At 41.6% G+C, this 72,089-nt stretch overlaps 2 non-coding genes and 1 pseudogene across 2 annotated transcripts; all 3 read right to left on the bottom strand.

The window, feature by feature from the left end:
- Positions 1-8,255: 8,255 nt before the first annotated feature.
- LOC122814551 lies at positions 8,256-8,369 on the bottom strand (annotated as a pseudogene).
- A 9,335-nt stretch (positions 8,370-17,704) lies between these two features.
- On the bottom strand, positions 17,705-17,823 carry LOC122814706. The gene has a single exon (XR_006366899.1). It is a non-coding gene; the product is annotated as a 5S ribosomal RNA (ribosomal RNA).
- A 19,409-nt stretch (positions 17,824-37,232) lies between these two features.
- On the bottom strand, positions 37,233-37,351 carry LOC122814534. The gene has a single exon (XR_006366797.1). It is a non-coding gene; the product is annotated as a 5S ribosomal RNA (ribosomal RNA).
- Between the last annotated feature and the right edge of the window lie 34,738 nt (positions 37,352-72,089).

Genomic DNA, 72,089 nt, shown 5'->3' with positions numbered 1-72,089 from the left:
TGCAACTGTTTACAATTCCGATTTACAAAACATACATTTGTCTGTTTCTCCCACATGTTCAATGGACTTTGTAAACAAGCATGTATGTAGTCCACTGTCTTGAGCTGCCAATATTAACTTTTCGCCTTTTGGTTTAAATTCACACCTCCTCAACTATTCCTGCATTTGATCCTGACCAACATGAGGTTGTTCCAAGACTTGCCTTCTCATTTGATGCTTCACATTTTTTTTTTGGCACATTCACAGTTGCTACCTGATTTATCTACTTCTCGTTTGATTTCCATTCCCACTTGATGCCAATATGCTTCTGCTAAACTAAGCAGAGGAGTCATCTAAGACTTGTTCTCCTGAGGATTTAAAACTTTCACTACGTTTGGGTCTTGTGAGGTCAGCAGATATGCAGTCCCACTATCACAGATCTAAACGTGTAATCAATTTCAAGAAGGCCCACACCTCCTTCAGAATGGGGAATATATAGTCTTGGTATGCACTGACTTATAAATCATGAAACATCCTTTTCCTGTCCAAACTATCCAACACCTTTTGGGGCCAGTCAATCACTCCAAAAATGTTAGGACAGCAAATAGGTTTATAGCTTGGACTTTGTTCCCAGGTGTCATTGCTGTTTTGAGTATTAATTTAAGCCTTCTAAAATATTCCTGAGTTTTATTCACATTTGTTCATAGTTTGTTTGATCCTTCATCAGTTCCCAAATACTTACACACTCCTTCTTGCTCAAGTTCTTTTATATCAAATTCCTGTCCCAAACTGATTTTTTTTTTTTGTGCTGCAGCTTTTCAGCTTTAAAGGTTGCTTTTGCACATTTATCAAGATCAAATGACATTCTTATATCATCTGAAAAAGTTTTGAACACTTGGAGTTGTGCCTTCAGCTCCTCATCTGATTAACTATAGAGTTTTAAATCATCTACAAAAAGAAGATGAGAAGTCTTTACACTGTTTTTTGGGAGCCATGTTATAGCTATGACCTAGTCTGTTAAGTAGACACCTTAATGGGTTAAGGGCAAGACAAAAGAGCAGCAGTGAAAGACAGTCATCCTGAAATATCCCCCTTTGAATTTTTATCCCTGGAATAATAAGGTGTCCTTTATCATGGCTTAACTGCAGAGTGGTTTGCCACTGTTTCATGGTCATTGTAATGTAATCGATCAGTGTAGGGTGTATCTTACACATTTTTAAGCATTCTTATCCATGAATGCGGGATACTGTCAAATGCTTTTTTTATAATCTATCCATGACCCACTTGGATTCTTCTCCTTTTCACAGTTCTCCATTATGACTATTTATCAAATGATGCTTTGTTCCATACGATTTTCTTTGATTACCCTTTTGTTCTATTGCCATGATTGAGTTTTCTTCTACATGACTATAAAGTCTGTTGGCATCAATTCCAGTGTATAGTTTATATATCATTGGAAGGCAAGTTACTGGTCTATAGTTTTAGGATAACTTGCAGGTTCGCTATAGGAGTATTGTTTTTTTCTGTTGTTAGCCAGGGTGGTGTCTGCTCAGGGTGTACTTTTAACCAGAAGTTAGGTACTGCATCTGGACCTAGTGTTTTCCAATTAGGAGCTTTTCTTAACTTTGCTTCAATCTCTGTGGTCGTTACTTCATCCCATTCCATATCCTGTACATTTGAACTTCTTTCTTTTACTTTTTCTATCCATTTAGCATCTTTATGTTTCACAGCGTCTTCATAAATATTTCTCCAAACTGTATCTATTTCTTCTTTTTTTGGTGCCGTTTTGATTCCTTTTGCCTTGTTTCCCCAATTCTCTATAAAACCTTTTGGGGCATCAATAAATTGCTTATTTTGTACTTTTCCTTTAAATTTACCTGCATATCTTCTAATTTTGTCTGCCTGTACCATATTTACTTAGTTGTGATAGTACATAACAGATATTGATTTATTCTGATAATGTGCATTGCTTATCATGCCTATTTTTGAGTATTTTTGCTCAGCTGTTCCCTCTCCTATACTCTTCTAACAGTGACGCTTCTTGTCTTAATTGCTTTATAGTTTTCTCTATTTGATATTTCCAAACTAGCCTTCAATTTCTCCACTTTTTCCCTTAATGCCCTGCATTTATGACAAGACTGTTATTAATTTAGTTGCACAATAATATATCCTATTTACTTCTGTTATATTCCATGAATTTCGGTGGACAGTCCTAATTACTGTGGTCATTTGTTTTATCAAACTTCTAAACTTTCTGGGTTTTACTGACTTTCTGCAATCTGTTTCTTTCACTGATCTAAGATGTCTATCTCTATTAAATCAGGCAACTCTTCTCTTAGGACATTTTCCTTTAAACTGAGGGCATATTATTTGCTCTCCATTTCCTATGGGCATTCTATAGGTTGTTCCACAGCATCTTCCTGTGCTACACTCTTCTCTGGTTTTATCCTGCATCATCCATTGCTCTTTCTTATGGGAACTCACTGGCTTATCACCTCACAACATTGGCTGCATCAGAGTTGCCACAGTTTCCTGTTCCTCCCCTTGCTGTGCAACTCCAGCTGGATGTTTGTACTTTTCCTATGGAAGGTTCCAAAGTATCTTCATCTGGCAAATGATCAGATGTTTACCACTCCATTGGTTTCGCCTTAATTTGGGGATCCATTGCTCTATCCTGCTGTGTTGTTTTTCCAGAGTTGGATTTTCCACATTAAATCCTTCACTTCACAGGTAATCCATAATCGCAGTTTCTATTTCTTAAACTTCTCCGTTACTAATCCTCTCTTCTACTGTTCCTCTTGGTTTTCTTATTTTTTGTATACTAAATTTTTCCATGTCTGGTTACCTTTGCCTATATTTCTCTTCAAAGATCTTTGGTGCTACTCTTTTTGTTTTGATTATTTTTGCTTTCTGCTTTGCATAAATATTATACCATATTAAATCTCTCTATTTTCCCCAAGTCCATATTTCTTCTTCAAAAGCCTCCTGATGCTCCTGTTTCTACTTACTTTGGGAACTTCTTATGCCATCATAGGTTCATAGGTGTATACTAGGCTAATAGCCCTGGAGCCTTTACAAGCCTAGCCCATAGGAATATCCTGACATTGTGGTACCAAACCTTAGTTCCCAGTGCCTCTGTCAAGTAGAGCCACTGGAGTGATCCCCGGGGTGACTTTTCTATTTCCCATCCACTCATTAAGATTTCTCTTGAAGAGGGCCAGTGAGGTGCTCTGCATGACATGTATGAGAAGTCTATTCCAGAGCATTTGCAGTCTCTCGGTTATGAACCTATCCCTCCAGCATGTTCTATTGATTGTGGTAATGAGGTTGAGGTCTCTGGAGCGTGTGATGTGGAGGGATTGAGATTTCTTTAGATGTAGCATTTCTAACATAGCTGGGTCAGACATGGCCTTGTAAGTCAAGCAGAGAACGGCTCTAAGTAAGCGATATGAGACCGAGAATAGGTGGAGTTTTTTGAGTCTGTCCATATATGACAAGTGTTTAAGGCCTAGAATCCTCTGTGAGGTACTTCTGTGGCCTCTCCAGTTGTTGCAGGTGTGCAGAGAGGTACATGCCAAATGGGGCATTGTACTCTATGATTGGCCTAATGAGGGAAGAGTAGAGGGAGACCATGACCTCTTTCTTCCTGGATGCAAAACCCTTTGTAATGAGATGTGCCACATAGAAGGACTTTCTGTCCACAGTGGTAAAGTGGTGGTCAAAAGAGAGGTTGCTGTCAGCCTGTGTTCCCAGAGCTCTTGTAACTCCTCCTGTGTTCAGTGGACTACCATCGATGTGGTAATTCAAGGGAACCGAGTTTTTCCCAAGGGCGTAAGGCCATGGTTCTGACACCAGTCATTGGTCTCAGTGAGGCCCTTTCTGCAGGATGTCATCACTTGAGGAGTTAATAGCAGCTCCCAACTTGCAAACTTTGTCAGCCAGAGTCCCTTTGTGTTGGCCTGGACTTCAGCAAAGTAGATACTAAACAGGAGAGGACCCAGGACTGAACCCTGTGGGACTCCACTCTTGACTGGTCTGCAGTCTGACTTGGAGTCAGCTACTTTCACACTGTGGGTTCTGTGAGCCAGTTTCCAACCCACCTAGTGATATAGGGGTTAATGCCTAGCTTAGAGAGTTTTTCTATGATTCCTGAGTGGGGAACAGTATCAAAGGCCCTGGCCAGATCAAGGTAGGCTGCATGCCTTCATCCACAGCTCTGGTGACTGACTCAAAGAAGTCGACCAAGTTGAGCAAGCATGATCTAACCTTCACAAAACCAAACTGTGTGGGATCCAGAGTTTGGAGATTCCCTATATCCTTGTTTATTAGGCCCATGATGTGTTCCATAGCTTTGCTCATCAGGCTAATGGGGAGATAGTTCCCAGGGTCTGTTGTCGCTCCTCCTTTGTGGAGAGGGATGACTGTAGCAGTGCACCATTTGGTAGGGACAAAGCCTGAGGTGAGGCTGTGATTGAACAGGGCACACAGGTGAGGTGCCAGTTCACTCTGTAGTTCATGTAGAACATAGCCAGGGATATTGTCAGGTCCCACAGAAGCGGTTTTCTTGGCGTTGGACAGTGCTGTTTTAACCTGTGCAGCAGTAATACTGGGTGCCTGGCAATCTACTGGTATTGCGATTGGTCCTTTGGTGAGGGGGAGGGGTAAAGTTGGCACTGAATCTGTTGGCCAGTATATTAGCAATATCTGTCGACTCAGTATAGGAGGCACCATTGTGCAGTAGCGCAGGACAAATCTGGGTATTATCATGGACATTCTTTACATAACTATAGACGGCCTTGTAGTTGTCTTTACTATCTGCTGCAATTCTGTTTTCATAGCTAGCTTTAGAGGATTTGAAGAGGGATCTCAACTAAGGCTGATAAGGGAGTTTTTCCAGTCATGGGACTTTACCTTATTCCGCATCAGTTTCCTCCTTCTATTGTAGAGTTTGTTTATGGCAGGGGACCACCAGATTGGCTTCCTTTTTTTGGAGGAGAACGTCTTGGTTGTATTGGGTATGGCGAGATCCATGCATTTGTGTACATGTCCGTACAGTGCATTGGTGTATGATTCGGCGGTCATGCAACTATTCTCCATTTGCATGAGTGTAGTGAAGTTAGCAACCTCTGTTTTTAGGAGCCCAAAGTTAGCTTTGGAAATATTTTCATGGTGGTTACCTTTATGGGGGGGTGGGGGGATGTGGATTTCCAAGGTGATTAGTTTGTGGTCGGATCTAATCAGGGAGGAGCAGACTATTGGTATAGAGCAATGGTCACCCATGTTAGTAATGACCAGGTCAAGGATGTAGCTACCTCTAGTGTGGGTAAGAATGAGCTGGTCCAGTGCATTGGAATTAATGAATTCCAGGAAACATTCAGCAAGTGTATTGGTACACAAGTAGTTTTCCCAGTTAATGGAGGAGTAGCTGAAGTCGCCCAGTATAGGAGTGTTAGGTTGGACCCCAATATTCTCCAGGGTGCTTTGCAACATGGAGTGCGAGTCTTGTGACATGGTTTGGGACCTATAGCAGGCTACGACTTGAATCTGTATCTTACCCAATGTTAGCTGCACCTGAGGCATCTCAGATGGGTTATGTTGGGTTACCAGTCTAGAGGTCTGCGAATCCTTTATGAATATGGAAACACCACTGCCTTTGGAGCTTCAATCCAAGTTCTGGGGCCGAAAGGTGTGCAATGAGTTATAGCCTGGTAGTGCAGGGATGCTTTCTACTGCCTAGAACCAGGTTTCTGTTACAGCACAAATGTCGATGTTCACCATTTTAAGGAGTGCTTCAAGCAATGCTGTGATGTAACCTGTTAAACTTGCACTAAATTCTTCACTTTGCAAGTGTGCCATAATTTCAACATCTATTTTTGTAACTTCTACTTTACTAATCACAACCCTGTATTATTTCTAATGCTCGTTAACTATTTGAAATTATTTGTTTGAACATTTTAGAATTGTATAAATTATCAACAATAATCTATTGTACTTAGACTATTTTGGAGCTTTTCTCCCCAGGACTCCATTGAAAACGGGTTCATCTTGGCCCAATGGACTATCCTGGTAAACCAACTGCAAATAAATAAATAATCTTCTGTTCTACATTCCCTCTTTGTGATCTTATTTTTTATTGTGAAATTTTCCATGTCTGGATGCTTTTGCCTGTTATTTCTCTTCAAATATCTTTAGGACTGCCTTTTTTGTGTTGATTACTTTGTCTTTCTCCTTTGCAATAAATATTGCACCAGATCAGATCTCTCTCTCTTTTCCCATGTCCATACTTCTTTTTATACCTTTCAAAAGTCTCGATTTTGTTCTTTATATTTTTGCTCTTCCTCAATTGCTTCTTTTTCCAAATGGACCAATATTTTCTTAGTCTATATAATATTTTTCATAAACTTGTTGTATTAATGAACACAACTTTTTTTGAAGCTTCTGACCGTTTTTTTTTCTTGGGGAAGTATTTTTCTTTCCTCTAATTCCTCTCAATTGTTTTGCATATCTTCTGTCTAGAAATTCTGGGCTTCTGGCATAATAGTAACAATACATAATTTCTTTGTTAAAAGCAATAGTCCACTCTTCTTTTTATGCCTATTCTTTGGCCCATCAGTTGTAATTTTTGTGGACTGTTACTTCCTTCTACAATAAGGGGGGGGGGCAACCCTACCTATATGACACCCTGAATGATACAAGAGACAATTACCTTGCAAACTACCCACAAATATATAAACAGGTAGGATAAATCAAATAAAATTGTGATCAAAGAAATGTTTTGTAAACAGACATTCGTCAAGTAGTCTGCATCAGAAAAAAAACTAGTATAGTAGGGCTTAAACTAATGAAGAAATGCAATGGACGTACACATAGGGCTTAAACTAATGAAGAAATGCAATGGACGTACACATCAGACTACTACAGAGTATGTCAGTCACTTAACTGCATCAGACATGCACACTTTCCATCATACCATACTCCATAACCACAAAGAAAATTTCCATACAAGTTATTAAAGAAAAAAGAACTTAAACCCTCTCTAAACAAAATAATTGTATGGCAGCACTACATCATGTTGGAGTGTGTGTTGTGATGGCTTTTACTCATATCAGCAAGAGTTATTGCCTTAGGCTCCACCAAAGGGGTCAGTCCATGCTATCATGAGAAAACCGAAAAAAAAAAGAAGAAACTATATTCTAGCATCTACACTAAACGGCCACCATAAAAGTCCAATTATTAATATTCATGTGAAAATCATTTACTGTCCCACATGATGCAACAGCTCCAAACATAAATTTATGATTATTCCCTCATTTTGGCTGAAATCACAGGTTGTATGACACCTGCTATTGAACCAGTTCTGGTATCCAGATTCTAATAATGTATCCTAGTTCCGACATAATTAAAGAAGTGTGCCCACAGTGGATGCTCCCCCAACATGACTGAACTCTGTTGTTACAGAATCCTCTCTTGCCTGTTTAACCTGTCATTTTGGAAGAAGACTTCAACTGTCCATATCTGCAGAAACTATTATTTTACTAACCTGTCTGAATTCTAGAAGAATAAAGACTACAGCGTACATTGTCTATAGTCTGTGTAAAACATATGTTACTATTACAGCTGCATGATAGAACTGGGCAACTGTAGACAAAACACAGACGTACTACTTCAAAAGTGAGACCAACGTGTTTGTATGTGCTGCTATATTAAGTAGCAAACTGCATAGGGAGACTTAAAAGCTTGCTCCAAATTTAGCACTTCTCAAAATACTTCACAGTTTTAGTAGGGATGGGGCATAAGTTTGAAAATCAATTAGAGGTGTGTCTCAAAAAATCAGGACACCTGAAAGGCATGTGCTATAGATAATTGTTTCTTCTCTATTCATTTGAGAAGACTAGAAAAAATAGCCATTGCTTCTGTGGCAAAGCTCAGATAGTTTCCTTTTGTACGATCCAATTCTTTTAGCATTTAAACTTTTAAAACGAGTGCACTGCAAGTTAACCGCTGCACCCAGACGGAGGCTGCCTAACTGTTCTCATTTCACACAGTGTTGTACGTTATAACACGTACAATTAACCATCTACGGTAGTAAAAAAAGCAATGAAAACAAGAAATAGGTGCTGAAATTGCATGCATCTTAGTTCAGACTGCTGACCTGTTCTAGTCTGATGTATTTTAAGGTGTTGAAATACTTATTGTAGAAACAGCAGACATTTTATAATCAAAACCAGTAAAAGTAAAGATAAGGCTACAGTGCCCTTTGCTGTATCAGTGAACAAAACCTACAGCACCTGGTATTCCCAGGTGGTCTCCCATCCAAATACTAACCAGGCCCAACCCTACTTAGCTTCTGAGATCAGATCAGGCGTATTCAAGGTGGCATGGCCGTAGGCAAAGGTTAGAGCCTTTCTGGTGGCATTTAGAGCTCAATGCTCACTAGTCATTTTCATATCCACTGCTTTCTTTTCCAATTCCTCTTTACAGGTTGTGAACCACATTAACTGTCATTCACCCAGTGTCACTTGAGTGCAGATGACATATTTAAGTCATGCAAAATATTCAGTATCTGCTATCTCTGCTGTTTTGCAGCTCATGTGCAATGGTCCATCACGTACAGATGAGGAACAACTGGGGAAGCTCTGAGTAGTAGCACTAATTTTTATTGCACTTGACTCTCCCACTGCTTTTCCTTTTTTGCTATATTACTGACCTTAGTCCTCATACACTTCTCACCTTCCTCATTATCACTTCTGCAAAGAAGCTTTACAACCTTGGCCCTACTTGATAATCACAAAGGACAGTGTATCATGAAAATTTTGAGACCTGCTCCATAGGTGTCTAACTAGTAATTACGAAGTGAAAGGGATGGTCGCCAAAGAAATGTGCTAAAAGGTAAACACTGGATCATGATTTGATGCATTTTTTCCAGTTGGGAATATCAAAGCATTTGAATATTTAGCAGAAGTGCTAGACACCCACATTTCCAGAAGACAACTAGTTAAGTAACTCACAAAAGTATAGTAAAATATTGCATGCATCTGATGCTCTAACAGTGTCAACCCCTCCTATTCCAGCTTGTTTTACTGTAATAATAACCTTATTACTTTAGTATCAATAGTAGCTTAAAATTGCAAAGACTCTGACAAGAAACTGATGATCATGGAAATATTGAGGGTGTACAATACACTGTGTATTGGTAAAGTTAAGATCTTAAGTTATCTAGACGATGCAATTAAAAGTGTAGGCCTGGTCTTCACCAAAAACAAACAAATTTTCTCCTCACAATTCAAGCAAACTAATGAGCTTCTTTGAAAAGGTTACAGAGGCTGTACACAGGAGTTACTCTGTGCAGACATTTCCTGACCTGGCCAAGGCTTTTGATATCACGCCCATGGCCAGAATTATCGAACAATTAAGAAAACAATGAAAACCGGCTCCCCAACAGATCCAACGTTGTAAAAGCTGATGGAATGAACTCAATGTTTAATTGTAATGAGTTCAGTGCTACAGGGATCCACACGATACAGTCTACTGTTCACATTTATTTTGCCAATATCCAAACCAATATTCCAGAAGTGTGACTGACAAAGTATGTTGATGACTGCAACCTGTGTACTGTTAACCGCTCATCAGCTGATACCAAACAGCTCCAGCAAAGACAGTAATATCCATGGATTTGGTGTACTGAAAATGGTCTAAGGTTAAATGCAAAAAGCGTGCAGAGTAGTTGAGATTAGCAAAAAAAAGCAGTTCACACCTCATATGTTATGAATGGTACTACTTTTCAGGTGGCATGGGCCATAAAAGACCTGGGTACTTGTGGACAACTCTCACATATGACCATGTTTCCATCATAATTAAGAAATCCTATTTGGTCCAGTTTATTACCAAGGGAATATTTTCAAGAGCCAAATAAATCTTCCTTTCCCCGTTCTCTTGTCAAACCAACCACTGAATACAATGACCCTTTGGTATGCGCAAATCAAAGTACATATTGCTCAATTGGAAAGGCCACCAAAGATTTCTAAACAAAAACATTAAAGGTCTTAAATCCTTCAACTATCCCAAAAGCAATGCCTTTTAGCTTTTCCTTGTTAGGGATTGCCACAGATCATCACTGGTCCGCAGACTGATTGGCAGTGGTGTTTTTATGGTGCTGAGTTGCCAGACTGGCACCCAACCTTCTCAGAAGGCACCTTCAACTATCCCAAAAGATTAGCATGATTTACCTTATACTCAGTAGCCTACTGGCTGTGCCAAGGTGACCTCAGCCTAGCTTTTCAAGCCATTAAAAGACCCAATGTATTTGGTCTCCCATTTTTCTGCAAAATCACTGCCTCTACAGGCACTCACACTAGAGACCTATATCTGCAACAAAACAAAACAAGACTCACTGGAAGGATAGGTTTGTAATAACATTCTTAGCCTGTGGAATAAGGTGCCACTACAGGTCAAAACTACTACTACTTTGGCGACCTTTAACGCTAGTCTAAGACTGAACAGATAAGCCTGATGTAAATTTGCTTCTATCAATCATGTAAGGCCCTGGCAAATTTGAGAGGCAAGCAGTATTAAGTAATTCCAAAGGGTGGAAGAATTTTTTAGGTTTATCTACTTAAAGGTATATAATTAGGCATCTTATGGTTCCTCTGACCTCTTGCCTAGTATTATGGGTCTATATCACCTTATCGAAAGATGTAATAAGTGAATCCTCTTTCCTCAATCCAAAAAGGTTGAAACCCCTAAAGAGCGAAGACATGGACCATCGATTTTTTTTCACAGGGAAAAAAAATCAGTGGGCCATCTTCGGGACTTTGCCATTTCCTCCAACTATGGTGCAATCTCAGAGTTGGTATATTTTAGTAGTGGGGGTTGAAGCCTCCCAATTCATTTTGTGCTTGTATTTTTTTTTTTTGTTGTTTTTTTGCGGACCAGCAATTTTTTTTCCCCCTGGAAAAAATTGCTGTTCCGTGTGTTCGCTCTTTAGGGGTTTCGACCTTTTCAGATCGATGAAAGAATGTTCGCTCTTTTCATCATTTGATAAGGTAATATAGACCCAGTATTATTCATATGGTTCTCCTACATATCCCATAATGCATCACTCCTCCTTCCATAACTCAGATGTATTTTGATGCCTGTATTATGCAGACCCAATCTTTCTAGCTTGAGCTAAAAGGTAAGTCTTACTACCTATTTATTAATTTATTATTTATTTACTTCCAGTTTGGAGACCGGTGAGGTCCACTGGGCTCAAAGAGCCCGTTTTCAGTGGAGGCCCGGGGAGAAAAACTCCATAGTACAAAGTAAAAAAATTACATAATTCAGAATACATAGTACATTGTAAAAGCTACATAATTAAAAAAACAATACATAGTTGCAAAAGGTACAGTAAACAACTTGTAGGTGTTAAATAGCAAACCAAGCACAGTTGAACTGCAACATATATACAATATATAATACATATATACAAGTTTATAGGTTGAGAACAGTAGTAGAGAGTAGAATTTGTTCATAGGTTAAAAATGTCTGATAGTGATGTGAAAGTAGTTATCAAGGGAATAATCCCTGGTGGGCAAGGAAAAAATGGAACTTTGAATGTAAAAAAGTGATCATGTATTAAAGAAGTTAGGTAGGTAGAGTGCAATTGCACTTCCTACTATGGGTGAAGTAGGAATGTCATTTACTTTTTATTAATTTTTTTTGACAACGCATTGTTTGAACTGTGCAGGAACTGCATTCTTAACAATTTCTAACTTAACTGTAGTTTCTCCATCCTCCCCCATGGGTTAAGCAGTCAGGAGCGGCCTTAGGTCAACTGGTGCCCTAGGCAAAAGGGTCCACGGTGCCCCCATCACACCGCACCACACCACTCAGTGCCCCCATCCTGGTCTACCTACCCCAAATAAATACTGGAAAAGCACCCCTGCTAGACCGGCGCCCCGGGCGGCCGCCTAGTTGGCTTATGCTTAAGGCCGGCTGTGAGAGTGATTTTTGCATGATGATCTAATGTGTTAGTTTGCTTGAAAAAACAGAATCAATTGAAAATTTACAAGGGCTAGCTATACAAGAGACAACTGAAAAGGTTAAGTAGGTAATTGGCAGAAGCATGCAAAATACTGCATGCAGATACTCCTAACAACTTCAGTCCCATGTTTGCGTTACTCTCATTATAAACTTATTATTCTAGTATCGATATTAGCTCGGTGTTGCGCAGGTAATGAGTGTCAAAGAAATCGGGGTTCTTAGAAATGCTGAGGGTGTTCAACACACTGCATACATGTAAAGTTAATTTCCAGCTGGGGAATCATGAATGAACAAACAAGCACCTTACCCACCATATATATGAAAGACAGCAGGTGGTAATGACACTGTCCCTGTTGTGCATGTGAAGAAAAGACTACAGAAGAGAAAGCCATCTGCAGAGAAGGCCTGCATTTCCTATTTTGAAGTACAAGAACTCTCAATGCACTGATTTTAAGAGGATGTCTTAAAGCAGCCATTATTATTTGTCAGTAATGGTCTGGTTGAAGGAGTTAAGATTTAACTGTTTTTCCTGAAAACTTGAGGCATTGTTTGGTTTCTTGGTCAAGTCTGTTCCTACTGTTATCACCAATAATCAACAAAGAACTTAATGAAAAATACAGTGGTGTAAATGTTAAGACTACAACTACCATGCATTAGCTTGTTTGTAGTGAGCTGCTGAAGAAAAAAAATCCTCTCCACCATGTGAAGTGATGCATAAATTGCCAAACAAACGTCTCTTTTCATCAGCAAACATTTTCTGTCTGACTGTGTAAAAAAGTTTAAAACTTTTATTTTCCTTACCTTGATGCAACTGAATGTAAATTGAAAACTTTAACCCTTGTGGCATCAGCATAGGAGATCTCTGGAGAAAGAACATCCCTGCCCTCCAGAGATTAGATAATTTTGCCTCTTCCGGTTCTCTGCTCTGAGCCTTGTTCATCCATTCCACTGGGACAGCCAACCCAATCAAGACTGCAGTAGGTCCCTCAGGACATCATCTCTTCTGACACTTCTCCAGACCTGAGGAAGGCCTTCAGAGGAGAACATGTAAAAGGAGACACCGAGATTCCCCTCAGGAATTTCTCATGGAGGACACAGATTTTGATGAAGGTAAGGGGTGCCCCAGATATTCACCTGTAGACATCTGCTTTGTAAATGTCCTAGAGCTTCTGAAACAAAAATGTGTCTGGTCCTCCGATACCCCCTCCCAGGAGGAATTGTTGTTTCTAGAGGCTTTTATGTCTGACCTGTCTACTTCTTGGGTGACTTCATTGGCTGCTGAACTCATCAAATTTGTTTCCTGCAGGGCGTTGAAGGAGATGGATACTGTACAGCCGATCCCTAAATGACGTGATAACATTCTAGCTCCTCCTAAGGACCAGGCACACTGAAGCAAAGGAGTCCTAGTTGATGCCATGTTTGTGACAGAAGCCACCAAGAAAAAACTGGAAGAACAGTCTGTCCATCCCCCAAATAGCGAGTCCAGGGTCTTGTACAGATTTAGTAAGTACATGTATGCTTCATCGAACTTTGCACTCTGGTCACTGAATTATCTGGTACATTTTGTGAGATTACAGAGATTTAACCAAAGAGTTTCCCAAATCTCTGGCTGGGCTCATGTCTGCCAAGGACCAAAATAAAATCTGTTCCCAACTCTCCACCCTCCAGTCTATTTCTGATGTGCCCACGAGGCTGATCTCCCATGCAGCAGAAGCTACCTTATGGGTGGTGGGTTCAGGCATAGCCATTAGGAGAAATACGTGGATGGGATTGTGCGACTTTGAGGAGCCCTTTTAAGTCTTCATTCATCAGTGCACCCACCCTTTGATGGATCTTCCTTATTTGGCTCCAAGGTAAAAGACATGTTCTCCAGATGTGAGCAAGAAAGAAATACCTTGCCTGCGTGGCCATACATTTTTCAACTCCTCAAAGACCTTTATCAGGGTATCAACAGGGAGGTAGAAAAATGAGATATCCCAAATCCCAGGGTCCTTTTCAAAATTCATGTGGAAATAATTCCCCCAGAGGCAAGCAGTAACTCAAATGGAAGACTGCACCCCTGCAGTAGAGGTGACCCGCAAAACCAGGGCTTCTGGGATTCCTTCTCACATAAGTCCTACTAGACTTCCTGAAGTGAGGCCCGATTGTAACCCTTTGGAGGCAGTCAGGGGACCTTTGTCTCTGCACCAGAAAGCCTGGCTATCTAGAAAGAAAAGATTCCTTGGTGCTGGGAATCATATCCAGAGGTTATATACTACCCCTTTCCCAAATTCCCCCAAGCAAAATGAAAAGAATCCTTGATGTTCCACCCAGAGGGAAGCAGCTGCACTAAAGAGAAAAAAAGCTACTAGGGAAAAAAAGTGTCATCCAATACGTCCCCCCTAGACTAGAATGAGAATTCGGGACCCATTTGAAATTCTTCTTGGTGCCAAAAAGGACAGGGGACTTGAGATTGATACTGCATCTCAGCAAACTAAGTCAGTTCTTGCAATATTCAAGGTTTCAGACGGTCACAGTTCGGTCCATTTTGCCACTTCTGCAAAGAGAGAATTGGATGTGCTTGATAAATCTTCAGGATACATACTATTTTATCAAAATGAACAGGCACTCCAGAAAATATTTGCGCTTCCACCTGGGAGCCATTATCAATTCAGAGCATTGTGCTTTGGTCTCACCACAAACCCCCAGGGTGTACACCAAATGCATGGCTGTGGTAGCAGTTAGGATTCAGAGTGTTTCCATACTTGGGCGACTGGCTCCTATCAACCCCAATCAAGCATAGACTCCTACATGCAAGGAATTACTTGCTCCAGTTGTGCATTTATCGAGGCACCTCAGTTAATTTTAAGAAATCGCAACTCACACCTACACAGTCTGGAGTTCATAGGTGCCTGTCTGGATGCAGTCAATAAGACCGTCTCCTTTCCTCCTGCTCACATCCAGACAATGAATTCCTAGGTCAGGAAAGTAAATCATAATTCATCTCTTCCAGCACGGCTAATTTTACAAGACCTGGGATTCGTACATCCACACTCACCCTCATTCCTCTGGCTAGGTTTCACATGAGAATAATTCAGTGGACTCTATCGACCCAGTGATCCATTGTTCAACGTCTTTTAACCGCTCCAGTCAAGATCAGACAGGCATGCGAAAGGCATCTTCAATGGATTCATTGAACAAACTCTCAGAATGTCATTCTTTTGTTCTTCCCCGGCCAAGGCCATGGTGACCGCAGATGCCTCCCAACCTGGGTGAGTTCACCATATAAAACTCCTTGTCGTGACAGTCGACAAACTCAGAACTGATGAACACATAGCCATCACAGTTAAGTCCACATCAAACTTGGCTCACTGTACAGAAGCAAGCTTTTCCTCACTGACAATACCAAACTAGCCATATCCAGATGCTTCTTCCTTTCTACGCTCCTATATGCTTTCCCCCTCTTTACCAACTTAGAAAAGTCAGACAACCAAATTGGAACCTTGCTACAACAAAATAGCTCGCTTCGCAGCCAACATTCCCCACCAAACCCACCAGTGTATTGTTCTACATCAGTTAAATTGGCTTGAGCTACCGAACCTCCTTCATCTCTACCAACATAAATTCACACACAGTATCATCTTCCATCCCGACAGTTGCCCGTCCCTCAAAGAACTTGTTCCTTACTCATGCCCACGAAGTCTAAGAGCTGCAGACAGAAACTTTCTCACAGTACAGAGCTAACAACAGTCATGGTAAAGCCCTATTCTCAAATCATATAGCCAAATTATGGAAGTCTCTACCCCACACCTGAATCTACCTCTTTCAAACTACTACTATCTGACCATGTATCCAAGAACTGGCATTGTTCCGGCTCCAAACCTGACTGATAAGATATCTATAACTCTGTCAACACACTGTCCACTCCTTACCTCATTTTCTCCCTCTCCTCAGTGTTTATTACTACTCAAAATATATATAAAGGAAATCTAATTTGTTCATAACTATTATTTAATATGTACACAGTAATAATTTTTTCTCACAGTGATCTTCACTGAAATGCTTGTGTTTTTTTTCTCGAACCTGTATCTACTAGAAAACTGTATCAAATACTACTTTGTATAGACTAATTAGATGATATGTATTCTGTATCTTACTATATGTATACTATTGTACTAATTATTGTAATTTGCTTAAATTTCTGTGGAGCTTTTCTCCCCGGACCTCTACTGAAAATGGGCTGCTGGCCCAGTCGGACTTCCCTGGTAAACAAATATAAATGAATACATGTGTTTGCTTATCTGCAGTTCAACCACATGTGCGTCCATTAGAAGTTAGTTTGCCACTGAAAATACTACTATACGTAGTCCTTAACTACCTTGCATTTCAGAACAAAAGAAAAAAAAAAAAAGACAGCCGCATCATTGGCTTAAAAAACAGGGTCAACACACTGCTTAACAGTAAGCTATTCACAAAAGTACCACAGATACGTACACATTCAGTTTGTCCTGTCAGTGTGCTTCACAACTACAAGATACCAACAAGACAACTGCCATACTACTATTTATAAATAAAGAAAAATATTTACAGCTTTCTTTAAAGAAACAAATTGTATAGCAACACTAGATTATGTTGGAGTGTGCAGTATGATGGATTTTACTTGTGCCAACAAGACTTACTGCTTTGGGCTTTATCAGCATGGTATTGTAGTAAACCTCAAAACTAAAACAACACGTCGTCTCTCATGCGATAACAATTTACAATGTCATCTGATACCAGAATGCATTAAAACAGAATTTTTTTTTTTTTGGGCTTATTCTCAATGATATCACAAGTTGCATGGCAGTACTGTGGGACACCTCCGTCATCCAACATTCTAATGATGTATCCCTGTTCTAGCATAATTCAAGCAGTGTGCTTCAAATGTATGTTCTTGATTTTTGCCATTTTAAAACAAAATTCAGTAGATGGCTTGACATTCTTGTAACAGTCTCTGGAAACAGAATCATCTCACATTCCGCTGCTAGTCATTTTGGGAGGTATTCAACAACTGAGCACATCCAAACTAAATTTTACTAAGCTACATATGAATTCTGGAACAATCAAGATTATTACAGTGTACGTAGCCAGAGTCCTGTTTAATAATTCAGACTATTAGAGCTGCATGGTATAAGAACTGGCTAGGTGTATTAAAAAATAAAAAAAAGATGCATTTCAAAAGAGTGACCACATTGTTTTCTAGCGATGTACTATTTAAAAAAAGTGTCATGCTGTGGATTTTTTTCTTCCCGATTTATTTGCACAGCCAAGAAGAAATTCTGTTCCGCCTCTAAAATGTTCCCACTAGCCTTTCGTAGACTGCTGCATGTTACGGGAAGTACCGTATCTCTGTGCTATAGTTTTTTTTTTGTTTTTTTTTCTCTGCAAACGGACTGGATTGCCTCTAATTCTTTATAACTTTCAAGTCTTTAAAATAAGTACACTGCAAACTGACAGCTGCACCCTGATGGAAGCGGTCTTTACAGATCAAATTTCAAGCTATTGTAACTGTAATGTAGAAGTAATCCAGGCAAAGAGAATTAAGATGTTAATGAAAGCAAGAAAGGAGCACTGAAATGAAATGACTTCAAATTATTGGTCAGTCCTAGTTTGATGTGTCTTAACTTAAATGGTAAAAAAAAGTAAAGTTGAGACTACATTGTTTTTTCTGCTTTCAGTGTACAAAAGCCTACAGCACCTGGTATTCCCAGGCGGTCTCCCATCCAAGTACTAACCAGGCCTGACCCTGCTTAGCTTCCGAGATCAGACGGGATCGGGCGTGTTCAGGGTGGTATGGCCGTAGACAAAGACTGAAGCTTTTCTAGTCTCCTTTATAGCTCACTCATCAGTAGCTCAGCAGTCAGTTTTACATATATTACATTTCCTGTAATTACTGTTTGCCTCTTTCCACATTTTAAAACCACAGGGGTTCTCTTCCCTCAGGGTGATGAGTGCAGATGACATATTCAACAGTCGTGCAACACATCCAGTGTTTACTGTCCCTGCTTATTAATCTCTTCAGGCACGTTTTCATCATACATTCTCTCTGGACTGTTTCATGTGCAAAAGTCAGATGCAGGTATAGCATTACTGCTTTAACTCCCAGGAATTGTAATACTAGCTTTCTCCACTGGATTTCTTTTTTTTGCTGCAGTTATTACTGATCTCACTTGTGCACTTTCCCTTTCTTACCATCTCTCTACAAATCAGCACTTGGAACAGTTGTCTTATTTGGTAATTACACATGACAGTGTGTACTGACCTTTGACAGGCCTGCTCCACAGTAGTCCATGTACACAGTTATGAAATGAAAGGTTCAGTCTTAACAGGAATATAATAAAGGGTGAATCAGTTGGGCCTAAATGACAAATATTTGCTACAGTTATAGGTTCATAGGTAGGGACTAGGCTTTTGGCCCTATATAAGCGTAGCCAAAAATGTTCCCTGGCTTTCGCCACCCAAGAAAATTATTTTCCTGTGCCCCTGTCAAGCAGAGCCACAGAGGTGATCCCTGGGGTGAATTTCCTATTTCCCATCCAATCATCAAGATTTTCTTTAAGAGTGCTAATGAGGAGCTTTGTTTGATATATATATATATATATATATATATATATATATATATATATATATATATATAGGTAGTTTGTTCCAGAGTATGGAAAGTCTCTGGGACAGGAATCCATCTCTCCAGCATGTTCTGTTTATTGTGGTGACAAGGTTTAAGTCCCTAGAGCATGCAGCTCGGAGGAATTGGGATTTCTTTAAGTGGAGCATGTCCAACAGCTCTGGGTTTGACATAGCTTTGTATGTTAGGCAGCGATCGCCTCTGAGTAAGCGATATGCGACAGAGTAAAGCTGGAGTTTTTTGAGACTGTCTGCATAGGGCATCTGTTTGAGGCCGGTAATCCTCTGTGAGGTATTTCTGCAGCGTTTCCAGTTGTTGCAGAGGTCTTGTGAGGTACATACCAAAAGGGGCATTGTACTCTATAATGGGTTTAATGAGTGACGAGTAGAGGGGAACAATGACCTTTTTTCCCTGGATGAGAAACCCTTTGTGATGAGGTTTGCCACGTAGAAGGATTTCCTGACTACTGTGGCGATGTGATTATCAAAGGAGAGACGACTGTCCACCTGTGTCCCAAGGTCTCTTATCACACTTTCGGTGTTAAGTAGACTACCACCTATGTGGTAGTTCATGGGTACAGAGTTTTTACCAAAAGGGATGACAATGTTCTTTTTGGCATTGAGCATGAGGCCATGGCTTCGACACCAAGCATCTCCCTCTGGGAGGCCCTTTTGTAGGATGTCTACATCGTTAGGAGTTTCGATTATGGCTCCTAGTTTGCAGTCATCTGCAAATTTCATTAGCCAAAGACCTTCTGTGTTAGCCTGTATTTCAGAAAAGAAGATACCAAACAGGAAAGGACCCAGGACTGAACCCTGTGGTACTCCATTTGTCACTAGTCTGAAGTCAGATTTGGAATCTCCTACTTTCACAGTGTGGGTTCTGTCAGTGAGTCAGTTGGCAACCCATCTTGTGACATAGGGATTTATACCTCGTTTAGTGAGTTTATCTGTAATTCCAGAGTGGGGGATGGTGTTGAAAGCCTTGGCGAGATCTAGATAGGCTCTGTGAACCACCTTACCCTCGTCTACGGCTCTGGTGACTGCTTCTAAGAAGTCTATCAGGTTTTGGAGACTTGATCTGCCTTTTACAAACCCGAACTGGGTGGGGTCCAGAGTTTGGAGATTACCAATGTCTTTGTTTATAAATTCCATGATGATACGTTCCATGGCCTTGCAGACCAGGCACGTCAGGCTAATGTGGCAGTAGTTCCCGGGGTCTGTGGTGGCGCCCCCCTTGTGTAGTGGGATAACTGTCGCTGTGTGCCATTCAGCTGGCACAAAGCCTGAGGTGAGGCTATGATTGAACATGGTACTTGGGTGGGGTGCCAGTTCATTCTGTAGTTCGTGGAGAACGCAGCCTGGGATGTTGTCTGGTCCCATGGATGCTGTGTTCTTGGCTTTGGAGTGTGTGTTTTTTACCTGTGCAGCCATGATTACAGGAACTTTGCATTCTTCCAGTATGGAGATGGGCTCTTTAGGGGATATGGGGGGGGGGGGGTAAAATTAATCTGCCAGGATTTGGCAATATCAGTTGGGTTTGTATATTTAGTGCCATTGTGTTGTAACTCGGAGCAGATCTGAGTGTTGACATTGAGATTCGACAGAGCTATAGAATGCTTTGTGGTTGTCTTTAGAATCAGTGGCGATTTTGTTTTCGTAACTAGCTTTGGAGGATTTTATCAGGGATTGCAGCTTGTTACTGAGGCTGACCAGGGAGCTCCTCCACTCAAAGGATTTTACTCTCTTTTGCAACAGTTTCTTCCTTCTGTTGTACAGATTGTTTAGGGCAGTGGACCGCCAGATTGGTGTCCTTTTTTTGAGGATAGCGTCTTGGTTCTGTTTGGGATAGCACGATCCATGCACTCATGTAAGTGCTTATAAAGTGCAATTGTGTAGGATTCAGCAGTCCTAACTGTATTGTTCATCTGCATGGGTGTCATGAAGTTCACCACATAAGTCTTAAGAAGCATGAAGTTGGCTTTGGAGAATTTTTTTACCGTGGTTTCCTTAATGGGGGATGGGGCAGGATGTGGATATCTAGGGTGATTAACTTATGGTCGGATCGGACCAATGAGGCAGTGACTTCATGTGTGGAACACCAGTCACTCATGTTGGTAATGACTAGATCAAGGATAATGTTGCCCCTGGTGAGGGTGTGGATAAGTTGATACAGGGCATTGGAGTTTATGAATTCCAGAAAGCGTTGAGTGAAGGAGTTTTTACACGAGTAGTTTTCCCAGTTAATGGTGGGGTAGTTGAAGTCGCCCATTATTAGGGTGTTCGGTTGAACCCTAATATTTTCCAATACATCAAGAAAAGAGGAGTGGGAATCCTGGAGCATGGTGGGGGATGTGTAGCAAGCTATAATTTGGATTGCAGTTTTGCCCAGAATTAGTTGCACTTGGATAACCTCGGCTGCATTATGCTGAGCAACTAGCCTGGAGGTGTGGATAGCCTTAATGAATATGGACACACCTCCGCATTTGGTGTTACGGTCCAGGTTACACGGTCGAAGTGTGGTATGAGTTATAGCCTGGTAGTGCAGGGGTGCTCTCTGGAGCCTTGAACCAGGTCTCAGTCACTGCACAGATATCGATGTTCTCCATTTTAAGGAGTGCCTCGAGTGAGTGCATTTTGAGATTTAGACTTCTAGCATTGAGTAGCATCACCCTCAATTTTTGCTTGCCTGTTCCTGTTACGGTGGTGAATTTGTCATTTGAACCTTGCCTAAAAAGGCACTATAGGGGCGGCAAGAACCTTAGCCAATATCCGGAATCCCATGGGTGGCAGGTCCAGGCCATCTCTGGCAAAGCATCGTGGTCTGTTGACCATGTCATCCCAGGCAGACAGATACTGGATCCCTTTAGAATGACACCAGAAGCTTAGCCAATTGTTGAAGTCAATCATTTTGTCCTTGTACTGCGGTATCATTCTGGGCGATGGCAGAATGCTACTCAGGGCTAGGGTCATAACTGCCTGGGCTACAAGATCGGAGTGCTCTTCCATGTCTCTTTTGATGTAGTCCAGGGAGGTGCTTCTCAGGTCATTCACACCAACATGGACAATGACAGAGTCATATTTGTACTTGTTGTGGAGTGACCTGAGTGCATGGATTATGTGGCGGATCCTGGCACCAGACAGTCAGCTGACAGTAACAGTCTCCTTGTTTAGCCTGGTGAGTGGGGCATCAGTGTGCCTGACTATAGAGTCACCTATGACTAGTGTGTTGGGTACATTGTTTTGCCTTATTGGCTGTGGTTCAGTGGCACACTGAGTCTGCGGGCTATGTGTCATCTGGGTTGTGTTGGGGGGTGGAGGTTGCTTGCATTTCTGCTTTGGAGGTCTCTGTTGCTTGAGCAGATTATTACGGAGAGCCTCATCGAATGTTTTTGTGTTTCTATGTGTGGATTTTGGTGGTGTAGATTTAGTGAGATTATGTGATGAGTGTGGTGTGGTACAAGTGTTTACCTTCTCCTCTTGACTGTCAAGTTCAGTCTTGGTTGGAGAAAGCTTTACCTCCAATTTGGCTAGATAAGTGCATCTCTCACAGGTTGTAGTGTTGGGTGGTAGGAAGAGTGGGTTGTCTGTGTACATGAGGCAATTTCTACAAAACTGTTTTCCTCTAGGTAATGAGGAAGAATGAGTGCTATATTAATTGGTAGCTTATTTAGTGCTTACAAGTTCTGAACAAGTGCTGAGCATGAATAAGCAAATTTAAGTGCTAAAACTAAGAATCTGTATCTGCACTAGACGAGTTACAGGACAGAAACTAGTGCAAATGCAGGCTTTCAAATCAGAAAGTTAAGAGAGATGGAAGAGATTGCCCAAATGGCCAATAGGTTCATAGGTTGGTAGTAGGCTATCAGCCCTAGGGCCTATACAAGCCTAGCCATAACAATTCCCTGGCTATTTCTTCCCACACTATTTACTTCCCTGGACCCCTGTCTAGCAGCGCGACTGACATGATCCCCGGGGTGAATTTTCTTTCTCCCATGCAATCGTCAAGGTTCCTAGGTTATATTAATTGGTAGCTTATTTAGTGCTTACAAGTTCTGAACAAGTGCTGAGCATGAATAAGCAAATTTAAGTGCTAAAACTAAGAATCTGTATCTGCTTTAGACAAGTTACAGGACAGAAACAAGTGCAGATGTAGGCTTTCAAATCAGAAAGTTGAGAGAGATGGAAGAGATTGCCCAAACAGCCAATAACTACAATTTCTGGGCCAGAACCACTCCTTATGCGGCAGACAGGTTACCTAGTGCTTACCACTCCCACTGATAAGCTAGAAGGCTTCCCTCCAACACAGAAAGGCTTGGGGGGCTCAGAAGCTTACATACAGTCCTGGATACAGCAAATCTGTATCTGGAACACTAGTTACAGGAAAGGTAGGAAACAGGGTTACAGTTTTTTTTTTTTTTTACAGAAAAGTAGCAAAAACAGTAAAGTAGTAAAAACAATTCACATGCAGTGCAAGCTAGCACACTTGACTATGTAGCCATATTAGACCAAACACAGTTTAAATTAAAAGGGACTAAAAGCAAGTGCAGAAAGAGTTTATTAGTTAGAATGTGGTAAAGAGATGGGACTGGGGGAGTGTCCCAGATCAAATCTACAGTGGGGCAGGCAACTGCAAAAGCCACCAAATTAAAACTACAAACCAAAAATAGGGAGGGTTGGTGAGACAAAACAGTTTCAACAGAGATCTAAGCAACAACTAACAGTACAAACTCTACAACCAAAAAATATACTCAGCTCTGTATATTTGCAGATCAGTCTCTCAGAACAGTGAGACAACAGTTTCAAGAGAGATCTAAGCAACAATTAAACTCTATAACCAAAAAATATATACTCAGCTCTGTATATTTGCTGATAGTCTGGAAGGCAGTCTCTCAGAACACAGTTTCCAGCAAAAAAAAAAAAAAAAAAAAAAAAAAAAAAAATATATATATATATATAGATATATGTGTGTGTGTGTATATATATATATATATATATATAAATTAATAGAACATATTCTAAGAACAAAGCCAACATGAGAATAGAGAAAAGGATGACTACAATTAGGAGTACAGAGAACAGGCAAGAGGGTGCTGGAATTTGAGAAAACTGACAAACCAAGTTATTGAGAGCAAATAAATACAGAGGGAAAGGTAATAGAATGGAAAGTGGCTCAGAAGACATCTGGACTGCAGGCTAGAGACGGCCTTCCCTACGTGGAAGACCTGCTCTGGTAGAGTTTTTAGTTGAATCTACAACTGAAGCTGCTGTTAAAAAGGGATAATTAGTACAGCATATAGAATATTGCAACATAAGTATAGGAATAATCAGAGGAGATTAAAAAGATTGGGAAGAGAGATTGGCTGTGAGGACATATGTATGGCTCCCAAGTATGCAACAAAGTCTAAAAGATTTAGGATTTTTGCTTGGAAGTGTTTGCATAGATATTTTTATACCCCAAACAGACTCCCAATAATGTTTCCTCAGGTAGATGGCAAATGGAGGAATGATAGGGAAGAAAGAGGTAACAAACCATATGTTTTGGGAGTGTAATGAAATATTAGGTGAACAAATGGGTGTAATTAAGGAAATGATTTGTTTATTTACCTGGGATATAGGATATGAATTGCCTACACATAGTAAGGCCTTGTTAAGTTTAATTCTGGTGGGTGCCAAACAAAAGGCAATTAGTAGAAAACTGAAATCAAACTAAACCAGCTGCATTTTAGTACTAATTACAACAGGGATACAAAAAAAGAAACTGGAAATGGGATCTTTAGAAAAGGGTAGGAGCAAACTGCATAGAAAAATGGAAATTGTGAGAACAAGACATGCAGAATAAGGTTTTGGAGGAGTGAGATTTAAGAGATGGCAGGAACTGAACAATTTATGTAATGCTGGCTTGATGATAGCTATACAAAAAAATGTGATGTATAATGTTTAAGTAGGAATGTTCATATTTATTTGTTTTCTTTTACACACGCGTATGCCTGCCTATGTCAAGTGATATTTCAATAAAGGTGTTAAAAAGATTTTTTGACCTTGGAACATTTATGAATCTAAACTGATTTTGCACCTTATTCCCATAGATTGTCAAGAAATCTCTGCCTACCCCCATAATCATCCTGAATAGCATAAAGTCATTCTAAGAGAAAGAATGATGAATTAAATACAGCAAAATGATTATTACATTGAAAGTCAGTCTAGTTCTAGTGAGATACTTCTGTGCCATATTCTGCCTAAAACAGGTCATTAGACAATAAAGTCAAACCTTATCATGCTACTCAGTGGGTAAAAGCAATTAACAAGCAGGCCTGTTCAAATGTATGGCATACCTACTTGTGTGTGTGTGTGTGTGTGTGTGTGTGTGTGTGGGGTGTCAAAGAACTGTGTCATGGCTACCCACCCGGTGTTGTGAAAGGTGACAATTATCACCACTACTAAAGTGACATCCCAACTCCATGTGTAAAAATGAGAAAAAGGGGTTATGGATTGAGGAACAGCTGGATGGATGGTACAGCATCTCTCTCAACAGTACGTAGTACGTAAAGAATGTAATGTCTTATTCCGCTTCTTGCATTGTTGTCTTTACTGATATTGATTCCGGGTTGTAGCTGAAGAATCAGACCAGCCCGTAAACAAGCACTGAGTAAATAAACTCTACAGCACTTTGCAGTACATCCCTGGTTTTGCCTCATATTTTGCCCTGTCCCTCACAAAATGTTATATTTTCTGGTGAATCACTCAGGATCATACTTTTTAATTTTCCGGGATTTTATAGAATGTCCAGATTACCTCCTATATTTGATCGGGTCTTCATGAAATTTGTGAATTTCTGGAAAACCACTGAGGATTCGACTCACTAAATGGTAAGATATTTCAGTCTGAGACTTCACAGCCTTCAGAAAATGCATGCCAATGCAAAACCAAACTGTTATTCTAACAGCTTTCTTAGTTTTTAAGAGTAATATTTAAAATCAATCCCCGATTTTGACCCTTTATTCCCCAATATTTTTGGATCTGTCTAGATTTCTTAAACAAAAGCTGAAAGTTACTCAGAGGAGTAATGTCAGTCACTAATGCCAGGACTTTAACGTTTCACACTTCTGTTGTTCAGAAAATTCTATTACAATTTTTAAAGAATAAGTAATGTTTAAAAAATATTCCTGGTTGTTTTGAGCTTTTATACCCATTACTTCTGGGGTTCTCCAAAATTCTTGAGGAAAGAACTTGGCGGGTAATCTTCAGAAACACCCGCATAAGCATTTCCATGGTAAATGCGTGCTTGGGCAGCAAGAAAGGATTACTCAAATCATCTCCTGCTGGCTGCCAAAGCTTGAAGTTATCTCGAAAATGCCAATGGGAATGTTTCTATGTAATCACTACTCCAGCAGCAGTTTCTGGGCACACTGGCCAGCTACTGAAATTGGGGGTGAAAGGCACTCACACTCCTCACCCTACGGTTCTAGCACCCATGTCACCTTCCCATTTTTATTGGGACAGAATCTTCAAATAACTGAAAGTCATAGTGCATTTCCATGTGATGGCATGGCAACTTTTTGAAAGCATAGTTTACAATTTCAACTGCTATCCTGTCACTCAAGTCTCTGGGAATATGACATGCATAGTACTGTGATAATAAATTTATTACAAGGTTACAAATGACAGACCTCTGAAATCCAAGTGGGAAGTGGGTTTTATGCTCTCATTCATAATTCAAGAAAAAGGAGTACCACCCAGTTAACCACGATTGTACCGGTGACCAAATGCTTCCAGTTCAAGTATAACAAAACATTCAAATGGCACTCAATAAGTCTGTGCATGGAATATGGCAAGACATGCCAGTGCTGCACACAATGTGTATAATAAAACCTACTAAGTATACTTACAGTTTATGTAAACATATCATACCTTAAAAGAGCCTGTGAGACCTCAGAGAATTATATTACAAAAAAGGTTATAGACAGCCTACTCCGAATCATCCACGGCTACCGTTCAGCAGGTGCACGTATGAGTCTTAAACCCTATCTATATCACACCCTGCATGATACAAGAGACAATCACCTTGCAAACTACCCACAAATAAATAAAAAGGAAAGACAAATTAAATAAAATTGTGAGCAGAGAAATGTTTTGAAAACAGACTTTCTTGAAGTAGTCTGCACTAGGACAAAAAACTAGTATAGCTAGCTTAACAAATGAAGAAATACAAGGGACGTACAAATCAGACTTCCAGAGAGTGTGCCAGTCACTTCACTGTATCAGACATGCACTTTCCGTGTATCATATCTGCATACCATACTCAACCACAGAAAATTTACATACAAGTTATTAAAAGAAAAGAGAACTTAAAAAACTTTGCTCTAAACAAAATTGTACAGCAGCACTACAGCACTGTGTGTGGTGTGATGGCTTTACACATACCAGCAAGAGTTATTGCCTCAGGCTCCACCAAAGGGGGCAGTCAGTGTTATCATGACAAAACTGCAAAAAAAACATGTTCCAGCATCTACAAGAAACAAACTTCCACCATAAAGAACAATTAACACCATTCATGTGAAAATCATTTACTGCACCACATGATACAAAAGCTTCAAACATAAAATTCCTTCATTCTGGATGAAATCACAGGTTGCATGACAACTACTGTTGAACCAGTTCTGTTGCCCAGCATTCTAATGATGTATCCCAGTTCCAGCATAAATAAAGTGTCCCCACTGTGGATGTTCCCAACATGACTGAATATTTTTGAGAGACTCCTGTTTTACTTGTTTAAACCAGTTATTTTGGAAGACTTCAACTGTCCTTGTCTGCATAAACTGCATTTTACTAATCTTTCTGAGAATACTGGAAGAATCAGCATGAATTACAGCGTATGTTGTCTATATCCTGTGCAAAATCATATGCCACTATTTACAGCTGCACAATAGAACTAGGCAGCTGTAGACAAAACAGAGGTGTACTACGTCAAAAGTGAGACCAACTTGTTTGTGTGTGCTGCTATATTAAGTCCCAAGCTGCACAGGGAGACTTTTAAAAGCTTGCTCCAAATTCAGCACTTCTCAAACACTTCACAGTTTTAGGAGGGATGGAGCATACGTTTGAAAACCAATTAGAGGTGTGCCTCAAAGAATCAGGACATCTGAAACCCATTTTCTATGGATAATTCTTTCTTCTCTATTAATTTGAGCAGAGTAGAAAAAATGATGTACTGCCTCTTTAAAATTCACATACTAGCCTCTAATCGAGTGCAGCAAGTTCAAAATTTCCACGTACAATACAACACGTTCAATTAACCATCCATGGCAGTAAAAAAAAAAAAAAAAAAAAATGAAAACATGAAATGGGTACTGAAATTGCATGCATCCTAGTTCAGACTTGTCTGTTCTAGTCTGATGTATTTTAAGGTGTTGAAGGGAAGCTTTCTAGCTTATCAGTGGGAGTGGTAAGCACTAGGTAATTTGTCTACCACATAATGAGTGGTTCTGGCCCAGAAATTGTAGTTATTGGCTGTTTGGGCAATCTCTTCCATCTCTCTCAACTTTCTGATTTGAAAGCCTACATCTGCACTTGTTTCTGTCCTGTAACTTGTCTAAAGCAGATACAGATTCATAGTTTTAGCACTTAAATTTGCTTATTCGTGCTCAGCACTTGTTCAGAACTTGTAAGCACTAAATACGCTACTAATTACTATAGCACTCAACCTTCCTCATTACCTAGAGGAAAACAGTTTTTGTGCTTTTCTCACTTGCTTAGAGAAAAACAGCTCTTGTACTCACTTTCCTCACTAATCTAGAGGAAAATAGTTTTTTATTCAGGCATGTCCAAGGGTCAGCTCCCAGTGTTCTCTACTATCTGATGAATCTGTGCATCTTAGGGCAATGTACACAGACAACCCTCTCCTCCTACCACCCAACACTGCAACCTGTGAAAGATGCACTTATCTAACCACACTGGAGGTAAAGCTCTCTCCAACCAAAACTGAACTTGACAGTCATGAGGAGAAGGTAAACATTTGCACCACACCACACATCACATAGTCTCACTAAATCTACACCAACAAAATCCAAACACAGTAACACAAAAACATTCACGGAGGCTCTCAATAATAATCTGTCTAAGCAACAGAGCCCTCCAAAGCAGAAACGCAAGCAACCTCCATCCCCCAACACAACCCAAATGACACAGCCCACAGACTCAGTGTGCCACTCAACCACAGCCAATAAGGCAAAACAACATACCCAACACACTAGTCATAGGTGATTCTATAGTCAGGCACACTGATGTCCCACTCACCAGGCTAAACAAGGAGAAGGTTACTGTCAGCTGCCTGTCAGGTGCCAGGATCCGCCACATAACCCACGCACTCAGATCACTCCACAAGTACAAATATGACTCTGTCGTTCTCCATGTTGGTATGAATGACCCGAGACGTACCTCCCTGGACTACATCAAAATAGACATGGAAGAGCTCTCCGATCTTGTAGCCCAGGCAGGTATGACCCTAGCCCTGAGTAGCATTCTGTCATCGCCCAGAATGATACCGCAGTACAAGGACAACATGACTGACTTCAACAATTGGCTAAGCTTCTGGTGTCATTCTAAAGGGATCCAATATCTGTCTGCTTGGGATGACATGGTCGACAGACCATGATGCTTTGCCACAGATAGCCTGCACCTGTCGCCCCTGGGATTCCAGATACTGGCTAAGGCTCTTGCTGCCCCTATAGTGCCTTTTTTAGGCAAGGTTCAAATAAAAAATTCACCACCGTAACAGGAACAGGCAAGCAAAAACTGAGGGTAATGCTACTCAATGCTAGAAGTCTAAATCTCAAAATGCACTCACTCGAGGCACTCCTTAAAATGGAGAACACAGATATCTGTGCAGTGACTGAGACCTGGTTCAAGGCTCCAGAGAGCACCCCTGCACTACCAGGCTATAACTCATACCACACTTTTCGGCCATGTAATCTGGACCGAAACACCAAAGGCAGAGGTGTGTCCATATTCATTAAGGCTATCCACACCTCCAGGCTAGTTGCTCAGAATAATGCATCCGAGGTTATCCAAGTGCAACTAACTCTGGGCAAAACTGCAATCCAAATTATAGCTTGCTACAGATCCCCCACCATACCCCAGGATTCCCACTCCTCTTTTTTGATGTACTGGAAAATATTAGGGTTCAACCAAACACCCTAATAATGGGCGACTTCAACTACCCCACCATTAACTGGGAAAACTACTTGTGTACTAACTCCTTAGCTCAAGGCTTTCTGGAATTCATAAACTCCAATACCCTGGATCAACTTATCCACACCCCCACCAGGGGCAGCAATATCCTAGACCTAGTCATTACCAACATGAGTGACGTGTTCCACACCTGAAATCAACTCCTCGTTGGTCCGATACGACCATAAGCTAATCACCCTTGATATCCACATTCCGCCCCCACCCCCCATTAAGGAAACCACAGTAAAAACTTTCTCCAAAGCCAACGTTATGCTTCTTAAGACAGAAGTGGTGAACTTCATGACAGTCATGCAGATGGACAATACAGTTACAACTGCTGAATCCTACACAAATGCACTCTAAGCACTGACACGAGTGCATGGATCATGCTATCCCAAACAGAACCAAGACGCTATCCTCCAAAAAAGGAAGTCAATCTGGTGGTCCCCTCCCCTGCCATAAACAAACTGTACAACAGAAGGAAGAAACTGTTGCAAAAGAGAGTAAAATCCCATGAGTGGAGGAGCTCCCTGGTCAGCCTTAGTAAGAAGCTGAGATCCCTTATAAGATCCTCCAAAGCTAGCTACGAAAACAAAATCGCCACTAATTCTAAGGACAACCACAAAGCATTCTATAGCTATGTCAAGAATCTCGATGGCAACACCCAGATCTGCTCCGAGTTACAGCAAAACAGCACAAAAATTACAGAACCAACTGATATTGCCAACATCCTGGCAGATAAGTTCAGTGCTAACTTTATACACCCCATCACCCCCTAAAGGGCCCATATCTATACAGGAAGAATGCAGAGTCCCTGTAATCAACTACGCAGGTAAAAACTGCACTCTCTAAAACATCCATGGGACCAGACAACATCCCAGGTTGCGTTTTTACACGAACTTCAGAATGAACTGGGTCCCCACTTAAGCACCATGTTCAATAATAGTCTCGCATCAGGCTTTGTGCCCACTGAATGGCGCACAGCAACAGTTATCCCACTCCACAAAGGGGGAGCCACCACTGATCCCGGAAACTATTGACCTATTAGCCTGACAAGCCTGGTCTGCAAGGCCATGGAATGTATCATCATGGAACTCAAAGACATTGGTAACCTCCAAACTCTGGATCCCACCCAGTTCGGGTTTGTGAAAGGCAGATCATGCCTCTTGAACCTGATCAACTTCTTTGAGGCAGTCACCAAAGCCGTAGATGAGGGTAAGGTGGTTCACACAGCCTATCTTGACCTCGCCAAGGCTTTTGACACCATCCCCCATTCTGGAATTATAGCTAAACTCACTAAACTAGGTATAAATCCCTACGTCACAAGATGGGTTGCCATCTGGCTCACTGACAGAACCCACACTGTAAAAGTTGCAGACTCCAAATCTGACCTCAAAGCAGTGACAAGTGGGGCACCACAGGGTTCCATCCTGGGACCTCTCCTGTTTGGTATCTACTTCTATGAAGTACAGGCTAACACAGAAGGCCTCTGGCTAACGAAGTTTGCAGATGACTGCAAACTAGGAGCCATAGTCAAGTCCCCAAATGATGTGGACATCCTACAGAAGGGCCTCACTGAGACAGATTCCTGGTGTCACAGCCATGGCCTCAAGCTCAATGCCAAAAAGTGCAGTGTCATCCCCTTTGGTAAAAACTCTGTACCCATAAACTACCACATAGGTAGCAATCTACTTAACACCGAATGTGTGATAAGAGACCTTGGGACCCAGGTGGACAGTAGTCTCTCCTTTGATAGCCACATCGCCACAGTAGTCAGGAAGTCCTTCTACGCAGGGATGTCGGGAGGCATACTCACTGTACTGATTTCAGTACAACTTCTTTAGAAGAGGGGGTAGCTTTTTTAATTAAAAAAATTACATATTTTTCTTTTTTAAAACAGTGTTGACTCCTTGACTCCTTAAGTATTTTTAAAACAGCGTTCTCTTAAGGATGCGGACTCCTTTAAATTACATTTTTTAAGGATGCTGGGTGCCAGAACAATAAAGCAATTGCAATTGCAGCAGATCCAGCACATGGGTACATACCAGTCAGTCGGAACTGAGCTCACATCACGTCATGTCCGACTGGCTGCGAGTGGGAAATGTACATAGTAGTGATAGCTTGAATGGTTGTAGTGGAGGGGCAAAGCAATCAGGTGAACGAAATTGTTGTGGTGAAGACAATCGGGTAATTATCAGGTAAGTAGAGTGTTGTGTGTGAACGGATTATCAGGTAAAGAGTGTGTTTGAACAGCGTGAATGGATTATCAGGTAAGGAATATGTGCATGTGAACAGCGTGAATGGATTACCAGGTAAGGAGTGTGTGTATGTGAGCTCACATCACGTCATGTCTGGCTGGCTGCGAGTGGGAAATGTGCATAGTAGTGATAGCTTGAATGGTTGTAGTGGAGGGGCAAAGCAATCAGGTGAACGGAATCATTGTGGTGAAGACAATCGGGTAATTATCAGGTAAGTAGAGTGTTGTGTGTGAACGGATCATCAGGTAAGGAGTGTGTGCATGTGAACAGCGTGAATGGATTACCAGGTAAGGAGTGTGTGTATGTGAATGGATTATCAGGTAAGGAGTGTGTGTGTGTGTGTGTGTGTGTGTGTGTGTGTGTGTGAATGGATTATCAGGTAAGGAGTTTGTGTGTGTGAATGGATCATCAGGTAAGGAGTTGGTGTGTGTGAATGGATCATCAGGTAAGGAGTTTGTGTGTGTGAATGGATCATCAGGTAAGGAGTTTGTGTGTGTGAATGGATCATCAGGTAAGGAGTTTGTGTGTGTGAATGGATCATCAGGTAAGGAGTTTGTGTGTGTGAATGGATCATCAGGTAAGGAGTTTGTGTGTGTGAATGGATCATCAGGTAAGGAGTTTGTGTGTGTGAATGGATCATCAGGTAAGGAGTGTGCGTGTGTGAATGGATCATCAGGTAAGGAGTGTGTGTGTGAATGGATCATCAGGTAAGGAGTGTGTGTGTGTGTGAATGGATCATCAGGTAAGGAGTGTGTGTGTGAATGGATCATCAGGTAAGGAGTGTGTGTGTGTGAATGGATCATCAGGTAAGGAGTGTGTGTGTGTGAATGGATCATCAGGTAAGGAGTGTGTGTGTGTGTGTGTGTGTGTGTGTGTGTGTGTGTGTGTGTGTGTGTGTGTGTGAATGGATCATCAGATAAGGAGTGTGTGTGTGTGTATGTGTGTGTGTGTGTGAATGGATCATCAGATAAGGAGTGTGTGTGTGTGAATGGATCATCAGATAAGGAGTGTGTGTGTGTGTGTGAGAATGGATTATCAGGTAAGGAGTGTGTGTGTGTGTGAATAGATTATCAGGTAGGGAGTGTGTGTGTGTGAATAGATTATCAGGTAAGGAGTGTGTGTGTGTCTGTGTGTGAATAGATCATTAGGTAAGGAGTGTGTGTGTGAATGGATTATCAGGTAAGGAGTGTGTGTGAACAGCGTGAATGGATTATCAGGTAAGGAGTGTGTGTGTGAACAGCATGAATGGATTATCAGGTAAGGAGTGTGTGTGTGTGTGTGTGTGTGTGTGTGTGTGTGTGTGTGCGTGCGAGTGAGAAAATGCCCCCCACATAATACACCTGCTGGCCTTAGGTGTTTAGGCTCAAACCCTGTACCTTTGCCTCAGGGTAAAAAGAGCCTAAAGTTCCTAACCACCACCATTTCTGAACTTTGTTCAGATTTTTTTTCTAACAGTTGTGAGCTATGGTGAGAAGTGAGAACTTAAGTTGTATTCCCCAGCTATGGTGTGAAGTGAGAAATGAATTTGTATTCCCTCATTATTGGCTTTGTTTGTCCAGGTTTTCTGTGCTAAGAGGTTGAGAGCTATCTAAATGATAGCCATTAAGTTTCAGTCTTCCTATTTTTCAAACTGCTGATTTAGCATAGTGGTATGTTGCACTGACTGTAGTGCATATGGTTCTGGGTTCAAGACATGCATGGTGGTAACACAGCATTTTATTCTGGCAACTTTCCAAAATTATACAAGCAAGGTTTAAAATCTGTCCCTGGTTTTTGGGATTTTGCCCCCACCCCCCCATAAATGTTGGCTTTTTCCAGATTTCTTGTGCTGTAAAGTTCAGAAATACAGCTGAGTGTTGAGTACATTTTACAAGGAGCTGAGAGCTGCAGGGGAACTAAAGCTTAGTGCTGCTTATGCTGAGTCTGCTTGTATTGTTAATAGCAGAACAGGTAGTGTACTTGCTTTTGATGTAGAAGGGTGTGGGTTCTTCTCCCACAGTAGGTAGATGCATTGCTGATACTGTACTGTGTTGTAAAGGGGTGGATGCTGTAATCCTTTTTGGCAAAGATATCTAGTAGTAACTATGAACCTGTTATCAGTTTGCCATCCATTCCCTATTGCAATATTACTAGCGTAACTTTTTTTTATAATGCAACATAGGCAATTTATTCCTCAAGGGCAACAGGCACTTTTATTTGTGGATGAAACAATGAGATATAAAGTTGTTTGCTAGCAGCAACCTCTTCATTAGTTACAGATTTCTTTAATGTGGAATTATGTAGATGGCTTTTACTGGTTCAGAGATTGTGCATATTTACTGATACTGGTGGACTGTAGAAATTTGAACTATACTGTATTGTACAAGGAATATAATTTAATACAATCAGGAAGGTGCATCAAAGAGCACATGTAAGTTTCATGTGCAAGGGGCCTATGATTTGAAAACATCCCAAAGTTAATCTTTATCTACCACTGGTAAAATGTATTTTCTTTGAATGTGGGTTTCAGTGCTGTTTCAATGAATGTAAGTTTCAAGGGCAGAGAAGTTTTTTAAGTCTAGTTTCATTGTGAGACTGCATTGCTTTGTTTAGCAAATATTTACTGGTGTTCGTGCTGTAAAATGCAAAATAAAACTTTTCTGGCAAATCATTTAGGAATGAAGTCACTAAATAATGACGGACGTTAAGTTTCAGATGTCATAATCTTCAGAAAAATGCATGCTAAAGCAAGACCTGTTATTCTATCAACAGTCTTAAGTTTATACAAGATAAATTTTTAGTAATTTGTATGTTCCCCCAATATATTTGGCCTTGTCCCAATTTCCTGCATTAAGAGTTTGAAAGGTATTGTTGTTGCTTCTTTCGGCATTTCCCGGTTAGGGGTCGCCACAGCGGAACTCCGGTCCGCTAATGATTGGCAGTAGATTTTTACGTGCAGAGTTGCCAGCTCTGAGACACAACCTTCAACGAGGGTATGCCCATTCATGCATGTCTCCACACAGAAGATGTTCTAGCTGAGAATCGAACAGGACAACGTCTTACTGTGAGGCGACAACGCTACCGCAGCACCACCACCGCAGGATATGAGGTTGAAAGGTATGTGCAAACAAATTGCTTTATAGAATTAGGAATATCCAAACCTCTAAAGTGTCCCCAATTTTGGCTCAAAATGTTGCTCTCCCCCTAATAATCCCTCCGCAAAATAGCAATTTTGGAAGAAAACGTGGAGAGTTTACAATTATAAATAACTTTAATGATCAGAGTTATACATTAATTTTGTCAGCTGCTCAAGTTAACAGTGCTCATATTAAAATGGCGTCCCTTCTTTGACAGGTTCCCAGCTGCATTGTCTGGCAATTTTATATTTTTGCATCACATTTTTGGTCCGTTTTTCATAAAATTGCAGTTTTCTGGCAAGTTAGTGGCAAATCATTAAAGACTGAAATTAGAAAATAATGGCAGACATTTGAGTTTCAGATTTCATACCTTTCAGAAAATTCGTACTAATGCAAGACCTGCTACTATTCTATTATCTTTCTAAGTTTATAAGAGCAATAATTTAAAAAAATGTCCTTATTTTTGGGCTTGTGTGTCTCACAATGGAGTTTCCTATGACTAATATGCTGGGTTTATGGTTAGGCCTTAGTGGTTGCGAGACACTGGTGTGTGGACTATGCATGGTATCTGGTGTGGTGGGTTATGGAGTTCTCATGTGTTTTTGCCTCTGAGGTCTCCTTTGTTTGGGTTTGTTTTTGTTGAGAACCTCCTCATTTTTCTAGAAAATCATTGAAGGCTGAAGTTGCTAAATAATGACAGACATTTGAGTTTCAGACTTCATGTCCTTTAGAAAAATTCATACTAGCACAAATCCTGTTATTCTAGCAACTTTCTAAGTTCACGAGAGCATTATTTAATATCTGCCCCTGTTTATTTTAGGCTTTGTCCATATTTCTTGCACTAAGAGGTAGGTAGGTGTGTGTGTGTGTGTGTGTGTGTGTGTGTGTGTGTGTGTGAATGAAAACACCCTAGTTAGGGGTAGTAGGTGGTTAGTAATTTACTCAAGCTCAAAACCTGTACCTTAGTTACAGAAAACTAAAGCATGAATCCTCTACCCCAACTACCACGCTGCATTTTTCAAAGAACCGACTTTCAGGTTAATTTTCAATTCAAGGAACCGAGTTTGAGTGAATCTATATAATATTACTGAAGAGGCATTACAGCAAATGCCTCATCGACACTAAAAGAGCGAACCGTGAATTACGAGAAAGGCCGTAGTTTGGCTGGGGAGGGGGGGTAGCAGTTTGACAGCTGTGAGTACAAATTTGAAAATCCTAGCTACACCCCTGCTTCTGTGTGGCACACCTCATCATAAAAGGGTTCTCATCCAGGAAAAAAAAAAAAAAGAGGTCATTGCTCCCCTCTACTCGACACTCAGACCCATTAGAGTACTAATGCCCCTTTTGGAATGTACCTCACAAGACATCTGCAGCAACTGGAAAGGCCACAGAAGTACCTCACAAAGAGGATTACTGGCCTCAAACAAATGCCCTACACTGACCGCCTCAAAAAACTCCAGCTTTACTCCGTAGCATATTGCCTACTCTGAGGTGATCTCTGCCTAACATATAAAGCTGTCTCAAACCCAGAGCTGTTGGACATGCTACACCTAAAGAAATCCCAATCCCACCGAGCTACACGCTCTAGGGACCTAAACCTTGTCACCACAATAAACAAGACATGCTGGAGGGATAGATTCCTTTCCCAGAGACTTTCCATACTCTGGAACAGGCTACCCATCTATGTCAAGCAAAGTTCTTCATTAGCACTCCAAGAAAAATCTTGATGAGTGGATGGGAAATGGGAAATACACCCCGGGGATCACTTCTGTGTCTCTGCTCGACAGTGGCACAGGAAATTAACTTTCTTGGGTGGCGTAAGCCAGGGAACCTTGTTGGCTAGGCTTACGTAGGCCCTTGGGCCGATAGCCTAGTACCTACCTATCAACCTATGAAATGCTTACTGTAGAAACAGCAGACATTTTCTAATCAAAACAGTAAAAGTAAAGAAGAGGCTGCAATGCCCTCTGCTGTGTCAGTGTGCAAAAGCCTACACCACCTGTTATTCCCAGGCGGTCTCCCATCCAAGTACTAACCAGGTCCGACCCTGCTTAGCTTCCAAGATCAGACAAGATTGGGCATATTCAGGGTGGTATGGCCGTAGGCAAAGACTAAAGCTTTTCTGGTGGCCTTTAGAGCTCACGGCTCACTAGTCATTTTCATATGCACTGCTTTCTTTTCAGATTCCTCTTTTCAGGTTGTGACCACTTAAAATGGACAATCCTAGGGATTTTTTTTGTTTTGAAAAAAAAAAAAAAATCTCTTGTTTTCCTGCCTTACTGAACTAGAGTAGTCCAGTTTCAGAGTTGCTGATCCCTGGGCTTTGTTTTTAGTTCCTGTTACTGATCCATTGCCTTATTAGGAAGGAGGGAAGTTTCTTTGCTTACCAGTGGGAGTGGGAAGCACTGAGTGGCCTTTTTGTCCGATTTGGTGAAGTTTCAGCCAGAAACTAGTAGTCCATTGGTCGTTTTGGGCCAATTCCTAGCTCCTTTCAGCCCCCTGCTATAAAGCACGCTAAACGCGCGTTTTCCAGCTTGTACCAACTCAGCACAGATCCTCGTGGTGGCCTGCAGAGTGATCCAAGCAGCAGAGAGCTAAAAGAGTGACTTTCTACCAGATATAAGTATTTTTTGTGGCTTTCCCCACTGTTATTAAGCTAGCGACTGCATTTCGCCTGTTTTACTGCTTCAAGTGATTTCTGCATTTTACACTGTTTATTGCACTTTAAGTTACTAATTGTTGCAAATTGTTTCTGTAGGCTACACACTAAAGTGTGCTAGCCGATTTATAGCATTTACTGTCTGTTTTTTTCCTTGTCTCTGTAAAAAAAAATTCCTAGCTCCTTTCAGCCCCCTGCTATAAAACAAGCTAAACACGCATTTTCCAGCTTGTACCAACTCAGCACAGATCCTCGTGGTGGCCTGCAGAGTGATCCAAGCAGCAGAGAGCTAAAAGAGTGACTTTCTACCAGATATAAGTATTTTTTGTGGATTTCCCACTGTTATTTAAGCTAGCGACTGCATTTCGCCTGTTTTACTGCTACTTTAAGTGATTTCTGCATTTTACACTGTTTATTGCACTTTAAGTTACTAATTGTTGCAAATTGTTTCTGTAGGCTACATACTAAAGTGCGCTAGCCGATTTACAGCATTTATAGCATTTACTGTCTGTTTTTTTCCTTGTCTCTGTAATAAAACAAAAAAATCTCTTGTTTTCCGCCTTACTGAACTAGAGTAGTCCATTTTCAGAGGTGCTGATCCCTGGTCATTAGCTTTAGTTCCAGTTTGTGATCCATTGCCACACTAGGAAGAAGGGAAGTTTCTTTGCTTACCAGTGGGAGTGGGAAGCACTGAGCGCCTTTTGTCCGATTTGGTGAAGTTTCAGCCAGAAACTAGTAGTCCATTGGTCGTTTTGGGCCAATTCCTAGCTCCCTTCAACCCCTGCTATAAAACACGCTAAACGCGCGAAGCTGATTTAGTGAGTTACCACTGTTGCACACAAGAGCAGCGGTTAAACAAGGTTAAACTATTTGGGCCATCTAAATTCCACTCTTCCAATTTTCCCTTAGAACTACCTTCCTCGAGCTGTACTGCTGATCTAACCAGCATATCCTATAACTGAAAAGTTCATCTCTACTTGATTCCCAAGTAGACTATTCTCTATCTGTAAAGCCTAGCACTTACTCCTACAGTACTTGCACCTTGATAAAGCACTCTTATTATAGATAGTACCCCACCAGCCTAAAACCCACTTCCCGGAGTCCTTTGAAAGTCTCTATCTACTACTTCTAGTATGTCGAGGGATCAGTTGCTAGTGTCCTCTCCAGCTCAACTGGTGAACCTGGGAATATTGAGGCAATGTTACAATTGCCTCATGTACACAGACAATCCTCTCCTTCTCCCACAAAACACAAATACATGTGAGAGATGCAACTATACGGCCAAACTGGAGGCTGAGCTCTCTCAACATAGGACTGGCAAGACCAGACAGGAGGAGAAGGTAACCACACACAATACATACCCAGTCACACATGGTACCATCACAACTTCAAATCATACACATACTCACACAAAGACATACTCGGAGGCTCTGATCAAAAATGTACCAAAACAGCAGAGGCCACCAAAGCAGACACCCAAACAACTACCACCTCACGACCCAACACATGCAACACATAGACCACACAGTCAGAGTGTCAAACAGTCACAGCCCTTAAGATCAAACAAAATGCCAGACACACTTGTCATTGGTGATTCCATAGTCAGACACACTGACGTCCCGCTCACTAGACTGAGTAAAGAGAAGGTCACAGTAAGCTGCCTGTCGGGCGCTAGAATCCGCCACATAACGCAAGCACTCAGGTCTCTCAACAGTAGGTACAAGTACGACTCAGTCATTGTCCACGCTGGTGTCAACGACCTGAGACGTACCTCCTTGGACTACATGAAAAGGGACATCGAGGAGCTCTCTGATTATGTAGCCCAGGCAGGTATGACCCTGACCTTGAGCAGTATCCTACCTTCACCTAGAATGATGCCACAATACAGTGATAAGATGATCAGCTTTAATAATTGGCTTAAATTCTGGTGTCATTCAAAGGGGATCCAATGTCTGTCTGCCTGGGATGACATGCTGGACAAGCCACGCTGCTTCAAGGGATGGCTTGCACCTGTCACCCTGGGCTTCCGGATATTGGCAAAGGCTCTTGCCACCCCATAGTGCCTTTTTAGGCAAGGCTCAAATTCTAAACCTACCACCCTAGAACACCAAAAGGAAAAAACTAAGGGTAATGCTGCTCAATGCCAAAGTCTCAATCTCAAGATGCACGCACTCGAGGCCCTTCTCAATATGGAGAACATTGATGTCTGTGCTGTGACAGAAACCTGGTTCAAGGCTCCTGAGAGCACCCCAGCACTAACAGGTTTCACCTCATATCATGCGTTCGCCCCAAAATCCGGACAACACCAAGAAAGGAGGGGTGTCCATATTCATAAAGGACACCCACACCTCAAGGTTGGTGGCAACGACGATGCATCGGAGACCATCCAGGTGCAATTAACCATAGGCAAGACTGCTCTGCAATTTGTAGCATGTTACAGGCCACCCTCTCAAACTCAGGAACCTCACATGGCCTTCCTGAAAACATTGGAGGGATAAATGTATCTCCAAACACCATCATACTAGGTGACTTCAACTACCCTAATATAGACTGGGAACACTACTCAAGCCCGAACACTCTAACCCAAAGATTCCTGGAGTTCATAAACTCAAATGCCATGGAACAACTAGTCACCATCCCCACAAGAGGAGAAAACATACTTGATCTCATCATCACGAACATGGGATCAAAATGATCAACACCGAAGTATACCCCTCACTGGTGAGATCAGATCATAAACTAATCTCGCTGGAGGTCCTCATCCCGCCCCACCTGAAACAAAAAGACCACAGTGAAAAACTTCTCAAAAGCCGATTTCACACTTCTAAAAACTAGTGTGGTATCCTTTAAGGCCCCTGAGCCAGTGGTAAACATTACTCAAACCGCTGAATCACTTACAAATGCCTTCTACCAGCACCTACAGGACTGCATGGATCAGGCAATCCCAAACAAAACTAAGACTCTCTGTACCAAAGGCAAGCGTCCAGTCTGGTGGACCCCAGCCATAAACAAGCTCTACAACAAAAGGAGGAAGCTACTACAAGATAGAGCAAAATCCTTGAAAGGTAAGACACCTTTGATCATTATAAGTAAAAAACTAAGAGCTCTCATAAAATCATCCAAGGCAAATTTTGAGAGAAAAATCGCCAAGGACTCTAAAGACAATCATAAGGCCTTCTTTAGCTATGTTAGAAACCTAGGAGGAAACTCCCAGATATGCTCAGAATTAGTTCAAAATGATGTGAAAATTACTGAACCTACACACATTGCCAACATACTGGCTGACAGGTTCAGTGCAAACTTCTCCCCCCCTCGCCCCCAAAAGGAGAGATATCTATTCCAGAGGATTGTAGCCCCCAAACATCTCCAACGCCCAGGTGAGAACTGCCCTCACTAAGGCAAAAACACAGCATCCATGGGACCGGATGGTGTCCCCGGCTGTGTGCTTCACGAACTCAACGAGGAATTAAACCCACAGTTAGGACAGCTGTTTAATCTTAGCCTCACCTCAGGATATGTACCCAAGGAGTGGCGCACGGCGACTGTGGTCCCACTTCATAAGGGCGGTGCCTCCACAGACCCTGGAAATTACCGCCCCATTAGCTTGACAAGCCTTATCTGCAAAGCCATGGAGAGGATCATAATGGAACTCATAAATAAAGACACAGGGAACTTGCAGACTTTGGATCCAACCCAGTTTGGCTTTGTCAAAGGCAGATCCTGCCTCTTAAACTTGGTTGACTTTTTCGAGACAGTCACCAAGGCCATTGATGAGGGAAAGGCAGTCCATACAGCCTACCTCGACCTGGCAAAGGCCTTCGACACAATACCCCACTCAGGTATCATCGAAAAACTCATCAGCTTGAATGTAAACCCATACATCACAAGATGGATTGCAAACTGGCTAAGTGACAGAACCCACAGGGTCAGAGTTGCTGGAGCCATGTCAGACTCAAAGCCTGTCACAAGTGGTGTCCCACAGGGCTCAGTCCTGGGTCCACTCTTGTTCGGCATCTACTTTTCTGAAGTACAAGCAAACACAGGAGGGTTATGGCTGACAAAGTTTGCAGATGACTGCAAACTGGGCGCCATAGTCAAAAAAGTACAGTTTTGTACCTACCATAAATGTAGATGTTCGAAGATCCACATTGCTGCAGTCCTAACATATGGGTAGTCCGCTGTCCTCGGTCGGCCCGAATACCAAAGTATTAGGCTGACGTCGGTCATGGGCGCTTAGATCTGACATCAGAGCGTCAGGGTATTAAAGCGCATGACCGACGTCATATCCTCAGTCTTTTCTTGCCCCAGATGTCAGAAGGCCCTAAAAAGAAAGGCCACAGCCAAAAATAGAATACTTCCCAAAAGGCATGTACAAATAACAGCTACCACCCAAACCATACAACCATTCCAACTACAGAGGGGAAGGAGGGAGGGTAAATTGGACTGCAGCAATGTGGATCTTCGAACATCTACATTTATGGTAGGTACAAAACTGTACTATGTTCTTCATCTCACATTGCTGCAGTCCTAACATATGGGTAGAATCCCAAAGCAGAGGTAAAGGGAGGCTGGCAAAATCATAAAGCATTGGGAGCTGCCAAAATGCCCTGTAAGATTGCAGTGGCAAATCCAGCCCTAGATCTGGAATAAAGAGGAAGATGGTAATGTTTAGAAAAAGTATGCACTGAACTCCAAGTAGCTGCTTCCAAAATATCTTTAGTAGCTACTCCCCTTAAAAAAGCAGTAGAAGTGGCAGTAGCTCTAGTGGAGTGAGGTCTAATTCCAGCCGGAATCTCCTTACCATGATGAGAATAACAAAAAGCAATACAAAGGCCAATCCACTTAGAAATAGTTTGTTTTGAAACAGGTTTCCCCTGAGAACCCAAAGCAAAAGAAACAAACAACTGCTGAGACTGTCTGAACCCTTTAGTCTTGCTCAAATAATAACGCAACTGCCTGTGAATATCCAAAGTGTGCAAAATTTTCTCCCCTTTATTTTGGGGATCTGCATAAAAAGTAGGCAAATGAATTGATTGGTTCAAGGCCACATTTGAAACCACTTTAGGCATAAAAGTAGGGTTAGTACGCAGAGATACCCTATCCTTATGAAAAATTAGGAAGGGTTCAACTGCCATAAGAGCCTGTAATTCAGAAACCCTTCTAGCAGACGTAATGGCCAACAAAAAGCAGTCTTCCAAGACAAAACTTTAACTCAGCAGTAGCTGCAGGTTCAAAAGGAGGTAAAGTAAGTTTTTCCAACACAAAATTGAGATCCCAGGCAGGAGTAGGAGCTCGTTGGGGGTCTTATGTTCTTTGCCCTCTAAGAAATTGCTTAAACAAAGGATGAGAGAATAATGGTGGGTCACAGTCATAGTGAGCAGAAATGGCTGCAGCATGAACTTTTATAGAGGAGAAAGACAAACCCTTGTCTAATAATTCTGTAAGATATTGAAGAGAAACACTTAAATCAGGCCTGGAAACATCAAAGCTCTCTGTTTTGCTCCAAATTAAAAATCTCCTCCATTTATCAGCATAAACTTTCCTTGTACTAGGCCTTCTGGCCTCCAAAATAACATTCAAAACTTGTTGTGGAAGCTGCGACCCTCCAGGTTTTAGAACAGAATATGCCAGGCTGTTAGATGCAGGGACTGAATCCTGACATTGAGGAAATGATTGCCCTCCTGAGACAAAAGGTGCAGAATCGAAGGTAAAGGCCATGGAGGCTCCCGTACTAAACTCCTCAGCACAGGGTACCAGTGCTGTCGAGGCCAATCTGGAGCTATTAGAATCATGGAGGGCTTGTCTTGTCTGACCTTCAAGAGTACCTTGGGGAGGAGAGGCAGAGGCGGAAAGGCATAGACGTGAAGATTGCTCCAACTGAATGATAGAGCATCCACTTTCCAAGCTGTGGGATGAAACATTTTTGTGCAAAACTTTGGCAACTGGAAATTTAGTGGAGAAGCGAACAGATCTATGTCTGGAGTTCCCCATATCACTGTCAATTTTCGAAATACATGAGGATCCAATTTCCACTCGTGGGGATCCACTATCTGTCTGCTCAAAACATCTGCTAAGGAGTTCTGTGCTCCTGGTAGAAACCTTGCCTGAAGATTGAGGTGTAAACTGAAAGCAGTCTCCCACAAAATCATTGCTTGCCTGCAAAGAGGGTACGAATGGGTTCCCCCTTGCTTGTTGATGTACCACATGACAGTTGTGTTGTCTGTTTGAATCAACACTTGCCCTGGGTGAAGTAAATCCTTGAAAGCCATCAATGCAAATTGGACTGCTAACATCTCCTTCAACTTGATATGTAAATGTTGAAGTCTGGCAGGCCACGTGTCTTGAACCCATTTTCCCTTGAGGTGTGCTCCCCAAGCCTTGTCCGAGGCATCTGTCGTTAAAATCTGACTCTCCTCTGGTCGGGTCACAGAGAGTCCCTTGTTTAGGTGACATTCCTGAGCCCACCACAAAAATTCCTTTTGAATGCAAGGTATTATTTGAATGACAGTGTCCAGATCTTGGCAGTGTTGTGTCCATACATTTTTGAGATACCATTGTAGCTTCCTCATATGCAGTTTGGCATTGGGAAGCACCAGAATACAAGATGCCATGAACCCCAAGGCTTGAAGGACTGTCCTTGCAGTCAGCCTGGACCGTAGAGACAATTGATGGAAGTAAAGTGTAAGGTTCTTTTGCTTGTCCGGGGTCAAAAGGCCATCTGGGAAGCTGTATTCAGTCTCACACCCAGAAAGCACATTTCCTGAGAGGGTACTAGACTGGACTTTGTTTCGTTCACAGAATACCCTAGGCACCTTAACACTGCCATCACATACTGTAGATGATGAAGAAGTTCGTACTTGTCTTGAGCAAGAATCAGGCAATCGTCCAAATAAGGATAAATTTGTATTCCTCTTAACCGTAAGAAAGCTATCACTGGAGCCAGAACCTTTGTGAACACCCTGGGCGCAGTAGATAAGCCAAAGGGCAATGCAGAGAACTGATAATGTAAAGTCCCAGCCCGAAAACGCAGGTATCTCCTGCAACTGGGCCTGATAGGAACATGAAGATAAGCCTCTTTGAGATCCAGAGTTACCATCCAGTGATCTTTGCCCAACAGAGGTAGAAGTTGTTGCAACGTCAACATTTTGAATTTTGGAATGTCCAGATATGTGTTGAGGATAGATAAATCCAAAATCGGCCTCCAAGTGTTTCCTTTCTTTGGTACTAGAAACAGGCGAGAATAAAATCCTAGGCCCACTTCTGACAGAGGGACCTGCTGTATAGCCCCATTTGAAGAAGTAAAGAAATCTGCTTGTGAGCCTCTACCCTTTGCTGAGGAGGAACGTCTGGCATGCCTTTGAAAGGAGGCAATGTATGGAAATAAAACTTGTAGCCTCGGTCTATAATGTCCAACACCCATTTGTCCTGGGTGACTAAAAGCCAGTTTTGCTTGAAGAGTGCCAACTTTCCTCCCAAAGGAGCTGCCAGACAGGAAGAATCTGGCAGCTGAAGATGCAGGTCATTGGGCCTGTTTACGAAAGGACTGGCCCCTGCCCTCACCTGTAGATTGTGCAGGTGAACTCCATGTTCTAGGCCTGAAAGAACTCTGAGCTCTGCCCCTACCACATCTAGATCTACCCCTAGACTGTAAATCAGAAGAAGGATAAGCCCATCCCTTAGTAGGCCAATTCCTGCTAAACTTAGGAGGCTGCACCTGCAAAAAATCTTTAACAGTCTGCATAGACTTAGCCTTGTCTTCCATTTTCTTCAAGACAGACTCCACAGGAGAACCAAACAAAACTTCAGACTGTAAAGGAGCATCCAAAATTCTAGTTTTAACATGCTCTGACAAATTCTGATCCTTAAGCCAGGCGTGCCTGCGAATAACTGAACCAGTGGCAGCCACCCTGGAAGAAGCCTGTAAAGCATCTAAACCACACTGCAAAGAATGCTTACCCACCTGTTCAGAGGCATGTACCAAATCCTGTAATTCTTTACACTCTATGCCCTCTGCCAAAGCGTCCACTTTAGATTTTAGCTGAGTAAGGAGAAAATTCTGGTACTTCAACATATGAAACTGGCAATTCAAAGCCCTCATTGCTAAAGTGGAAGAGGTATACACTTTCTTACCCCATCTATCCAAAGCTCTAGCATCTTTATCCATAGGAACTGGATTCTTTACAACAGAAGCCCTGACACCCTTAGGTCCCTGGCTAATAGTTTCTGGGTCAGCCCTTGGACTCTTATACAGATATTTATGAGCCTCAGGTACTCTGTAATACCCGTCTGGCTTAACTGGCGCAGGAGGCAGAGAGTCTAGATTAAGGGAAGCCTCGGAGAAAACGTCTTGAACAACATCCAAAACAGGAGGTATAGCCAAGGGCCTAAGTTGTGGTAAAAACAAAAATTCCCTAAGCCTCTTTCGGGAATCTGAGAAATCCTGACCTTCCCATTTAAAATGCTCCCTCATAGAATGCAGGGTTTCTGAAAAAGAAAAATCCTCTGGAGGAGAAGCAGAAGGAGTGGAATCCTCTGCGTCTGAATCAGAATAAGGAGGAAAATCCTGAATGTCTTCAGCCGAAGACTCTGAGTAATCTGAAGCCTGCTCCAAACTTTCCACCTCTGGCTCCACCCTAGGCCTCTTATCAGGAGGGGGCATAGAACCTCTGATTAAAGAAATTAAATCTTCGGCCATTTTAAGCATGTGTTTTTTAGGCACAGAACCTGCAGAACTAGGACTGACACCCGTGGAAGGCAAACCAGGCCTGCCTTTGGAAGGAGCCTTAGAGACAGAAGGAGAAGGCCTAACCACCTTAGGCAAGGAAGGGAGAACAGCAACCTGAGAGGCCCCCTCAGCCTGACCTGACTCCTGAGAGGCCACATCTTGCAAAATTAAAGCCTCCCCCTGAGACTCAACTGAAACCTCGGCTGGATCCACAGATTCCACCGTAGTTTCTAAAGAACCGGCGTCCGGAACGGACGACTCATCCTGCCTGGACTTTAAAGATTTTTCTTTGCGCTTCTTCGCGGTAGCGGGCGTCGGAGGATCCGACGGCATATTATAATTACACCGCTTACCGAAGACAAGCCTAGCACAATCTAACCTACGTTTAATGGTGCGCTTATTAAACCTAGCACAAAAGCGACACCCGACTACGTCGTGCTCAGGTCCCAAACAAGGAATACACAGAGAGTGGTAATCCCTATGCGGTATCTGTTTCCCACAAGAAATACAATTATTCACTTTTTCTGACATCCGGAATTAACTGAGGCAAGAAAAAACAAAAATATTCCCCAATGGGGTACTTAGCCCAACTTGGTTTCGGTCTGAAACTCAGAATACGAAAATTTCAGAACGCCGAACGGCACTTGCAAACGCTGCTTCTGCATCGGACCATGCGGCAAAAAAGACTGAGGATATGACGTCGGTCATGCGCTTTAATACCCTGACGCTCTGATGTCAGATCTAAGCGCCCATGACCGACGTCAGCCTAATACTTTGGTATTCGGGCTGACCAAGGACAGCGGACTACCCATATGTTAGGACTGCAGCAATGTGAGATGAAGAACATCACATCTGACACAGATATCCTCCAGAAGGGCCTCACAGAAACGGATAACTGGTGCCAGAGCCATGGCCTGAAGTTAAACGCCAAAAAATGCATAGTCATACCCTTCGGGAAAAACAAGGTTACCCCTAGCTACCATATAGGTGGCAATCCACTGAGCACAGAAAAAGTCATCAGGGATCTGGGGACCCAGGTTGACAGTAGCCTTTCGTTTGACACTCATGTTGCTAAAGTAGTTAGGAAAACCTTCTATATCGCCCACCTGATCATGAAGGGATTCACATCTAGATCAAGGGAGGTCATCGTCCCCCTGTACTCATCACTCATTAGACCTATGATTGAGTACAATGCCCGTTCGAATGTATCTGACCAGACACCTGCTGCAGCTTGAAAGGCCCCAAAGTTCCTCTCCAAAAGGATAAAGGGTCTCAAAAATATGTCTTATGCTGCCCGACTGAAAGAACTCCAGCTCTATTCAGTCTCATACCGCTTGCTCAGAGGTGACCTGTGCCTGACATATAAGGCCATGTCAAACCCAGATTTGATGAATATGCTTCACCTCAAAAATCTAGATCCCTTAGAACCACAAGGGCGGAGACTTAAACCTTGACACGGTTATAAATAGAACGTGCTGGAGGGACAGATTCATCACCCAGAGACTCCCTATGCTGTGGAACAAAATCCAGGTACATGTGAGGCAGAGCACCTCTCTGGCCTTGTTCAAGAGGAATCTTGACCAATGGATGGGAGATTGCAGATATACCCCAGGGATTACTTCAGTGTCACTGCTTGACAGAGGCACAGCAAAATGATAGGCATAGTTTTTATTCAAACTAAAGGGGTGGCGAAAGCCACATAACTATGGGCTAGGCTTATAAATGCCCTTGGGCAGATAGCCTAGTATGAACCTATGAACCTATGATTCTGTCTTTGTTTGCATTTCTGAGCATTTGGCTGAGAGGGATGGGAAAAGAGTGCCTGCAGGAAGTTTCAAAGGTGTGAGCCAAATTCCATCTCAAATTGCAGTTGTACTGACAACAGTTTTCCCTGTAAGCCATTTGTTTGTGTAATCTGTGCATTTTACCCATTGAGAAAAGCAGCCCTTCAGGCATTTTATGACCTGACAGTTGCTGCTACTCTACAAAGCACATCAGTAATGCAAGGCTTTTAAAACATTAGTAAACACAGTTTTTTGTTTTTCATATTTTATTCTGTGGTGACTGTAAATTCTGGCCAATTACAAAAAAAAATGATGACATGGCTTCTACCTACAGAAAGAATATGAGTGAGGCAAACAGTAGTGGAAACCATATTCTCTTTCTTTCATTTCATGTTTGTGTGTGTTCTGGTTTTTGAATACTAGCCTGGTGCAGTAACTTTCTGACCTGATAATAATTCTATAGAAAGCAAGTGTGTGACAGAAGGTTGAGGCATTAGTAGGCACACTCTTCTGTTCCTTTTTCAGCTTCTAGTTTGATATGTGCTGATTTCTGAATACTAATAGACAAATGCACTGTTTTTACAAGTGGGCTGCTTGTTCATAGGTTGATACTAGGCTATCTGCTCTAGGGCATTTATAAGTCTAGCCAGAGTGTGTTTGGCTTTCGCCACCCTTTTAGATTAGTTGACTGTGCCTCTGTATAGTAGGTCACAGAAGATAGCCCTTTTAAGGTTAGTTTACTGTGCCTCTGTCTAGTAGGGACACAGAAGAGATCCCAGGGGTAAACCTACGATCTCCCATCCACTCGTCAAGATTTCTCTTGAAGAGGGTCATTGAGGGGCTCTGCCTAACATGGATTGGGATTTTGTTCCAGAGTGAGGGGAGCCTCTGGGATATGAATCTGTCCCTCCAGCATGTCCTATTTATTTCTGTGCTGTGGTTTAAGTCCCTGGAGCGTGTAGCTCTAAGGGATTTGGATTTCCTGAGGTGGAGCATGTCCATTAATTCTTGTTTGGACATGGCTTTATACGTCAGGCACAGATCGCCTCTGAGTAGGCGGTAAGCAACTGAATAGAGCTTGAGTTTCTTTAGCCTAACTGCATAGGGCATCTGTTTGAGTCCCTTGATCCTCTTGGTGAGGTACTTTTGGGGTCTTTCCAGTTGCTGCAGGTGTCGGGTAAGGTACATCCCAAATGGGGCATTGTATTCAATTATGGGCCTGATGAGTGATTAGTAGAAGGGCACAATGACCTCTCAATCTAGATGTGAACGCTTTAGTGATAATGTGGGCTATATATCTTTCTAACCACTTTGGCAACGTGATTGTCAAAGGAGAGATTGCTATTTACTTGGGTCCCCAAATCCCTAATTCCTTCTTCCGTACTTAATGGATTAGCACCTATGTGGTAATTTGTGGGCACTTTGTTTTTCCCAAAGGGGATGACTATGCACTTTTTGGCATTTAGCTTTAGGCCATGGCTCTGGCATCAGTTATCCGTCTCTGTGAGACCCTTTTGGAGGATGCTTGTGTCAGTCTGCGAGTCGATTATGGCACCCAGTTTGCAGTCATCTGCGAACTTGGTCAGCCATAGTCCTCCCATGTTAGCCTGTACCTCAGAGAAATATATACCGAACAATGTACATCTGTAGAAGCATGAGTGATGCAAAGTTTAAAAATTAGTATACACTCATCTTTTCCTTTCAGTTCATGTTTTATTTTTGCTGATTTCAGCTACTAGCCAAAGGCACTCCGTGCACATGCTACATCTTAGTGAGTTGCTGCACTGTATTATGTTTTCAACACTTCTGTTTTAACCTTTTATCTGCATGAATCGGTTTCGAGTTCCACTGTTATTATATATAAACAAATAACTGAAATGATACTGTACAGCTTTTGCCATCATTCTAACAGTTTGCAGTACCTAACAAGTGTCTGATTCCTGGTTTGACAACGATTAGTCCTACATGGTAACATGCTGTTTTGCTTCGCATGTACAAATGTCAATCAAGTACAGATAAGGACCAACTGGGGAGGCTCTCAGGTGCAACACTAATTTTAATGCACTTCCCTCTCCACTGCTTTTCCTCTTTTGCTAAATTATTATGGACATCAGTCCTCCCACACTTCACCTTACCCATCAGCCTTCTGGAAACCAGCTTTACAACGTTTTTCCTACATGATAATCGCACAGGACAGTGTATCCTGAAACGTTTGAGACATTTACCATAGGCGTCTATATACACAATTATAAAATGAAAGGGTCAGTCACCAAAGAAATGTAGTAAAAAGTAAAAACTGCATCATGATTTGATGCATTTGTTTCAGTAGGGAAAATCAAAGCATTTGAATATTTAGCAGAAGTGCTAGATGCCCATATTTCCAGAAGACAATTAGTTAAGCAGCTGCCAGAAGTACAGTAAAATATTGCATGCATCTGTTGCTCCAACAGTGTCAACCCCTTATATCCCAGCTTGTGTTACTGTAATACTAACCTTAGTATTCTAGTATCAGCATTAGCTTGCCATTGCAAAGACTCTGAGTGAATAGAAGCTGAGGACCACATAAATACTGGCCGTGTGTAACGCGCTGTGCATTGGTAAAGTGAAGTTCTTAAATTATCGAGCCCATGTAATTTAAAGTGTGGGCCTGGTCTTCAACAAACAGATTTTCTCCTCACAGTTCAAGCAACCTAATAAGCTTCTTTGTAAAGAAGAAACAGACTGTATGCAGCAGTCACTCTGTGCAGACATTCCTTGACCTGTCCAAGGATTTTGTTATCACTCCCAAGGCCAGAATTATTGAAAAATTAAGCAAACAATGTAAACTCATACATTGCTCAATGAAAATCGGCTCTCCAACAGATCCTAGGTTATAAAAGCTGATGGAATGAACTCTATGTATAATTGTAATGAGTTCAGTGTCACAGGGATTCACACTAGGCAGTCTCCTGTTCGCATTTATTTTGCCAATATCCATGCCAATATTACACAAGTGTGACTGACCAAGTTTGTTGATAACTGCAACCTGTTTACTGTTAACCGCTCATCAGCAGATACCAAACAATTCCAGCAAAAGATGGAATAGGCACAGATCGGCTGTATTGAAAATGGTCTAAAGCTAAATGTAAAAAAAGTGCAGAGTAATTGAGGTTGGCAAAAAAGCAGTTCCCACCTCATAGGTTATAAATGGTACTCCTTTTCAGGTAGCGAGGGGCCATAAGAGACCTGGGTACTTGTGGACAACTCTCTCACATATGATCAGCATGTTTCCATCATAATCAAAAAATCCTATTTGGCCCAGTTAATTACCAAGGGAATATTTTCAAGAGCCAAATAAATCTTCCTTCCCCTGTTCTCTTATCAAACCAATCACTGAATACAATGACCCTTTGGTATTTGCAAATCAAAGTATACACTGAGCTGGAAAGGCCCCCCCAAAAAAATATTTCTAACCAAAAATATTAGGGGTCTTAAATTCTTAAACTATCCCAAAAGATTAGCATGATTTACCTTATACTCAGTAGCCTACTGGCTGCTCCAAGGTGACCTGAGGCTAACTTTTCAAGCCATAGAAGACCAAATTCTATTTGGCTTCCTATTTCTTTGCAAAATCAGTGCCTCTACAGGCATCCAAACTAGAGACCTAGATCTACAACAAAAGAATACAAGACTCACTGGAAGGATAGGTTTGTAATAGCATATTCTTAGCCTGTGGAATAAGTTGCCACTACAGGTCAAAACAATTACTACTTTGGCTACCTTTAAGGTTAGTCTATGACTGAACATATAATCCTGGTGTAAATTTGCTTCGGTCAATCATGTAAGGCCTTGCTCACTTTGAGAAGTAAGCACTATTAAGTAATTTCCAAGGATGGAATAATTTAAGTTTATCTACTTAAAGGTGTATACGATTAGGCATCTTATGGTCCCTGTGATCTCTTGCCTAATATTTTTCCACCAGGTAACAAAATACCACTGTTGGAAAATATTTTATCCTGGACATCTCAAACAATAAACCTCGAAACAATAATCTTAGGAGATGTACATATAGATTGGCAAACCATAGCTTCAAACTCCCCCACAAATGGTATAAATCTCTACGGTTATTCTCAGCTCATCAATATTCCAACAAGATACAGCAAAGATCTTACCTCCCAATCCACCCTAGACTGGATCCTAGTATCCCACTCTGCCATTTACCCCTCTTCCAGCACACTGTCTAGCTCACTTAGCAATCATCTACCAGCTTATTCCCTTAGAACAAACTCCCAACGACTAAGAGTACACACTATAAAATCAGTTAGAAACTAAACTAATTTTTGCCAGCACAAGTTCAACCATCTCCTACATAAAATAGACTGAACACTCCTTAAACAATTACCCCTTAATGATGCTGTACTATCCTTAACACCTTCCTTCACATACTTAATACACTAGCTCCCATTTGTATGAAAAGAATCAAAAAGAACTCAGCACCATGGCTCTCTAAGGAATGTAAACACCTGATGAAGCAAAGGGAACTAGTCTGGTCAACCTGGAAACAAAACAAAAATTAATAAAATCATGTTAATTTCAGAACACTACGTAACAAAGTGACAAAATTAATCAACAGAGATAAGAAGTCATATTATTCCCAGCTTCAACTCCAACATAAAATCAACCCCAGTAAATGTTGGCACTCCATATCTTCTCTACTTAACCCAGGAAGAAATGGAGAGTACACCCTATCACCTGATACCCCTCCATCACAAATGGCAAAAAACTAACAAGCACTTCTTAAAATCAATTTCAGACCTACTAACACCCCCTAATGCTGTACCCCCCACCCTTCAACCTATTTAGACGACAACCCCAGACCATCAACTACTTCTAACCCTATTATTAACCTTCCTACTCAACAAAACATCAGACAAACCCCATTCTCATTTCAGCCCATACCCACTGACACCATTAAGAAACTGCTACAAAAACTAAATTCCTGCTCTACCTCAGCTGACAATCTTCCACCACACTACCTAAAACTGTCTGCTAACTCAGTCGCCTACCTAATCAGTATCCTTATAAACAGGTCTTTGTCTGAATCAGAAGTACCTACCATATGGAAACATTCTCACATCACCCTCATCCACAAAGGAGGCAACTCTTTTGATCCATCCAATTTCTGTCCTATATTCATAGTCACCCATATACAACATTCTTAAGACAGGTACCCATCAGCAAGTAATGCGATATCTACTGCAAAACAACCTTTTAACCAAAAGCCAACATGGCTTCCGACCTAGCCACAGCACAGCTACACCTCTATTATATTTTAGAGACACTGTGAACAAGGCCAGAGATGCACGACTGTATACAGCCTCGGTATTCCTTGATCTCTCAAAGGCCTTTGACAGTGTTTCACCCCTTACTTTTGAACACACAGTCTAACTTAGGCTTCTCACTTAACAGAGTAAAATGGTTTCACAGCTACCTCAAGGATCGTAAACAAGCAGTGAAATTGTCCAATGAACTCTCACCCTTTCTCCACAACCTTACTGGAGTCCCTCATGGCTCCATCCTAGGACCCCTACTCTAACATTTTCACAAACAACCTTCACACTGCCTCTCATCCTGGGAACCTCGTTCAATACACTGATGATTCCACCATAATCTGTACTGCTCAATCACAACCAGAACTACTTTCGAAAACTCAACAGTCCTTTACTGCAGTTGAATCCTGGCTACGAAATGCCGAACTCTTTCTTCATCCAAAGAAGACAAAACTAGTACTCTTTCATCCCAAGAACACCTCCCCTGTCACTGATCATTTTAACTTCCTTGCATCTGACAACACTGTCATAGAAGTAGTGCAGGAAACCAAACTTCTAGGTATTATCATTGACAAACTTTCATTTGACCCCCATATACAGCAAAATAGAGAGAAAACTCTTCAAAAACAGACTCTTAAATAGAAACAAACATTTCTTTACTGTAGCAATCAAAACTACAGTTGCAAAAACATTTTTACTTCTCTCCCTTCTTTATGGTGCCCATATCCCAACTTACAAACTTCTACCCTAAGCAAGATGGAACAGTGCTACAACAAAGTTGCAAAGTTTGCCACAAAACTCTAAATAATCGCACACACCACTGTAAACCACTCCTAGAATTAAACTGCCTTGAACTCCCCAACCAACTGCCTTTAGTCAGCTATCCACCTTGCACAAACTTATTTTAAACCCTACCGTCTGCCCTGCACTAGCCAATCTAGTCCCACCTTACACACCAAATCCATCCCTATGATCAGAAGACAAAAATCTCTTGGCCATCTCAAAACCCACAAGAAAACCAGGTCACTCTCTGTACTCATATTCTGTCGCTATACTTTGGAATTCACTACCTCTAGCTACCAGGTCTATGCCTGGCCTAACCCATTTCAAAGCCTCTTTAAAAAATCATCTAAAAAATACATGGCTTTGCTCCTGCATAAAGTCTGCCCAATGTTCAGGTCTTCCTCTTCTTGCACACTAGCCTCATCATCCTCTTCTGTCACATTTCAATCCTTCACAGTCTGCAAGATCCTAAGGCTCTAACTCCTCTGTTTCTATACCATATCCTTAAGCTACTGCTCAGGCTGTACTGCTTCTGTTCTTCTCAACTCAATCTCACTATCTATCTGCATCACTAACTTTCTGGCTGCTATTTTCCGACACTAACATTCTATTTTTCATGCACTACAACAGTCAATGTCACACACTGCACTGCCTACGCACTATTTTTTGGACACTATCCACATCATGTACGGTGACAGTGACCATTATTGTCTAGAATGTTTTAACTCTATAGAATTGTCTGGATTTGTAGTTATAAACTGAAACATCTTTTCTTCTTTCAACTTTTGTATAGTATTTTTAATGCAAAATTTATTGCATTGTATTATGCTGTATTTGTATTGCACTGTATGTGGATATTTTCTCCCCGGGCCTCTGCTGAAAACAGGTTCTGCAGACCCAGTCAGACCATGCCATCCTGGTAAACAAATGTCAAATAAAATATGGTTCTCCTATGTATCCCATAATGCATCATTCTTCCTTCCACACCTCATATCTTTTTGATGCCATTATTATACAGACCAAATATTTCCAGCTTGAACTACAAGGTAAGCCTTACTGTCATTTAAGTTTTATTTTTTTGACAAGTCGTCATTTCAACTGTACAGGTACAGCATTATTGACAATTTCTAACTTAACTGTAGCTTCTCTATCCTCCCCCATCGGTTAGGAAGTTGGGCCTAAATGACAAATATTTGCCATAGTTATCTAGCTTAGTCCTTTTAACTACTGCTGTCACTCAAGAAAAAAAAAATACTACAGTGGCAAGGGGTTGCGGATTGGCTGTTTAAGTTTGCAAGAATTTATCAAAACAAGGATGTTAAGGACAAAGCCTCCAGTTTCAGAAAGTGTGGGTACAGAGGCCATAAGATTCCGCAAGACACCCATGAGTTTTGCATGGTGTACCTGGGGCCAGAACATCTTAAGCACTGTTGTACTGTGAGGAGGTCTTTGGCCAAACTTTCCAAGAAAGATGAGCAAGCATATTCTAAACAGATTACTTTCAGAGAAATCAAAAATGCACCAAGTAAATAGAGAAATAAAAGAATAGGAATGCAGATCTACTTACAGAGAGCAGACCTTCCACATCTAAGGCTCATAAGAACGGAAGTCCAACCAGCTAAACCATCTCAAACTGCATCTCAAAAAGTTAAAATGTCACTGGCTCCTTCCCAAGCCTCTCGCTTGGAGGTTACAAAGCTAGAGGTGTCCCTGATTCACAATCCTTTTCTGAAAAAGAGCACAGGAAGTTTTTCTTCAGAGAAAGAGCTTTCGAGATTTCTATCTTGCCCTTTCTCAGCAGTTTCTGCTAGGTCTATAAGGAGTCCATCCATGCTAGAGAAATGGCAAACATGGTGGGAACTTTTATTGAGGCTTAAAATGAGTTGTGTTTCCTCCCCCGCTCATCTCCACTGCAGACAAGGAATGTCCACTGGCACTGCCATCTCAAGCTTCTTCCCTGTGCTCTACTTCTCTACTAGGATTAAGAGAACTGAATGTCCTTCTGATGCATTCTACATCATTGAGAAGTTTGGACCTTTCTGTACAAATGCCCTTGATTCCAACAGCCTCAACCTCCATTCCCTAGATAAAGACCGTCCAGGGAATGAACTCAGCACTGGGGTCTGTGCAGTGTAAGCCACAACCTATTCAATGCCTTTTTTCATATCAATGTCTTTAATGTTTGACTTACTGATACAGAAACCAAGATCAAAGGCCAGGTGTGACCTCTGGGTCAATGTCTCAGGTGCAGTAACCTTGCCTTTGGGAATCACAATTTTAGGTCTACTGCCAGCTTCAGTGATACCAATAGGTACAACATTAGTATACTAATACTTGAAGAAATTAACCACTCAACTCAGATCAGACAGAGTGGGCACACATTTGGCTTCAGCTCCACCCTCTGACACCTACCATTTTGGAGTCGTGTGCAGCAATTGGATGAGGACTTCAGAAAAATCTGTAGACCCCCACATTTAACATCCTCTCTTCCAGCCATTCATATGACTTCTTTCCATACGTGCTCATCAAGTGGATGTGCAAAACCAGACACACATGCCATAGTATGAAGTCTGTCATACTGGATTTGGACCTAGACGGGCAAAGGGATCACCGCAGTCTCCTCCAGATGCCCGTAAATACAGGAAAATGTTTGCATTATGAGGGCCACTCACCCAGAAATTCTGAAGGCTTTCTGTCTGTCATATCTACATCTTAGGAGATTTCCCTCATGGATTAGGTGTGGCAGGAACCTGAGAAAACCTAACAAGATACTATTTGAATAGGGGACCCCATGCAGACTCTGATGGTAGCATCTGTGATCAAAAACAAGACCTATGACCTGCTGGACTCTCCTCATCCTCCTGATAAGGATTTGCAAATGACTAACCAAATGAGGATGTGCAAACTTGCATAAGGCACTTCTGTTATAAGAACTGTAAAGTATTCGATATATATGAATTGATTCCAGCAAGACTTTCTGGAACAGACCCTGGAATCACTGACAGGACCACCACTTCTTTACACTTTCAGATATATACAATATGCTGAGGGTTTCCTCTTCTTGCAACTTCTACATAACAGACCATGGAGCAGTCAGAATACCTGGTACAGGCATCATGAGGCACTATGCCTAGATCATATTTTCTGACTTAACAAAAAAGTTGAAGGCATCATTCACAGTAACCCCTTTCAATGGGCATCCTTCATGCACAAGGTGAAGAAAAACTTGCCAAAACTCAGCAATAAGAAAAAATACCATCCACACTCAAATTAACAACCCCTATAGCAGTCCTTTCTGTAGGAAGCAGAAAGGCCCAAGCAGTTTATGGTGCAAAGTCTTAATGGCACCCATCTGACTATTTTCCTAGCAGAGGCTTTTGCACTATGGGTACTCTTTAATTTACTCCACCCTGTATGGTGGATGTAGTCTGAGACTCTTTCAAGAACTAGGACCTTGCCAGCCTGTTCCGCTTTGGAGGCAGGAGGGAAGTCACCTTCACCTGCACAAGAAAGCAAGGCTGGCCATCACACAAGAGAGATGGATCAGGAAAAGAATATACAGAGGCTATTCCATTCCATTTTTCTAGTTACCCTAGATCAAAATTGCAGAAGCCTGAAAAACATTATCAATTCCACAATGTGCTTCTTTTATGTAATCACAACTAACATTTTCAGAGTGAGAAATGACTGCAAGTACAGAACCCTGTGGCACTCCTGATATAATGGCATATTCTTCTGCTTCAGTATTTAGACCAGAAATATCACAAGACAGTTACCTTTCATATAGAACATTTAAACCACAAAAGGACATCAAAAACACACAGGAGGAGGGTTAGTCAATCAGCATGCTGTCAGTGACCATTCAGATGGCACATTTCATATCCAAAAAAGAAGCCACTATCCATGTTGTTATAAATTTGATTTCCAAGTACATAAAAGGCTATGGTTGTACAAGGTTAGTCTGAAAGCCATGATGTGATATTTATTACATTCTTCTAAGATGCATGCTTGTAGCCAACTCAGACAGCAGGATAATACAAGCATATCTGAAACTAGTCGGAAAACAGTCTGTACTGATGGTTGGATTGTAGAGGTTAGTGAAGCACTCAAAGAGACTACCAGTTTTCAGAATTTTATAATAAACAGTATAAAAGTCACATGTGTGTGTGTACTGCAATTTATGTAGAACTTGGACCTAAGATTGTGTTATTTTCTTGAAGCAGAATTGTGGGTATTGAAGATACTTGCGCAAGGGAACTGAAGGAGAGCGAGTGAGTCAAGAGAGAGTACTGCTGAAGAATACAGAATTGGAACTGGCAATATTTTCTCAGTACTGAAAACAGAAGTGAAATTTCTTGAGGAATAATTTATTTGCTGCAGTGTTTCAAATTATCCAAGAAATGTCTAGAAAGGGACAGATATTTAGCTTGCGTTTTTCTGAGGCAGTCAGTTTTAAATGATTTAGTCACATTTCTAATATTCACGAGATGTGTCTATTAAAGCAGCTCATCATCCAAAGTTGGGTTTACCGTTCAAGCCCTTCAGACTTTGCACCTGTCAGTCTCGGCCCTAAAACCCACCCCCCATAAAATTTGCTGTTAGCCAGAGAATACCCCTTTCCTGAGCTCTATTTTCTTTCTTTTTAAGAGTGGAAACAGATGCTGAATGGGGAAGGCAGACTGTACAAGGCACTAGACAAGGAAGTGAGGTCTGAACATGCATACAAAATGCTCCAATCTATATACTGAAGCCCATAAAGGAAAATACTATACACAGAACCTGAGATACACGTGGCATAAAGTTAGACGCCAGCCTTTTTTTTTTTTTTTGCCATAAAGTCCAATATGACAATCTGACAGCAGTCGCTTTAGTCACTAGGGAGTATTTCCAATACGTGTAGCTTATCAGGAATATGGGCAAGTAAAATGTCAAGCAAGGAGGAATTATTAGCGAATGGATTTTCTCTAATTCCTTCATTAACTAGCTAACTTTAGTCATTGGAAAGGCTAACCCTATGTAACTGGAGTGAACATGTTTTTTCTGCAAGAAGTCAGTCTTCAGCCAGCCACCTGAATGATGTATGAAAGTGAAAAACGGCAATCTGAAGCCACTGTGCTACTACCATAGCTGTGCGCCAAAGACTTTTGTTTATCCCATCCTGAATTAATCATCAGACTAAAATAAGAGTGAAAGTAAGGCATCCTTGGAGGTTAAAATCTCATCTGTAGTGAAAGCAAGATCATGTCTTACTGAACTGCTATTTTCCTATTCCATGATCATTTTAATTGTTACTTCATCCATTATCTATGTTTTAACTAGGTAGACGAGTCTGTTTTGGTCAACCTCCTTTAGCTGGAGTCTAGAATTGTACACAGAATAGAAGTAAAGAGAAAGCAAGTTAGCTAGCGAGTGGTATAAAATGACAGAGGCATTTAAAAATAGGGTAGAAAAAAAAAAGAGATATGATTAAGTAGTAACAGAGATTATTTAGAGGGGCTGACAAAGGTTAAAGTACTGCAGAATAAGGGAAATCGCACAGAACATAGAAACGCAAGTGCAGAGTGCCTGAGAAAAAATACCGGAGATCCGATGAAAACAGTGACGTACAATATATCTTCCAGAAAGCCTCCAGGAATAGATGGTATTCTGGTGAAAGTTTGGAAAACTGAAAGATCTGGACGGTTTTAACCATATTTTAAAAGAAGGGAAAACATTAACATCCTGGAAAAATGCTGTGGTAGCTGTAATACCTAAAGATAGTAAAGACCCACACTCACCTTCATAAACACCCATTTCAGTTTTAAACCACAATTATAAAGTGTTTCTCTATAAATAGTTAAAAGACTAGCACACGTGTTGTCAAAACTGAAAGATGTGGACCAATGTGGTTCTGTGCAGGGGAGGCAAACAGTTGACAACATTAACAGAACAATGACGATGCACTGAGAAGCAGAGTATTAAAACAAATACCACTGTTGTTGGTAGGTGATGATGCACAGAAAATATTTGTTTGAGTAAGCTGGGATGTTATAGGTAGAGGAATGGAAGAATTTGCATTTCCTGATACAATAATAAGGTCAACTCGGATGAGATATGACAGATTGGAGGCAAAAATTAAAGTGAGAGGATTCCAATCTCAAGTTGCGTCTGAACTGTGTCCGCTTTTCCCCTTTCTCATTTGCTTTATATTCAGAGACAGTGGCAAAGAAAGTATGGGACTCAGAAATTCAAGGATATAATTAGTATGGTAATCAAGAAAAGTTGACTATTTGCAGACAATATTTTGTACATGATAAAAACAAAAAAAAATTACATCTTAGTGTTGTGGAACATCTTGAGACTGTTTCATGTCATTTAGGGATAAAAAAAATCTATGAAAATAAATCAAAGGATATAGCTGTAAACTATGTACCCATACGCAACTTGGTCCAGCAATACCATTATTTATGAGGAAACAATAAAATGAAGTACTTACAAACATGAATTAAAAAGGATTCTGCTGTGACAGCTAGAGATACTGGGAAGAGACTAAACAAGAGATTATAGAAAAACTGAAAGCTCTTGTTTATGGATATGGATAACAGGATATGAATAAGTGGAAATATTTTAGTCTCTTTAGCTTTATATACCAGTCAGGCATATTTTATCTACCAGAGGAGTTGTTGTGAACAATAGAGAGTTAAAGGAATTTATCTGGAAAGGGAAGGCAGCAAAGGTGAAATGGGATAAGTTGATGTCCTTGCATTCACTGCAGCAGAATTCCTTACGTATGGGATTCCCTGCCATGAAGTCCATACCTAAGGAATGCTGCACCAATAAAGGCAAGGACATCTACTGTTATGGTAAGATTGTACACGACTACTATCCTTTCTATAGAATAAGTGATTTAGAATTACCTGATTTGAAGGGATATTTTACACCTGCACAGTTGAGGCGCAAATACAAAACACAAGCAGAAAGCTATAATTCAAAGTAGAAAGTGATGATGATGAAACAATGGGGGAAATTCAAGAAATAAAGAGTGGTATTTTTGATGCAGATCCTTTAGGAGATTAAACAGCCCTTGTTGTTGCATCTTTCGGCTTATCCCAGTTGGGGGTCACTACAGCGGAACTCCGGTCCACTAATGTTTGGTAGTGGATTTTTACGTGCCGAGTTACCAGCCCTGATGCACAACCTTCAACAAAGGCACGCTCATTCACACATGCCTCCACACAGAAGATGCTCTAGCTGAGAATCGAATGGGACAACGTCTTGCTGTGAGGCGACAACGCTACAACAGCACCACTACCGCATAAACAGCCCTACAGATTATTATATACATAAATTAGAACACATTTTAAGAACTAAGCCAACATGAGAATGGAGAATGGGGATTTTGCGGATAGGGATGACTGCAATTAAGGGTACAGAGAATAGACAAGAGGGTGCTGGAATTTATTTAAGAAAACTGGCAAAGGAACCAAGTTATGGAGAGCAAATAAATACAGATGGAACGGTAACAGAATGAGAAGACGCCAGAAGACATTTGGACTGCAGGCTACAGACTGCCTTCCCCATCAGGGATTGACAGAGTATAGGTAAACAGGAAAGGCCTAGGGGAATCCTACCTGGAAGACCTGCTCTGGTTGGGTTTTTAATTGAATCTACAACTGGAATCTACAACTGAAGCTGCTGTCAAAAAAGGGATAATTAGCACAACATATAAAATACTGAAGGATAACTATAGGAATTATCAGAGGAGGTTAGAAAAGATTGGAAGTGCTTGCATACATACTTTTATACCCCAAATATAGGTAGATGTCAAACTTAGAGGCATGATGAGAAAGAAACAGCTAAATTAAACCATGTTTTGGGAGTGTAATAGATTGGCAGACATCAAAAATTCCTTGTAGAGTACTCTGTCAAAAATATTGGGTGAGTAAATTGGTGTAACTAAAGAAATTATTTTTTTTAACCCAGGATACAGGATCCAAACTGCCTAGACATAGTATGGCATTAGTTTAATTCTGGTGGCTGCCAAAAAAAAAAACAATTAGTAGAAAAACTCAAACTGTATTTGAAGCACTGAATATTATACAACACAGATAAAAGAACTGGAGTGGGATATTCAGAAAAGGGTAGGAGCAAACTGCATTGAAAAAATGGAAAATGTGAATCAATGCTTGCAGAATAATGTTTTGGAGGAGTGAGATTTAAAGTTTCCAACTAGGAATGTTAAGATAGTCGGTTTCCTTTTATATAAAGGTATGCCTGCCCATGTCTTCAGTAACATTTCAATAACATTTCAATAAAACTAACATTTCAATAAAACTTAAAAAAAGGATTTTTTGGCCTTGGAATATATATCAATGTAAACTGTTTTTAAGGCTCATTTCTATAGATTGTCAGGAAATCTCTGTCTACCCCCATAATCATCCTGAATAGTATAAAGTGGTTGCAAGAGAAAGAATGATGAATGAAATTAATTAAATACAGCAAAATTATTACACTGGAAATCAGTCTAGCTCTAGTGAGATATACTTCTGTGGCAAGGTCTGCCTAAAACAGGTCATTAAACAAAAAAGCCAAAGCCTATCATGGTACTCGTGGTTGAAAGACAAACACGCAGGTCTGCTCAAACTTGTAGAAATTGAACTTTGTCTGGCATACCTATGTGTGTGTGTGTGGGGGGGGGGTATGAAATAACTGTGCCAGGGCTAGCCAACTAATGTACATGGCTCCAGATGGTTGTCAGATTTGAAGTGACATCCCAACTCCATGTGTAAAAATGGGAAACAAAAGTTATGGATTGTGGAATAACAGTATCTCTCTCAACAATAAGTAGTACGTACAAGAATGTAATGTCTTATTGCACTTGTCACACTGTTGTCTTTACGGATATTGATTCCGGGTTATAGCTGGAGTGTCAGACCAGCCTACGTACCTGGTAAACAAGTACTGAGTAAATAAACTGTACAGAATTTTACAAAACGTCTTGGTTTTGCCTCATATTTTGCCCTATCCCTCACAAAATGTTACATTTTCTGGTAAATCACTCAGGATCATACCGCCTAACTCTCCAGAATTCTTCAGAATGTCCAGGTTATTACCTCCCATTTTTGGTCTGCTCTGTATAAAATTTGTGACTTTCCGGAAAAGCACTGAAGCAGTGAAGATTCTCCTCACTAAATACTTTCACAGTATGATACAAGGCTATTGGTCCACTGGCTCTTATAAGCCTAGCCAAGAATTTTTCCCATGTTCCCACAAAGTCAACAGGTTTCCCCTGTCCAGCAGGGACACAGGTGGGATCCAAGGGGTGTATTTTCCGTTTCCCATACAGTTGTCCAGGTCCATCTTTAAAGAGGGCTAGAGAATTGTTCTACTTGACATGGAAAGGGAGTTTATTCCACAGATGGGTGAGTCTTTGGTACACAAATCTATCCCCCCAACAAGTTCTATTAATGTCACAGACCAGGTTGAGGCCTTGCATGTGGCATGTCCAAGCGGAGTTTGACCTATGGATATGCAGCAACTCCATCAAGGCTGGGTCTGAGATGGGCTTGTATGCCAGGCACAGGTCACCTCTGAGCAGTCTGTACGAGACTGAGTAGAGGGAGAAGGCTTTTAAACTATCTGTATAGGATAGGTGTTTGAGACCCTGGATTTTACTTGTCAGGAACCTCTGTGGTCTCTCCAGCTGCTGCATGTGCTTGGCAAGGTACCTGCCAAAAGGGCATAGCACTCGATAATGGGTCTGATAAGGGAGGAGTTGGGATGTTAGGACCTCCTTGTTCCTGGATAAAATACCCTTACTTATGAGGTGGGCTATGTAGAAAGCCTTCCATACAACGGAGGCAACCTAGTGGTCAAAACTCAGGTTGCTATCAACCTGGATGCCCAACACCCCCACGACTGATTTTGTGCTTAGCACATAGTCGTTAATGTGAAAATTCATGAGGATGCCATTTCCCCCAAAGGGAATAAGGATGAATTTCTAGGCATTCAGTTTGAGGCCATGCTTCTGGCACCAATCATTAGTTTGTGTAAGGCCCTCTTGCAGGATGTTCACATCACTAGGGGAATTTTAGACAGTGCCCACTTGCACCTCAGAAAAGTATATCCCAAACAGCATAAGCCCCAAGACTGATCCTTTGGGTACACCACTTGTTACAGGCTTACCACTAGAGGTGATTTCCCCTATTTTGACTGAGTGGGTTCTATCTAGTAACATATGGGTTGATGGCTAATTGGGAGAGTTTATCTATTATGTGAGTGGGGAATACTTTCAGGTAAAGGTAGCCAGTGTGCACAGTCTTCCCCTCAGCCATAGCATTGGTGACTGCTTCGAAGAAGTTGAGCAAGTTTAGAAGGCATGGTCTCCCTTTCACAAAACCAAACTGTGAGAGGTCAAGCATTTGGAGGTTGCCAATATCTTTGTTTATAAGGTCCATGACAATGCATTCCATGGCTAGTTAGGCTGAAGGGGCTATAATTGCCTGTGTCAGTGGACACTCCACCTCTGTGTAGTGGAATGACAATGGCTGTCCTCCATTCTGCTGGGGCAAAGCCAGTGCTCAGGCTTTGGCTGAATAGGGTGTCTAATGGAGCGGAGAGCTCATGCCAAAGTTCATATAGGATACAGCCAGGGATGTTGTCGGGTCCCATGGAGAGTGTATTTTTTGCCTTTGAGAGAGCATTATAGACCTGCTCCCTGGTGTTGAAGGGAGGGGGACAGGTGCTGGGATCGTCCTGGTTTACTAATGGGTGGACAGGGGGTGATGTTTCCACTGAAACAGTCTGCCAGCAGGTTGGCTATATCTACGGCATTTGTGTATGTGGTGTTTTGCCCACCACTTCAGAGGACATTTGGGTGTTACCTTTGAGATTGGGGAAGTATGTGAAGGCCTTGTAACTGTCCTTAGTGGATGTGGCCAATTTGGACTTGAAGTTAGCTTTAGAGGATTTCATCAGTGATCTTATTTGCTTGTTCAGACAAAGGAGAGATTGCTTCCAACTTGGCATCTGCTCCTTCTTTGTCCCTGACAGCAATTTTTCCTTTTATTATAGAGTTTGTTTATTGTTGCTGTCCACCAGACAGGTTTACTCTTCTTTGAGGAAGATGATTTGGTCCTGTCAGGTATTGCTGAGTCCATACAGCTATGGAGGTGCTCATATAGTTTTTAGGTGTAGGCTTGGACATTAGTGGCAGTTCCAACTGAAAGGATGGTGGCTGTGAAGCTGTTTATACCTGCTCTAAGGAGATTGTAGTCAGCTTTGGAAATGTTTTCCTGTTTGACCCTGATTTGGGGGGGGAGGGGTGTCAGGGGAAATGGTGACTTTAAAAGTAATTGTTTTACAGTCGGATCTTATCAAGGAAGAGGACTCTGTAGGGGTGCTACAGTGGCTACTTATGTTGGTTAGGACCAAGTCCAGGATATTTTCACCTCTCAGAGGTGCTGACCAGATGATCCAATGCAATGGCACTGACAAAGTCTGGGTGTTCATGTTTGGGCCAGAATTGGTTCTCCACTCTAAGGCTGGGAAATTAAAGTCACCAAGGATCAGGGTTGACTGTTGAATCTTGATGGATTCAATTATGTCCAGACATTTGGGTGTCCTGAATTATGGTTGGGGGTCTGTAGCTAGCTATGACTTGAATATGTGTCTCCTGTGCGTCATACCATTTGACCAGCCTGGAAGTGTGCATGTCTTTGATAAATATTGAAACTCCACCTCCTAGACTTTGTAGTCCTCCAGTTGGGGTCTGAAAATATAGCAGGGCGAGTAACCTGGTAATGCTGGGTGATCTCCACAGCTTTGAACCAGGTTTCAGTGACGGCAAAAATGTCAGGATCCTCCAGGGCAAGGAATGCTTGCAACGAGTGCCGTTTCATACAAAGACTCCTAGCGTTTAGTAGCATGACCTTTAAATTTTGTTTGGAATTTTTCATGCTGGTAATTTTTGTGCACATGACTTAGCCTAAAAAGCCACTATGGGGAGGCAAGAGCCTTTGCCAGAAGTCTGAAGCCCAGGGGAGACAGATGAAGGCCACCTCTGGCAAAGCATCGTGGTCTGTCAATCATGTCCTCCCAGGCTGTCAGGTACTGGATCCCCTTAGAATGACACCAGAAACTAAGCCAGTTGTTAAAGTCAATTATTTTCAGTTTGTATTTGGGCATCATTCTGCATGACTGTAGGATGCTGCTTAAGGCTAGGCTACATCTGCCTAGGACACATTCAGCGAGCTTAATTATGTCTCTCTTCACATAGTCCAGATAGGTGCATCTCAAGTCATTCACACCAACATGGACTAGGACAGTCATAACAGTGCCTGTTAGGAGACTTCAGTGCATTCATGATATGGTGGATTCTAGCACCTGACAAACTACTTACCATGACTTTCTCCTTGTCTAACCTGGTGTGGGGCACATCTGTGCATCTCTCGATAGTCTCCACTATGACAAGTATGTTGGGTTTGTGGCTGGGCTTTAAAGGGTCTGAGACACTAATAGGTGCGATGCTTGGTGCTGTGGATTCTGTTGTGCATTTGTGTTTTTGCTTCAGAGGTCTTAAGTACGTTTTTCTGGAGAACGTTCATATATGTAGGTGTGTGTTGCTCAGGTGTGGTGTTTATAGTCTTTGTGCAGACAACCTTCTCAGTGCCAGACATACTAGCTTGTGACCGAGACAGCAAGGATTCCTGGTTCTTAATGTAATTGCACCTCTCTCAGATTGTGTTCCTAGGTGGTAGTAGTAGAGGGTTGTCCGTGTACATAAGGCAGTTGCTACACTGTCTCAGGATGCCCATATCAACCAGACTAGCAGGAGAATCCATAGTAAATTGTCCCTCCATGGTTGTCAAAATCTGTGGAAGACAGGTCAGGGATAGTAGAGGGGGTCCTATCTGAAGAGACTAGCTATAAATTTTAGTAGGGCTGGATAAAATCAATAAAGTAGCTTCAATTGAGGGCCTCACTTGCACAGGAGTGCTGGTAAGGGAGGAAAAATCAGCCAAAATATCCAGCAGAGAGTTAAAACAGCGCAGTGGTGGTGCATGACGTGCAAACAAGCATACACCTGTGAAAACACGGGGTTTAAATTCCACAAAAACAAAAGTAAAATACAAACACTGGAACTAACCAATCAACCCTTGTCCCTGACCTATTAGTTCAACACACTGTGCCAGACCAGTTCACTTACTCCAACTAAGTGCAGGCAGGCCCCGGCCAACACAAGATGGCATAGCAGGAAACACAGGAATCATACAAACAGATCTGGCAACAGCAAAACATGTAACTAGACTATTCTAAAGATATTTAAACTCTGTTTAGGTCGAGTGAACACAGGAGAAGAGATGCACACAAATATAACAGTAGCAAACAAGAGCAAACTGATTTAAATAAATTAAGCAATTAACCAATAAAAAGCTCAAAAATGAGCCCTGTTCCAGTAACCTTTAATCAGACAAGTTCTAAATGCGCACTCCTGCCACTAGGATGCCAGGGAACCCTCTCCAAAAAAGATGGCATGGATTACTGCTTAAGTTATACAAACAGAGCTAGATTCAGCAGGTCTGAATATAGTATATACTACAGCAAACAAGGTGCACCAATTTCAGAAAGAAACAGTTCAAATAAGAAGGCACAATAAGCCTTCAACCAGCAATTTCCAGCTTAGAAGGGCAGAATCTACCCTCTCCTTCCACAAAAGTGTAGACCACAAACCTTCTTAATGTAAAATAACTGGTCTGAATCCCAAGTGCTTAAACCAGAACTAATACACTTTTAGAATAGCAAACACACTAAGCCTTCAACCAGCAATTTCCAGTTTAGAAGAATGTAAGCTACCTCTCCAGCCACAACAGTATAGACCACAAACCATCCTAATATAAAACAACTGGTCTGAATCCCAAGTGCTTAAACCAAAAGGCCTTAGAAGAACAGTTGCAATTTAATCAGGCTACTAACAAGCAATAATAAACGCAGCAGAATAAATGCAACTGAATACTTTTAAGAACAAGCAGCAAAAGCAAAATAAAGTACTAAAGTAGGAAGAAACACAAATACAGTAAAAGCAGATGAACAAAGTGCAATTTTTAATTATTTTTTTTTTAGGTTAAGTGGGATAAGATATTTGAGTCCAAGACTTCACGGTCTTGAGAAAATGCATGCTTATACAAAAACTGTTATTCTAGCAGCTTACTAAGTTTATAAGAGTAATATTTAAAATCTGTCTCTGATTTTGACCCTTTATAAAATTTTAAAAGAAAATGTAATGTTTAACAATTGTTCCTGGTTTTAAACTTTTATACCCCTTGTTAGTTTTGTCTTTGTCCAAAACTCTTTAGGAAAGAACTTGACGGGTGAATCTTCAGAAACACCCGCATAAGCATTTCCATGGTAAATGCGAGTTTAGGAAGCCAGAAAATTATTACTCAACGCATCTTTTGCTGACTGCCGAAAAGTACATTTTTGTACCTACCATAAATGTAGATGTTCGAAGATCCACATTGCTGCAGTCCTGACACTTGGGTAGTCCGCTGTCCCAGTCGGCCCGAATACCAAAGTATAAGGCTGACGTCGGTCAAGGCGCATTAGTCTGACGTCAGGACGTCAGGGTACAAATGCGCATGACCGACGTAATTTCCTCAGTCTTTTCTTGCCCCAGATGTCAGAAGACCCTAAAAAGATAAGGCCAAACCAAAAAACAACACACCAAACACCCCTGTACCAAATATATGTACAATATATACAAAGTCAAAGGTACAATCCCACCCACACAACCACCCCTAAACACAGAGGGAAGGAGGGAGGTAAATTGGACTGCAGCAATGTGGATCTTGAACATCTACATTTATGGTAGGTACAAAACTGTACTATGTTCTTCATCTCACATTGCTGCAGTCCTGACACTTGGGTAGAATCCCAAAGCAGAGGTAAGGGAGGATGGCAAATCACAAAGAAGCAGGAGCTGACAACATGCCCTGTAAAATAGCAGTGGCAAAACCAGCCCTAGATTTAGAGTAGAGAGGAAGGTGGTAATGCTTAGAGAAGGTATGCACTGAACTCCAAGTAGCTGCCTCCAAAATATCCTTAGTTGCCACCCCCCTTAGAAATGCTGTTGAAGTGGCAGTAGCCCTAGTGGAATGAGGCCTAATCCCAGCTGGAATCTCCTTGCCATGATGGGAGTAACAGAAAGTAATGCAAAACCCAATCCACTTTGAAATAGTTTGTTTTGACACAGGCGCAAAAGAAACAAACAACTGCTGAGACTGCCTAAAATCCTTAGTCCTGCTTAAATAATAACGTAATTGCCTGTGTACATCTAAAGTGTGCAAAATCTTTTCCCCCTTATTTTGGGGATTTGCATAAAAGGTAGGCAAATGAATAGGTTGGTTTAAAGCCACACTAGAAACCACTTTAGGCATAAAGGAAGGATTAGTGCGTAAAGATACCCTATCCTTATGAAAAATCAGGAAAGGCTCAACCGCCATAAGGGCCTGCAATTCAGACACCCTTCTTGCAGAGGTAATGGCTAACAAAAAAGCAGTCTTCCATGACAAATATTTCAATTCAGCAGTAGCTGCAGGCTCAAAAGGTTGTAGAGTGAGTTTCTCCAACACAAAATTGAGGTCCCAAGCAGGAGTAGGAGCTCTACGTGGGGGTCTTATATTCTTTGCCCCTCTAAGAAATTGCTTGAACAAAGGATGAGAAAACAATGGTGGGTCACAATCATAGTGAGCTGAAATTGCTGCAGCATGAATCTTAATGGAAGAGAAAGACAAACCTTTGTCCAACAACTCAGTAAGATATTGAAGAGCCACACTCAAATTTGGCTCAGAAACATCCAAATCCTTTGCTGCACACCAAAATAAAAATCTCTTCCATTTTCCTGCGTACACTTTCCTTGTACTAGGTCTTCTGGCTTCCATAATCACATTCAAAACTTGTTGAGGAAGCTGAGACCTGCTATGGTTCAAAACAGAATATGCCAGGCTGTTAGATGAAGAGAGTGAAGCTTGACATTGAGTAGATGCCGTCCTTCTGAGACAATAGGTGTGGAATCAAAGGTAAGGGCCATGGAGGCTTCCTTACCAGACTCCTCAGCAATGGGTACCAGTGCTGCCGAGGCCAATCTGGAGCTATTAAAATCATCCTTGGCTTGTCTTGTCTGACCTTTAGGAGTACCTTTGGGAGGAGAGGCAGAGGTGGAAAGGCATACACATGAAGATTTTTCCAACTGAAAGAAAGAGCATCCACTTTCCAGGCTGTGTGATGAAACCTTTTCGTGCAAAACTTTGGCAGCTGGTGGTTTAGTGGAGAAGCGAACAGATCTATGTCTGGAGTTCCCCAACACACTGTCAATGTCTGAAACACATGAAGATCCAGTTTCCACTCGTGGGGATCCATGATTTGCCTGCTTAACACATCTGCTAAGGAGTTCTGTGCTCCTGGCAGAAACCTTGCTTGAAGATTCAGTTGCAAGCTTAACGCAGTCTCCCACAAAATCATTGCTTGCCTGCATAGAGGATAAGAATGTGTTCCCCCTTGTTTGTTGATGTACCACATGACAGTCGTGTTGTCTGTTAGAATCAACACCTGCCCTGGAAGAAGTAAATCCTTGAAAGCCAGTAATGCAAACTGGACTGCTAACATCTCCTTCATGTTGATATGTAGATGCTGCAGTCTGGCAGGCCACTGTCTTGTATCCACTTTCCATTCAGATGAGCTCCCCAAGCTGTGTCTGAGGCATCTGTCGTTAGAATCTGACTCGCCTCTGGCCAGGTCACAGAGAGTCCCTTGTTTAGGTGACATTCCTGAGCCCACCACAAAATTCCTTTGAATGCAAGGTATTATTTGAATGACAGTGTCCAAATCCTGGCAGTGCTGTGTCCATACATTTTTGAGATACCATTGTAGCTTCCTCATATGCAGTTTGGCATTGGGAAGTACCAGAATACAAGATGCCATGAACCCTAAGGCTTGAAGGACTGTCCTTGCAGTCAGCCCGGACTGATGAGATAGTTGATGGAAGTAAAGAAAGATTCTTTTGTTTGTCCGGGGTTAAAAGGCCATCTGGGTTGCTGTATTCAGTCTCACACCCAGAAAGCACATGTCTTGAGAGGGTACTAGACTGGACTTTATTTCGTTCACAGAATACCCTAGGCATCTTAGCACTGCTATCACATATTCCAAATGCTGAAGAAGCACGTCCCTTCCTTGAGCCAGAATCAGGCAATCGTCCAAATAAGGATAGATTTGTATTCCTTTTAGCCTGAAGAAAGCTATCACTGGAGCCAGAACCTTTGTGAATACTCTGGGCAGTAGATAAGCCAAAGGGCAATGCAGAGAACTGATAATGAGAATTCCCAGCTCGAAAACGCAGATACTTCCTGCAAATTAGTCTGATAGGAACATGAAGGTAAGCTTCCTTGAGATCTAAAGTTACCATCCAGTGATCTTTGCCCAGCAGAGGTAAAAGCTGTTGTAACGTCAACATTTTGAACTTGGGAATGTCCAGATAAGTGTTGAGGATAGACAGATCCAAAATTGGCCTCCACGTGTTCCCCTTTTTTGGTACTAGGAACAGGCGAGAATA

Source organism: Protopterus annectens, chromosome 10.part0, assembly GCF_019279795.1.
Source record: "Protopterus annectens isolate FY-2018-M chromosome 10.part0, PAN1.0, whole genome shotgun sequence".
NCBI classification, from domain to species: domain Eukaryota; kingdom Metazoa; phylum Chordata; order Ceratodontiformes; family Protopteridae; genus Protopterus; species Protopterus annectens.
The sequence above is the reverse complement of the archived record's forward strand: the minus strand, read 5'-3'. Positions and strand labels throughout refer to the sequence as shown.